The sequence below is a fragment of the Phaenicophaeus curvirostris genome, unplaced genomic scaffold, assembly GCF_032191515.1.
Source record: "Phaenicophaeus curvirostris isolate KB17595 unplaced genomic scaffold, BPBGC_Pcur_1.0 scaffold_55, whole genome shotgun sequence".
Classification (NCBI taxonomy): domain Eukaryota; kingdom Metazoa; phylum Chordata; class Aves; order Cuculiformes; family Cuculidae; genus Phaenicophaeus; species Phaenicophaeus curvirostris.
In genome coordinates this window covers 1,137,772-1,207,137 of record NW_027206677.1, presented here as the reverse complement: position 1 = coordinate 1,207,137, position 69,366 = coordinate 1,137,772, and the positions used below count along the sequence as shown (strand labels likewise).

Sequence of the window (69,366 nt, the reverse complement as noted above, 5' to 3'; positions counted from 1 at the left end):
ACGCCCCTCCCTTAAGCCACGCCCCCTCCCTTAAGCCACGCCCACTCATAGCCATAACACTATATACAGACCACGCCCCCTCCTTTAAGCCACGCCCACCCATAGATATAACACTATATACAGACCACGCCCCCTCCCTTAAGCCACGCCCACTCATAGCTATAACATTATATACAGACCACGCCCCCTTCCTCAAGCCACGCCCCCCATAGCTATAGACTATCTATAGACCACGCCCCCTCCCTTAAGCCACGCCCCTCATAGATATAATACTATATAGGCCACGCCCCCTCCCTTAAGCCACGCCCACTCATAGCCACACTAGATATAGAACACGCCCCTCCCTAAAGCCACGCCCCCTCATAGACATAACACTACATATAGACCACGCCCCCTCCCCTAAGCCACGCCCACTCTCAGATATAACACTATATAGGCCACGCCCCTCCCTCAAGCCACGCCCACTCATGGCTATAAACTATATATACCACGCCCCTAAAGCCACGCCCCCTCCCTTAAGCCACGCCCCTCATAGATATAACACTACATATAGACCACGCCCCCTCCCTTAAGCCACGCCCACTCATAGCTATAACACTATATACAGACCAGGCCCCTCCCTTAAGCCACGCCCACACATAGCTATAACATTATATATAGGCCACGCCCCTCCCTTAAGCCACGCCCCCTCCCTTAAGCCACGCCCGCTCATAGATATAACACTACATATAGACCACGCCCCTCCCTTAAGCCACGCCCACCCATAGATATAACACTACAGACCACGCCACCTCCCTTAAGCCACGCCCACTCATAGCCATAACACTATATATAGACCACGCCCCTCCCATAAGCCATGCCCCCTCCCTTAAGCCACGCCCACTCATAGCCATGACACTATATATAGGCCACGCCCCCTCCCTTAAGCCACGCCCACTCATAGCTATAACACTATATACAGACCACGCCCCCTCCCTTAAGCCACGCCCCCTCCATACACCCCAATAGAGCGAAGACCACGCCCCCTCCCTTAAGCCACGCCCACTCATAGACACACTATATATAGGCCACGCCCCTCCCTTAAGCCACGCCCCCTCCACACACCTCAATAGACCGAAGACCACGCCCCCTCAATTACCATATTAGGCCACGCCCCCACCATCCCTTACTGCAGCCGAGCCCCCAAGCCCGTGTTTGACTCTAAAATCTCTTATTTTTACCTCAAAAAATGCCTCTGAGCGCCCCGAATCCCACCCATCTCCCCCCAAAACCTGCCCCAGCAACTCCAAAATCCATCGATTTCACCCCAAAACCCCTCATGGATGCCAAAATCCCTGAATTTCGTCCCCAAAATCCCTGTTTGAGCCCCAAATCCCTCACTTTGAGCCCCCAAACCTACGTTTGATCCTAAAATCTTCTATTTTTACCTCAAAATGTGCCCCAAACCCCTCAAATCCCACCCATTTCGCCTCAAATTCTTCTCCAACACACCCAAAATCCATCGATTTAACCCGCAAATCCCCCCTGGACCCCAAATTCCTTGAATTTTACCCCAAATCCCTCACTTTGAGCCCCCAAATCCTACATTTGACCCTAAAATCTTCTATTTCTACCTCAAAATGGCCCCCAGAACCCTAAATCCAACCCCTTCCACCCCAAAATCTGACCCAACATCCCCCAAATCCATCAAATTAACCCTAAAACTCCTCCGGGACCCCAAAATCCCTGAATTTTACCCCAAATCCCTCACTTTGAGCCCCAAATCCCTCAATTTGAGCCCCAAATCCCTCAATTTGAGCCTCAAAACCTACATTTCACCCTAAAACCTTCTCTTTTTACCTCAAAATGTGCCCCCAAACCCCCAAATCCCACCCATTTCACCTCAAATTCTTCTCCAACACCCCCAAAATCCATCGATTTCACCCCAAAACCTCCTCTTTGACCCCAAAATCCCTGAATTTCACCCCAAATCCCTCACTTTGAGCCCCAAATCCCTCACTTTGAGCCCCAAAACCTACATTTCACCCTAAAACCTTCTCTTTTTACCTCAAAGTGGGCCCCAAAACCCTCAAATCCCACCCATTTCACCTCAAATTCTTCTCCAACACCCCCAAATCCATCGATTTCACCCCAAAACCTCCTCTTTGACCCCCAAATCCCTGAATTTCACCCCAAATCCCTCACTTTGAGCCCCAAATCCTACATTTGTCCCTAAAACCTTCTATTTTTACCTCAAAATGGCCCCCAGAACCCTAAATCCCACCCCTTCCACCCCAAAATCCATCAAATCAACCCTAAGACTCCTCCGGGATCACAAAATCCTGGAATTTTACCCCAAATTCCTTGAATTTTACCCCAAATCCCTCCCTTTGAGCCCCAAATCCTACATTTGACCCTAAAATCTTCTATTTCTACCTCAAAATGGCCCCCAGAACCCTAAATCCCACCCCTTCCACCCCAAAATCTGAACCAACATCCCCAAAATCCATCAAATCAACCCTAAAACTCCTCCGGGATCACAAAATCCTGGAATTTTACCCCAAATTCCTTGAATTTTACCCCAAATCCCTCACTTTGAGCCCCAAAATCCCTCACTTTGAGCCCCAAAATCTCTTTTTACCTCAAAATGTGCCCAAAACCCCCAAATCCCACCCATTTCGCCTCAAATTCTTCTCCAACACCCCCAAAATCCATCGATTTCACCCCAAAACCTCCTCTTTGACCCCCAAATCCCTGAATTTCACCCCCAAATCCCTCACTTTGAGCCCCCAAATCCCTCACTTTGACCCCCAAAACCTACATTTCACCCTAAAACCTTTTTACCTCAAAATGTGCCCCAAAACCCCCAAATCCCACACATTTCGCCTCAAATTCTTCTCCAACCCCCCAAAATCCATCGATTTCACCCCAAAACCTCCTCTTTGACCCCAAAATCCCTGAATTTTACCCCAAATCCCTCACTTTGACCCCCAAAACCTACATTTCACCCTAAAACCTTCTCTTTTTACCTCAAAGTGGGCCCCAAAACCCTCAAATCCCACCCATTTCACCTGAAATTCTTCTCCAATCGCCCCAAAATCCATGGATTTCACCCCAAAACCTCCTCTTTGACCCCAAAATCCTTGAATTTCACCCCAAATCCCTCACTTTGAGCCCCCAAATCCCTCACTTTGAGCCTCAAAACCTACATTTTACCCTTAAACCCTCAAATCCCACCCGTTTCGCCTCAAATTCTTCTCCAACCCCCCCAAAATCCATCGATTTCACCCCAAAACCTCCTCTTTGACCCCAAAATCCTTCAATTTCACCCCAAAATCCCTTCCCTTTGCCACGAAGCCGCAACGCAAGATGGCGGCCAGTATCACGTGTCAAGGCGCGAGGCCACGCCCCCTCCGGTAGCGCTTTAATAGGCGAGGCCACGCCCCCTCCCCATAGGAGTGAATAGGCGAGGCCCCGCCCCCTGGCGCCCCCACGTGACCCCGGCCCGCCAATAGGCTCGCGGCGGACCTGCTGAACGACGCGGCGCTGGCGCTGGAGCTGCTCGCGCCCGCCTGGCCGCGCGCCGGCCCCGCCCTCCTGCTGCTCGCGGCCGCTGTCAAGGTAACGGAGGAGGCCACGCCCACTGGGGGCTTTTGGCCACGCCCACTGGGGCTTCTGGCCACGCCCACTGGGGCTTTTGGCCACGCCCACCGATGGCTTTGGCCACGCCCACCGGGCCCTTGGCCACGCCCACTGACATTTGGCCATGCCCACCGCGCGGGAATGGAGGGGGCGGGCGGGGGGGAGCTAGGGGATACTGGGAGGCACTGGGGTGATAGTGGGAGGCACTGGGGTGATACTGGGGGGATTTAGGGGTTATTGGGAGGCACTGGGGTGATACTGGGGGAAACTGGGGTGATACTGGGGGAAACTGGGGGCACTTAGGGGTTACTGGGAGGCACTGGGGTGATACTGGGGGGATTTAGGGGTTACTGGGAGGCACTGGGGTGATACTGGGGGAAACTGGGGGCAGTTGGGGGTTTACTGGGAGGCACTGGGGTGATACTGGGTGGATTCAGGGTGATACTGGGAGGCACTGGGGTGATACCGGGGGGATATGGGGTGATACTAGGGGAAACTGGGGGCACTGGGGTGATGCTGGGAGGTACTGGGGTGATATTGGGGGGATTTAGGGTGATACTAGGGGAATCTGGGGTGATACTGGAGGAAACTGGGGGCACTTGGGAGTTACTGGGGTGATACTGGGGGGAACTGGGGGCACTTTGGGGTTACTGGGAGGCACTGGGGTGATACTGGGGGGATTTAGGGGTTACTGGGGGGAACTGGGGTGATACTGGGGGAATCTGGGGGCACTTAGGGGTTACTGGGAGGCACTGGGGTGATACTGGGAGGCACTGGGGTGATACTGGGGGGATTTAGGGTGATACTGGGAGGCACTGGGGTGATACTGGGGGGATATGGGGTGATACTGGGAGGCACTGGGGTGATACTGGGGGAAACTGGGGGCACTGGGGTGATACTGGGGGAAACTGGGGGAAACTGGGGGCACTTGGGAGTTACTGGGTGATACTGGGGGGAACTGGGGTGATACTGGGGGCACTTAGGGGTTACTGGGAGGCACTGGGGTGATACTGGAGGGATTTAGGGTGATACTGGGAGGCACTGGGGTGATACTGGGGGGATTTAGGGTGATACTGGGAGGCACTGGGGTGATACTGGGGGGATTTAGGGTGATACTGGGAGGCACTGGGGTGATACTGGGGGAAACTGGGGGCAGTTGGGGGTTACTGGGAGGCACTGGGGTGATACTGGGGTGATACTGGGGGAAACTGGGGGCACTTGGGAGTTACTGGGTGATACTGGGGGGAACTGGGGTGATACTGGGGGAAACTGGGGGCACTTAGGGGTTACTGGGAGGCACTGGGGTGATACTGGGAGGTACTGGGGTGATACTGGTTGGATTCAGGGTGATACTGGGAGGCACTGGGGTGATACTAGGGGATCTGGGGTGATACTGGGAGGCACTGGGTGATACTGGGGGAAACTGGGGCACTTGGGGGTTACTGGGGGATACTGGGAGGCACTGGGGTGATACTGGGGGGATATGGGGTGATACTGGGGGAAACTGGGGGCACTTAGGGGTTACTGGGTGATACTGGGGGGAACTGGGGTGATACTGGGGGAAACTGGGGGCACTTGGGAGTTACTGGGTGATACTGGGGGGAACTGGGGTGATACTGGGGGAAACTGGGGGCACTGGGGTGATACTGGGAGGCACTGGGGTGATACTGGGAGGTACTGGGGTGATACTGGGGGGATATGGGGTGATACTGGGAGGCACTGGGGTGATACTGGGGGAAACTGGGGGAAACTGGGGGCACTTGGGAGTTACTGGGTGATACTGGGGTGATACTGGGGGGAACTGGGGTGATACTGGGGGCACTTAGGGGTTACTGGGAGGCACTGGGGTGATACTGGGAGGTACTGGGGTGATACTGGGAGGCACTGGGGTGATACTGGGGGGCACTTGGGGGTTACTGGGAGGCACTGGGGTGATACTGGGGGAAACTGGGGGCAGTTGGGGGTTTACTGGGAGGCACTGGGGTGATACTGGGGGAACTGGGGTGATCCCGGGAGGCTCTGAGTGGCGCTTAGGGGGGATACTGGGCGATACTGGGAGGCCCTGGGTGACGCTACGAGGATACTGGGAAGGGAGCTGGGTGGGTGCTGGGGCGGTACTGGTCCATACTGGGAGCACTGGTGCCGCCCCAGTGCGTGGTGGGCGTGGCGGGAGGGGCCACGCGGGCGGCGCTCGCCGTTCACCAGGCCCGGAGCGACAACGTGGCCGACGTGGCCGCCAAGGACGGCAGCCAGGTAACTGGGAGCACTGGGAGGGCACTGGGAGGGACTGGGAAGGGACTGGGGGGCACTGGGACGGACTGGGAGGGACTGGGAAGGGGTTGGGAGGCACTGGGAGGGGATTGAGGGGCACTGGGATGGACTGGGAGGGCAATTGGGAGCACTGGGAGGGCACTGGGAAGCACTGGGAGGAACTGGGAGGGACTGGGACAGGGTTGGGAGGCACTAGGAGGGATTGGGAAGGGACTGGGAGGCACTGGGAATGACTGGGAGGCACTGGGGGGGACTGGGAAGCACTGGGAGGGGCTTGAGGGGCACTGGGATGGACTGGGAGGGCAATTGGGAGCACTGGGAGGGCACTGGGAGGGACTCTGAGGGAACTGGGAGGGACTGGGAAGGGATTGGGAAGGGACTGGGAAGGGACTGGGAGGCACTGGGAGGGGATTGAGGAGGGACTGGGAGCACTGGGATGGACTAGGGGGGTACTGGGAGGCACTGGGAGGGGATTGGGAGGCACTGGGAGGGGATTGAGGGGCACTGGGATGGACTGGGAGGGCAATTGGGAGCACTGGGAGGGACTGGGAGGGATTCTGAGGGAACTGGGAAGCACTGGGAGGCACTGGGAGAGGACTGGAAGGCACTAGGAGGGATTGGGAAGGGACTGGGAGGCACTGGGAGAGGACTGGGAGGCACTGGGAACGACTGGGAGGCACTGGGAGGGCACTGGGAGGGACTCTGAGGGAACTGGGAGGGACTGGGAGGCACTGGGGGGGACTGGGAAGCACTGGGAGGGGATTGAGGGGCACTGGGATGGACTGGGAGGGCAATTGGGAGCACTGGGAGAGCACTGGGAGGGACTCTGAGGGAACTGGGAGGGATTGGGAAGGGATTGGGAAGGGACTGGGAAGGGACTGGGAGGCACTGGGAGGGGATTGAGGAGGGACTGGGAGCACTGGGATGGACTAGGGGGGTACTGGGAGGCACTGGGAGGGGATTGGGAGGCACTGGGAGGGGATTGAGGGGCACTGGGATGGACTGGGAGGGCAATTGGGAGCACTGGGAGGGCACTGGGAGGGACTCTGAGGGAACTGGGAAGCACTGGGAGGCACTGGGAGAGGACTGGGAGGCACTAGGAGGGATTGGGAAGGGACTGGGAGGCACTGGGAACGACTGGGAGGCACTGGGAGGGCGCTGGGAGGGACTCTGAAGGAACTGGGAAGCACTGGGAGGGGATTGAGGGGGGACTGGGAGCACTGGGATGGACTAGGGGGCTACTGGGAGGCACTGGGATGGACTGGGAGGGCAACTGGGAGCACTGGGAGGGCACTGGGGTTGTATTGGGAGCAGTGGGGGGCGTGGTCAAGGGATGATTGACAGGCGAGGGGCGTGGTCACTGCAAAGGGGGCGTGGTCAAGGGATGATTGACAGGCGAGGGGGCGTGGTCACTGCAAAGGGGGCGTGGCCACGGCAAAGGGGGCGTGGCCAGGCTTTGATTGACGTGTGTGGGCGGGGCAGGAGACGCTGGTGAACGGGGCGGGGCTGCTGCTGGCGCTGGGGCTGCTGCCCCTGCTGGACGGGAGGCCCTGGTGAGTGACTGGGAGGCACTGGGAGGGGACTGGGAGGGACTGGGAGGAGCTGGGAGGGGATTGGGAGGATGAGGGAGGGGATGAGGAGGAGCTGGGAGGAACTGGGAGGGGATTGGGAGGATGCGCAAGGGGATTAGGATGAACTGGGAGGCACTGGGAGGGGGTTAGAAGGGACTGGGAGACACTGGGCGGAGGTGGGAGGGGGATTGGGAGGAACTGGTGTGGACTGGAAGGCACTGGGAGGGGATTGGGAGGGTGTGGGAGGGGATGAGGAGGAACTGGGAGGAACTGGGAGGGGACTGGGAGGAACTGGGAGGAACTGGTGTGGACTGGGAGAGGATTAGAAGGGACTGGGAGGCAGTGGGAGGGGACTGGGAGGAACTGGTGTGGACTGGGAGGCACTGGGAGGAGCTGAGAGGCACTGGGAGGGGACTGGGAGGAGCTGGGAGGGGACTGGGAGGGGACTGGGAGGAACTGGTGTGGACCGGGAGGCACTGGGAGGGGACTGGGAGGAACTGGTGTGGACTGGGAGGGACTGGGAGGGCCCCAGGGCCCTTACTGGTCTGTACTGGCCTTACTGGTCCCCCCAGGCTGACGGCGGCGGTGGCGGCGCTGCTGGTGGCCGGTCACGTGACCTGCAACGTGGGCGCCGTGCGGTCCCTGTGCCTGCGCGCCCCGAACCGGCCCCGCCTGCGCCTCGCGCTGCGCGCGGCCCTGAGGGGCGGGGCCTCGGCCGGCGGCGGCCAATCAGCAGGTAGCCTGGCCGGGGGGGCGGGGCCTGTGTGTCTATTGGGGTCTATGGAGGGGGCGGGGCCTGTGTGTCTATTGGGGTCTATGGAGGGGGCGGGGCCTGTGTGTCTATTGGGGTCTATGGAGGGGGCGGGGCCTGTGTGTCTATTGGGGTCTATGGAGGGGGCGGGGCTTGTGTGTCTATTGGGGTCTATGGAGGGGGCGTGGCTTGTGTGTCTATTGGGGTCTATGGAGGGGGCGTGGCTTGTGTGTGTATTGGGGTCTATGGAGGGGGCGTGGCTTGTGTGTCTATTGGGGTCTATGGAGGGGGCGTGGCCTGTGTGTCTATTGGGGTCTATGGAAGGGGCGTGGCTTGTGCTCATAATGGGGTCTATGGAGGGGGCGTGGCTTAGAAAGGGGGCGTGGCTTGTGTTTATAATGGAGTCTATGGAGGGGGCGTGGCTTGTGTGTCTATTGGGGTCTATGGAGGGGGCGTGGCCTGTGTGTCTATTGGGGTCTATGGAGGGGGCGTGGCCTGTGTGTCTATTGGGGTCTATGGAGGGGGCGTGGCCTGTGTGTCTATTGGGATCTATGGAGGGGGCGTGGCTTGTGTGTCTATTGGGGTCTATGGAGGGGGCGTGGCTTGTGTTTATAATGGGGTACTGGGGGTACTGGGATATACTGGAGGGGTGCTAGGGGTAAACTGGGAGGCACGGGAGGGGCACTGGGGGGTACTGGGAGGCACTGGGAGATACTGGGGTGACACTGTGTGGAGTAGAGTGTGATACTGGGGAAACTGGGAGGCAGTGGGGGTATACTGGGGTGTACTGGGAGACACTGGGAGGCACTGGGGATATACTGGGATATACTGGGATGTACTGGCAGGCACTGGAGGGGCACTAGAGGGGCACTGGGGATATACTGGGGGGCACTGGGAGGTACTGGGGGGCACTGCGAGGCACTGGAGGGGCACTGGGGATATACTGGGGTGTACTGGGAGGCACTGGGAGGTACTGGGATGCACTGGAGGGGCACTGGGGGTGTACTGGGGGGCACTGGGGGGCACTGGGAGGCACTGGAGGGGCACTGGGGATATACTGGGGTGTAGTGGGAGACACTGGGAGGCACTGGAGGGGCACTGGGGATATACTGGGGTGTACTGGGAGGTACTGGGATGCACTGGAGGGGCACTGGGGATATACTGGGGTGTACTGGGAGGCACTGGGAGGCACTAGAGGGGCACTGGGGATATACTGGGGTGTACTGGGAGGCACTGGGGGGCCAGCAGGATCCATGAAGGGGGCGTGGCTTGGAAAGGGGGCGTGGCTTGTGAGTATAATGGAGTCTATGGAGGGGGCGTGGCCTGTGTGTCTATTGGGGTCTATGGAGGGGGCGTGGCTTGTGTGTCTATTGGGGTCTATGGAGGGGGCGTGGCCTGTGTGTCTATTGGGGTCTATGGAGGGGGCGTGGCCTGTGTGTCTATTGGGGTCTATGGAGGGGGCGTGGCTTGTGTGTCTATTGGGGTCTATGGAGGGGGCGTGGCCTGTGTGTCTATTGGGGTCTATGGAGGGGGCGTGGCTTGTGTGTCTATTGGGGTCTATGGAGGGGGCGTGGCCTGTGTGTCTATTGGGGTCTATGGAGGGGGCGTGGCCTGTGTGTCTATTGGGGTCTATGGAGGGGGCGTGGCCTGTGTGTCTATTGGGGTCTATGGAGGGGGCGTGGCCTGTGTGTCTATTGGGGTCTATGGAGGGGGCGTGGCTTGTGTGTCTATTGGGGTCTATGGAGGGGGCGTGGCTTGTGTGTCTATTGGGGTCTATGGAGGGGGCGTGGCTTGTGTGTCTATTGGGGTCTATGGAGGGGGCGTGGCCTGTGTGTCTATTGGGGTCTATGGAGGGGGCGTGGCTTGTGTGTCTATTGGGGTCTATGGAGGGGGCGTGGCCCGACGGTGGGTGTGGCCCGCAGGGGGCGGGGCCTGTGAGGGGGCGGGGCTCCGGCTGCAGGTGCCCCCACCTGAGGACGTGAACCCCCAGGAGCCCCTGCTGCCCGGTGAGTGCCCCCCCCCCAGTATGGACCAGTACACACCAGTGCCTCCCAGTATCCGCTTCTACTCCCCCCCAGTGCCTCCCAGTGTCCCACCAGTGTCTCCCAGTATCTTCCAGTGCACCCCAGTGCCTCCCAGTAGCACCCCAGTATTTCCCAGTACCTCCCAGTGCCTCCCAGTGTCCCCCCAGTGCCTCCCAGTATCTCCCAGTGCCTCTCAGTATCCCCCAGTGTCCCCCCAGTGTCCCCCCAGTGTCCCCCAGTGTCCCCCCAGTATCTCCCAGTGCCTCCCAGTGCCCTTCAGTGTCCCCCAGTATCTCCCTGTACTCCCCCCAGTGTCACCCCACTGCCCCCCAGTGTCCCCCAGTGCCTCCCAGTATCCCCCAGTATTCCCCTCTACACCCCCCAGTGTCACCCCACTGCCTCCCAGTATCATCCCAGTATCCCCCAGTATCCCCCAGTATCCCCCAGTATCCCCCAGTATTCCCCTGTACTCCTCCCAGTGCCTCCCAGTGCCTCCCAGTGCCTCCCAGTGCCTCCCAGTGCCTTCCAGTGCCTCCCAGTGCCCTTCAGTGTCCTCCCAGTGTCCCCCCAGTGCCTCCCAGTGTCCCCCTAGTGTCTCCCACTGCCCCCCAGTGTCCCCCAGTGCCTCCCAGTATCCCCCAGTATTCCCCTCTACACCCCCCAGTGTCACCCCATTGCCTCCCAGTATCATCCCAGTATCTCCCAGTGTCTCCCAGTATCCCCCAGTATCCCCCAGTATTCCCATGTACTCCTCCGAGTGCCTCCCAGTGCCTCCCAGTGCCTCCCAGTGTCCTCCCAGTGTCCCCCCAGTGCCTCCCAGTGTCCCCCCAGTGTCCCCCCAGTGTCCCCCAGTGTCTCCCAGCATCTCCCAGTATCCCCCAGTATTCCCATGTACTCCTCCCAGTGCCTCCCAGTGCCCTTCACTGTCTCCCAGTATCTCCCAGTATTCCCCTGTACTCCCCCCAGTGTCCCCTCAGTGTCCCCTCAGTGTCCCCTCAGTGCGTCCCAGTGTCCCCCAGTGTCCCCTCGGTGTCCCCCCAGTGTCCCCCAGTGCCTCCCAGTGTCCCCCAGTGCCTCCCAGTGTCCCCCCAGTGCCCCCCAGTGCCTCCCAGTGCCCCCCCAGTGCCTCCCAGTGTCCCCCAGTGTCCCCCCAGTGTCCCCCCAGTGTCCCCCCAGTGTCCCCCAGTGCCTCCCAGTATCCCCCAGTATCCCCCAGTGTCCCCCAGTGTCCCCCCAGTATCCCCCCTGTGCCTCCCAGTGTTCCCCCAGTGTCCCCCAGTGTCCCCTCAGTGTCCCCCAGTGCCTCCCAGTATGTCCCAGTACCTCCAGTATCCCTCAGTGTCCCCCCAGTGTCCCCCAGTGCCTCCCAGTGCCTCCCAGTATCCCCCAGTGTCCCCCCAGTGTCCCCCAGTGTCCCCCCAGTGTCCCCCCAGTGCCTCCCAGTCCCCCCCAGTGCCCCCCAGTATCCCCCAGTGTCCCCCCAGTGTCCCCACAGTGTCCCCCCAGTTTCCCCCCAGTGTCCTCCCAGTGCCTCCCAGTGTCCCCTCAGTGTCCCCCAGTGCCTCCCAGTGTACCCCCAGTGCCTCCCAGTGCCTCCCAGTGCCTCTCAGTGTCCTCCCAGTGTCCCCCAGTATCCCCCAGTGTCCCCTCAGTGTCCCCCCAGTGCCTCCCAGTGTCCTCCAGTGTCCCCCCAGTGTCCCCCCAGTGCCCCCCAGTGCCCCCCAGTGCCCCCCAGTGTCCCCCCAGTGTCCCCCAGTATCCCCCAGTGCCCCCCAGTGTCCCCCAGTGTCCCCCCAGTGCCCCCCAGTGTCCCCCAGTATCCCCCAGTGTCCCCCCAGTGTCCCCCCAGTGTCCCCCCAGTGCCCCCCAGTGTCCCCCCAGTGCCTCCCAGTGTCCCCCCAGTGTCCCCCCAGTGTCCCCCCAGTGTCCCCCAGTGCCTCCCAGTATCTCCCAGTGCCTCCCAGTGTCCCCCCAGTGTCCCCCCAGTGTCCCCCCAGTGCCTCCCAGTATCCCCCAATGTCCCCCCAGTGTCCCCCAGTGTCCCCCAGTGTCCCCCCAGTGTCCCCCCAGTGTCCCCCAGTGCCTCCCAGTGTCCCCCCAGTATCCCCCAGTATCCCCCAGTGTCCCCCCAGTGTCCCCCAGTGTCCCCCAGTGCCTCCCAGTGTCCCCCAGTGTCCCCCAGTATCTCCCAGTACCCCCAGTGTCCCCCCAGTGTCCCCCCAGTGTCCCCCAGTATCCCCCAGTATCCCCCAGTGTCCCCCCAGTGTCCCCCCAGTGTCCCCCAGTGTCCCCCAGTGCCTCCCAGTACCCCCAGTGTCCCCCCAGTGCCTCCCAGTGTCCCCCAGTGTCCCCCCAGTGTCCCCCCAGTGTCCCCCAGTCCCCCCAGTGTCCCCCAGTGTCCCCCAGTGTCCCCCAGTGCCTCCCAGTGTCCCCCCAGTGTCCCCCCAGTGTCCCCCAGTATCCCCCAGTGTCCCCCCAGTGCCTCCCAGTATCCCCCAGTATCCCCCAGTATCCCCCAGTGTCCCCCAGTGTCCCCCCAGTATCCCCCAGTGTCCCCCCAGTGTCCCCCCAGTGTCCCCCCAGTATCCCCCAGTGTCCCCCCAGTGTCCCCCCAGTGCCTCCCAGTATCCCCCAGTGTCCCCCAGTGCCTCCCAGTGTCCCCCCAGTGCCTCCCAGTGTCCCCCAGTGTCCCCCCAGTGTCCCCCCAGTGTCCCCCCAGTGTCCCCCAGTGTCCCCCAGTCCCCCCAGTGTCCCCCAGTGTCCCCCAGTGCCTCCCAGTGTCCCCCCAGTGTCCCCCCAGTATCCCCCAGTATCCCCCAGTATCCCCCAGTGCCCCCAGTGTCCCCCCAGTGTCCCCCAGTGCCTCCCAGTGTCCCCCCAGTGTCCCCCCAGTGTCCCCCCAGTGTCCCCCCAGTATCCCCCAGTGTCCCCCCAGTGTCCCCCCAGTATCCCCCAGTATCCCCCAGTGTCCCCCCAGTATCCCCCAGTATCCCCCAGTCCCCCCAGTGCCCCCCCAGTGTCCCCCCAGTGTCCCCCCAGTGCCCCCCAGTGTCCCCCAGTCCCCCCAGTGTCCCCCCAGTGTCCCCCCAGTGTCCCCCAGTTCCCCCCAGTATCCCCCAGTGTCCCCCCAGTGTCCCCCAGTATCCCCCAGTATCCCCCAGTGTCCCCCAGTGTCCCCCAGTGTCCCCCAGTGCCCCCCCAGTATCCCCCAGTGTCCCCCCAGTGTCCCCCAGTATCCCCCAGTATCCCCCAGTGTCCCCCAGTGTCCCCCAGTGCCCCCAGTGACCCCCCAGTGACCCCCCAGTGTCCCCCCAGTGTCCCCCCAGTGTCCCCCCAGTGACCCCCCAGTGTCCCCCCAGTGCCCCCCAGTGTCCCCCCAGTGTCCCCCCAGTGCCTCCCAGTGCCCCCCAGTGTCCCCCCAGTGTCCCCCCAGTGCCTCCCAGTGTCCCCCCAGTATCCCCCAGTATCCCCCAGTGTCCCCCCAGTGCCCCCAGTGTCCCCCCAGTGTCCCCCCAGTGCCCCCCCAGTGTCCCCCCAGTGCCCCCCAGTGCCCCCCAGTGCCCCCAGTGTCCCCCAGTGTCCCCCCAGTGTCCCCCAGTGTCCCCCCAGTGTCCCCCCAGTGTCCCCCAGTGTCCCCCCAGTGCCCCCAGTGACCCCCAGTGTCCCCCCAGTGTCCCCCCAGTGTCCCCCAGTGTCCCCCAGTGTCCCCCCAGTCCCCCCAGTGCCCCCCCAGTGTCCCCCAGTGCCTCCCAGTGTCCCCCCAGTGTCCCCCCAGTGACCCCCAGTGTCCCCCCAGTGTCCCCCCAGTGCCCCCAGTGACCCCCAGTGTCCCCCCAGTGCCCCCCAGTGTCCCCCCAGTGTCCCCCAGTGTCCCCCCAGTCCCCCCAGTGCCCCCCAGTGTCCCCCAGTGTCCCCCCAGTGTCCCCCCAGTGTCCCCCAGTGTCCCCCCAGTGTCCCCCCAGTGTCCCCCAGTGTCCCCCCAGTATCCCCCAGTATCCCCCAGTGTCCCCCCAGTCCCCCCAGTGTCCCCCCAGTGTCCCCCCAGTGTCCCCCCAGTATCCCCCAGTATCCCCCAGTGTCCCCCCAGTGTCCCCCCAGTGTCCCCCAGTCCCCCCAGTGTCCCCCAGTGTCCCCCCAGTGTCCCCCAGTGTCCCCCAGTGTCCCCCCAGTGCCCCCCAGTGTCCCCCCAGTGTCCCCCCAGTGTCCCCCAGTGTCCCCCCAGTATCCCCCAGTATCCCCCAGTGTCCCCCCAGTCCCCCCAGTGTCCCCCCAGTGTCCCCCAGTGTCCCCCCAGTGTCCCCCCAGTGTCCCCCAGTGTCCCCCCAGTATCCCCCAGTATCCCCCAGTGTCCCCCCAGTCCCCCCAGTGTCCCCCCAGTGTCCCCCAGTGTCCCCCCAGTGTCCCCCAGTCCCCCCAGTGTCCCCCAGTGTCCCCCAGTGCCCCCCAGTGTCCCCCCAGTGTCCCCCCAGTGCCTCCCAGTGTCCCCCCAGTGCCCCCCCAGTGTCCCCCCAGTGTCCCCCCAGTGCCCCCCAGTGTCCCCCCAGTGTCCCCCCAGTGTCCCCCCAGTGTCCCCCAGTGTCCCCCCAGTATCCCCCAGTATCCCCCAGTATCCCCCAGTGTCCCCCCAGTGTCCCCCAGTGTCCCCCCAGTGTCCCCCCAGTGCCCCCCCAGTGTCCCCCCAGTGCCCCCCAGTGCCCCCCAGTGCCCCCAGTGTCCCCCAGTGTCCCCCCAGTGTCCCCCAGTGTCCCCCCAGTGTCCCCCCAGTGACCCCCCAGTGACCCCCCAGTGTCCCCCCAGTGTCCCCCAGTGCCCCCAGTGCCCCCCAGTGCCCCCCAGTGCCCCCCAGTGTCCCCCAGTGTCCCCCAGTCCCCCCAGTGTCCCCCCAGTGTCCCCCCAGTGTCCCCCAGTGACCCCAGTGCCCCCCCAGGTTTCGGCTCCCGCCTCCGCATCCACCTCGGGGCCCCCCTGCACCTCCTGGTCCAGAGGTGGGGGGGACCCCAAGTTTTTTTTGGGGGGGACCCCGAGTTTTTGGGGGGGTCAGAGGGGTTTGGGGGGGACCCCAAGAGTTTTTGGGGGGGTCAGAGGGGTTTGGGGGGGTCAGAGGGGTTTGGGGGGGACCTCAAGATTTTCTGGGGGGGTCAGAGGGGTTTGGGGGGGTCAGAGGGGTTTGGGGGGGACCCCAAGATTTTTTGGGGGGTCAGAGGGGTTTGGGGGACCCCAAGTTTGGGGGGGGCACCAGAATCTGGAGGGGAATTGGGGTTTGGGGGGGACCCCAAGAATTTTTGAGGGGGGTCTGAGGAGTTTGGGGGGGTCAGAGGGGTTTGGGGGAACCCCAAGTTTGGGGGGGGGACAAGGTTTTGGGGGACCCCAAGTTTTGGGGGGTCAGAGGGGTTTGGGGGGACCCCAAGGTTTTTGGGGGGGACCCCAAGTTTGAGTGAGTCAGAGGGGTTTGTGGGGACCCCAAGTTTTGGGGGGCAGCAGAGTTCGGGGGGGGAAATGGGGTTTGGGGGGGACCCCAAGTTTTTTTTTGGGGGGTTCAGAGGCGTTTGGGGGGGTCTGAGGGGTTTGGGGGGACCCCAAGTTTGGGGGTACAAGGTTTGGGGGACCCCAAGAATTTTGGGGGGTTCAGAGGGGTTTGGGGGGACCCCAAGTTTTGGGGGTACAAGGTTTGGGGGACCCGCAGTGTGGGGGGGGCACCAGAATCTGGAGGGGAAATGGGGTTTGGGGGGGCCCCAAGAATTTTTGGGGGGGTCAGAGGGGTTTGGGGGGACCCCAAGATTTTTTGGGGGGGTCAGAGGGGTTTGGGGGGGACCCCAAGTTTTGGGGGGCACCAGAATCTGGAGGGGAAATGGGGTTTGGGGGGACCCCAAGATTTTTTGGGGGGTTCGGAGGGGTTTAGGGAGGTCAGAGGGGTTTGGGGGACCCCAAGTTTTGGGGGTACAAGGTTTGGGGGACCCCAAGTGTGGGGGGGGGCACCAGAATCTGGAGGGGAAATGGGGTTTGGGGGGACCCCAAGAATTTTTGGGGGGGTCAGAGGGGTTTGGGGGGACCCCAAGTTTTGGGGGGGAACCCAAGTTTGAGGGGGTCAGAGGGGTTTGGGGGGGTCAGAGGGGTTTAGGGGGACCCCAATTTTTTGGGGTGCACCAGAGTTTGGGGGGTTAATGAGGTTTTGGGGGGGACCCCAAGTTTTTTTTTTTGGGGGGGTCAGAGAGGTTTGGGGGGCAAATGAGGGTTTATTTTAGGGGGGTTAATGAGGTTTTGGGGTCCCCTGATGATTTTTGGGGTCCCCCCCCCAGCGAAGCCGAGTTCCGGAAAGCTCTGGAATGTGGGACCGAGGATTATATCATCGTCCTGAAGCCCTGGCAAGGTGGGACCCCAACATCTGGGGGGGCACCCCAATATCTAGGGGGGGTCCCCAACATCTAGGGGGGGTCCGAGTTTAAGGGGGAACCAGGGATTTGGGGGGGACCCCAAGATTTGGGGGGTTCCAGGGATTAAAGGGGGGGACTCAGGGGTTTCGGGGGGACACCCCAACATCTAGGGGGGGTCCCCAATATCTAGGGGGGTCCCCGACATCTGGGGGGGCTCCGAGCTTTAAGGGGGAAACAGGGATTTGGGGGGGACCCCAAGATTTTTGGGGGGAAACAGGGTTTTTGGGGGACCCTGGGGTTTGCGGGGGGGGGGGGGGGGTCAGGGGTTTGGGGGGACCCCAAGATTTGGGGGGGGCAGAGGGGTTGGAGGGGGTTTTGGGGGGCTCAGGGGGGTCTATGAGGCTCAGGGAGGGCTCGGGGGGGTCCCCAGATATTGGGGTGACCCCGGTGCCCCCCCAAACCCAGGCTGGGTGGGAGGTTTGGGGGGGGCAGAGGGGTTTGAGGGGGTTTGGGGGGCTCAGGGGGGTCTCTGAGGCTCAGGGAGGGTTCGGGGGGGTCCCCAGATATTGGGGTGACCCCGGTGCCCCCCCCAAATCCCAGGCTGGGTGGGAGGTTTGGCGGGGGGCAGAGGGGTTTGGGGGGGATTTGGGGGGCTCAGGGGGGTCTGTGAGGCTCAGGGGGGGTTCGGGGGGGTCCCCAGATATTGGGGTGACCCCCATGTCCCCCCAGATTCCAGGCTGGGTGGGGGTGGAGCTGTTGGGGGGGAAAGTTTGGGGGGGCAGGGGGGTTTTGGGGGGCTCAGGGGGGTCTGTGAGGCTCAGGGAGGGCTCGGGGGGGTCCCCAGATATTGGGGTGACCCCGGTGCCCCCCCCAAATTCCAGGACGGGTGGGAGGTTTTGGGGGGGCAGAGGGGTTTGGGGGGGTTTTGGGGGGCTCAGGGGGGTCTGTGAGGCTCAGGGGGGGTTCGGGGGGGTCCCCAGATATTGGGGTGACCCCGGTGCCCCCCCAATCCCAGGCTGGGTGGGAGGTTTGGGGGGGGCAGAGAGGTTTGGGGGGGGTTTGGGGGGCTCAGGGGGGTCTGTGAGGCTCAGGGAGGGCTCGGGGGGGTCCCCAGATATTGGGGTGACCCCGGTGCCCCCCCAATCCCAGGCTGGGTGGGGGTGGGGCTGCGGGCCGGGGCGCCCCCCGAGGCGTCGCTGCGGGCGCTGGCGCAGACGCTGCTGCTCGAGGAGCTGCTGGGGCCCTCGCTGCCCCCCGGAGCCCCCGCGGGGACACGGCTGAGACCCATCCAGGACACCCTGCGCCGCTGCCGTGAGCTGGGGGGCACTGGGGGGCACTGGGGGGGACTGGGAGGGACTGGGAGGGGATTGGGAGGGACTGGGAGGGGATTGGGAGGGACTGGGAGGGGATTGGGAGGGACTGGGAGGGGATTGGGAGGGACTGGGAGGCACTGGGAGGGGATTGGAGGGACTGGGAGGCACTGGGAGGGACTGGGAGGGACTGAGAGGTGATTGGGAGGGACTGGGAGGGGACTGGGAGGCACTGGGAGGGGACTGGGAGGCACTGGGAGGGGATTGGAGGGACTGAGAGTGACTGGGAGGGGACTGGGAGGGACTGGGAGGGGACTGGGAGGCACTGGGAGGGGATTGGGAGGCACTGGGAGGGGATTGGGAGGCACTGGGAGGGGATTGGAAGGGACTGGGAGGGGACTGGGAGGCACTGGGAGGGACTGGGAGGGGATTGGAGGGACTGGGAGGGACTGGGAGGGGACTGGAAGGGGACTGGGAGGGGACTGGGAGGGACTGGGAGGGGATTGGGAGGGACTGGGAGGGACTGGGAGGGACTGGGAGGGGACTGGGAGGCACTGGGAGGGGGTTGGGAGGGGACTGGGAGGGACTGGGAGGGATTGGGAGGGGATTGGGAGGGACTGGGAGGGGATTGGGAGGGACTGGGAGGGGATTGGGAGGGACTGGGAGGGGATTGGGAGGGACTGGGAGGGACTGGGAGGGGATTGGGAAGCACTGGGAGGGACTGGGAGGGGATTGGGAGGCACTGGGAGGGGATTGGGAAGCACTGGGAGGGGACTGGCTGGCACTGGAAGGGACTGGGAGGGAACTGGGAGGCACTGGGAATCACTGGGAGGCACTGGGAAGCACTGGGAGGGGACTGGGAGGGAACTGGGAGGCACTGGGAGGGGACTGGGAGGCACTGGGAGGGGGTTACTGGGAGGCACTGGGGGTGGAGTGACTGGGAACGGCTTGGGGAGCACGTGTGTGCACTGGTGTGCACTGGTTTGTACTGGTTTGCACTGGTCTGTACTGGTTTATACTGGTTTGTACTGGTTGCTGGCAGCCCGGGGCTCGGTGCCGTGGGCGGCTCTGGCCGAGACGACGAGAGTGTGGGGGGAGCTGGGGCCGGTCCTGCTGGGCGGTGAGCGCACTGGGAGCACTGGGAGGCACTGGGAGGGGACTGGGAGGGACTGGGGGCAACAGGAGTGGACTGGGAGGCACTGGGAGGGGACTGGGGGCAACAGGAGTGGCCTGGGGGACACTGGGAGGGGGTCTGGGAGGGACTGGGGGCAACAGGAGTGGCCTGGGAGGCACTGGGAGGGGACTGGGGGCAACTGGAGTGAACTGGGAGGCACTGGGAGGGGGTCTGGGAGGGACTGGGGGCCACTGGAGTGAACTGGGAGGCACTGGGAGGGCGTCTGGGAGGGACTGGGGGCAACAGGAGTGGCCTGGGAGGTACTGGGGGGCACTGGGAGCAGTGGGAGGGGGTTACTGGGAGTACTGGGAGGGACTGGGGGCGACTGGAGTGCACTGGGAGGCACTGGGAGGGGGTCTGGGAGGGACTGGGGGCAACAGGAGTGGCCTGGGAGGTACTGGGGGGCACTGGGAGCAGTGGGAGGGGATTACTGGGAGCTCTGGGAGGGGACTGGGGGCGACTGGAGTGCACTGGGAGGCACTGGGGGCAGTGGGAGGGGGTTACTGGGGGCACTGGGAGGGGACTGGAGGCAACTGGAGTGGACTGGGAGGCAGTGGGAGCAGTGGGAGGGGGTTACTGGGAGCACTGGGAGGGACTGGAATGATTGAGGAACACTGGGAGGGGTTTACTGGGAGGGACTGGGGGGCACTGGGAGGCTGTGGGGGGGACTGGGAGGGTCTGGGAGGCACTGGTGGGGACTGGGAGGCACTGGGAGCACTGGGAGGGGGTTACTGGGAGGGACTGGGGGGCACTGGGAGGCTGTGGGGGGGACTGGGAGGGACTGGGGGGCACTGGGAGGCACTGGTGGGGACTGGGAGGGACTGGGAAGACTGGGAGGCACTGGGAGCACTGGGAGGGGGTTACTGGGAGGGACTGGGGGGCACTGGGAGGCACTGGGAGGGACTGGGAGCACTGGGAGGGGGTTACTGGGAGGGACTGGGGGGCACTGGGAGGCACTGGGAGCACTGGGAGGGGGTTACTGGGAGGGACTGGGGGGCACTGGGAGGCACTGGGAGCACTGGGAGGGGGTTACTGGGAGGGACTGGGGGGCACTGGGAGGCACTGGGAAGACTGGGAGGGACTGGGAGCACTGGGAGGGGGTTACTGGGAGGGACTGGGGGGCACTGGGAGGCTGTGGGGGGGACTGGGAGGCACTGGGAGCACTGGGAGGGGGTTACTGGGAGGGACTGGGAGGCACTGGGAGCACTGGTAGGGGGTTACTGGGAGGGACTGGGGGGCACTGGGAGGCACTGGTGGGGACTGGGAGGGACTGGGAAGACTGGGAGGCACTGGGAGCACTGGGAGGGGGTTACTGGGAGGGACTGGGGGGCACTGGGAGGCACTGGGGGGGACTGGGAGGCACTGGGAAGACTGGGAGGCACTGGGAGGCACTGGGAGGGGGTTACTGGGAGGGACTGGGGGGCACTGGGAGGCACTGGGGGGCACTGGGAGGCACTGGGGAGGACTGGGGGGCACTGGGGGGACTGGGAGGGACTGGGGGGGACTGGGAGCACTGGTGTGAGGTGCTGGTTTGTGGGCAGCGCTGTCGGCCGCCGGCTGGGAGGTGGAGCGGCCGCTCCTGGCGCCCGACGAGTGGCGGCTGAGCTGGCCCCGAGCCCAAACTGGGGCAACTGGGAGAACTGGGAACGACTCCAGATGAACTGGGGGGGGGGAACTGGGAAAATTTGGAGGAAATTTGGGAAAATTCGGATGAATTTGGGAGGATTTGAGGGGAATTTTGGGGAAATTTTGGAAATTTGGAAGAAATTTGGATGAATTTGGGAGGGTTTGAGGGAAATTTGGGGGAAATTTTGGAAATTTGGAGGAAATTTGGATGAATTTGGGAGGGTTTGAGGGGAATTTTGGGGAAATTTTGGAAATTTGGAGGAAATTTGGATGAATTTGGGAGGGTTTGAGGGAAATTTGGAGGAAATTTGGATGAATTTGGGAAGATTTGAGGGAAATTTGGGGGAAATTTTGGAATTTGGAGGAAATTTGGATGAATTTGGGAGGGTTTGAGGGGAATTTGGGGGAAATTTTGGAAATTTGGAGGAAATTTGGGAAAATTCAGATGAATTTGGGAGGGTTTGAGAGGAATTTTGGGGACATTTTGGAAATTCGGAGGAAATTTGGATGAATTTGGGAGGATTTGAGGGGAATTTTGAGGAAATTTTGGAAATTTGGAAGAAATTTGGATGAATTTGGGAGGGTTTGAGGGGAAATTTGGGGGAAATTTTGGAAATTTAGAGGAAATTTGGGAAAATTTGGATGAATTTGGGAGGGTTTGAGGGAAATTTGGGTGAAATTTTGGAAATTTGGATGAATTTGGGAGGGTTTGAGGGGAATTTTGGGGACATTTTGGAAATTCGGAGGAAATTTGGGAAAATGTGGATGAATTTGGGAGGATTTGAGGGAAATTTTGGAAATTTGGAGGAAATTTGGGAAAATCTGGATGAATTTGGGAGGGTTTGAGGGAAATTTGGGGGAATTTTGGAAATTTGGAAGAAATTTGGATGAATTTGGGAGGGTTTGAGGGAAATTTGGGGGAATTTTGGAAAATTGGAGGAAATTTGGGAAACTTGAAATGAATGAATGGAAATTTGGGGCATTTTGGGTGGAATTTGGGAAAAAATTGGACATTTTTGGATGAATTTGGACAAAATTTGGGAATTTTCAGATTAATTTGGAGCATTTTGGGTGAACGTGGGGGATATTTTTAACTTTTTGATGAATTGAAGGGAAATCTGGGAAATTTCTGATGAATTGGGGAAATTTGGGTGAATTTGGAGAACTTTGGAGCCTTTTGGGTGGAATTGGGGGAAAATTTGGGATAATTTGTGGGAATTTTGGATGAATTTGGGGAAATTTTGAATGATTTTGGGGAATTTTGGATGAATTTGGGGAAATTTTGAATGATTTTGGAGAATTTTGGATGATTTCAGGGAAATCTGGGAAATTTCAGGTGAATTTGGGGTATTTGGAACATTTTGGGTAGAATTTTGTGTGGAAAATTGTTTTTTTTTAAAATTTGGAGCATTTGGGGGGGGAATTTTTTGCCTTTTGGGGAACATGGTTAATTTTGAATGGAATTTTCAAATTTTTTTTATTGCAATGTGGGGATTTGAAGGAAATCGCTTGATTTTGCTTTTTATTTTGGATCATTTTGAGGGGAAATCGGGGCAAATTGAGGGAATTGCCTTATTTTGTAATAAATATTGAATTTTTTTTTAAAATTGATGAATTTTTGGTGAAATCTGTTGAATTTGGGGGTAGAAAACACCAATTCTGGGACCACAACACTGATTTTGGGGCCAAAACACCAATTTTTGGGGCTGAAAACACTCATTTTGGGGCCAGAACACTGATTTTAAGAAAAAAACACCCATTTTCGAGGGCAGAACAACAATTTCTGGGGATAAAAGTCTAATTTTTGGGGCCAGAACACTCATTTTTGGGGCCAGAACAATGATTTTTGGGGCTAGAACACTAATTTTGGGGCCAGAACACTCATTTTTGGGGCCAGAACAATGATTTTTGGGGCCAGAACAATGATTTTTGGGGCCAGAACACTCATTTTTGGGGCCAGAACACTCATTTTTGGGGCCAGAACAATGATTTTTGGGCCCAGAGCACTTTTTTGGGTCCAGAACACTGAATTTTGGGGCCAGAACAATCATTTTGGGGCCAGAACACCAATTTTTGGGTCCAGAACACTCATTTTTGGGTCCAGAACACTTTTTTAGGGGCCAGAACACTCATTTTTAGGGCCAGAACAATGATTTTTGGGCCCAGAGCACATTTTTAAGGCCAGAACACCAATTTTTGGGTCCAAATCTCTCATTTTTTGGTCCAGAACACTGATTTTTGGGTCCAGAACACTCATTTTTGGGTCCAGAACACTCATTTTTAGGGCCAAAACACTCATTTTGGGGCCAGAACAGTCTTTTTTAGAGCCAGAAACAATGATTTTTGGGCCCAGAGCACTCTTTTAAGGCCAGAACACTGATTTTTGGGTCCAGAACACTGATTTTTGGGTCCAGAACACTCATTTTGGGGCCAGAAACAATGATTTTTTGGGCCCAGAGCACTTTTTTGAGGCCAGAACACCAATTTTTAGGTCCGGAACACTGATTTTTAGGGCCAGAACACTTTGTTTTGGGTTGAAAACACCAATTTTGGGACCAAAACACCCATTTTAGGGTGAAAGCCCCAATTTTTGGGGCCAGAGCTCTGATTATTAGGGCCAGAACGCTGAGTTTTCAGGCCCAGATCTCTCATTTTGGGGCTCAGAACACAAATTTTGGGAAAAACCTCCCATTTGGGGGCCCAGAACAACAATTTTTGGGGCCAGAACCCTCCTTGGGGGGCCAGAACTCTTGATTTTGGGGCCAGAACCCCCTTTTTGGGGTCAGAGCACCAATTTTTGTCCCCAGAACTCAGATTTTGGGGGCCAGAACACTCATTTTTGGGTCCAGAACACTTTTTTAAGGGCCAGAACACTCATTTTTAGGGCCAGAACACTGATTTTTGGGCCCAGAGCACTTTCTTAAGGCCAGAACACCACTTTTTGGGTCCAGATCTCTCATTTTTTGGTCCAGAACACTCATTTTCCATGCCAGAACACTCATTTTTGGGCCCAGAACACTGATTTTTGGGGCCAGAACACTCATTTTGGGGCCAGAACACTCATTTTTAGAGCCAGAAAGAATGATTTTGGGCCCAGAGCACTTTTTTAAGGCCAGAACACCAATTTTTGGGTCCAGAACACTGATTTTTGGGTCCAGAACACTCATTTTTCGTGCCAGAAACACTGATTTTTGGGCCCAGAGCACTTTTTTAAGGCCAGAACACCAATTTTTGGGCCCAGAACACTGATTTTTGGGGCCAGAACACTGATTTTTGGGTAGAAAACACCATTTTGGGGACCAAAACACCCATTTTAGGGTGAAAGCCCCAATTTTTGGGGCCGGAACTCTGATTATTAGGGCCAGAACGCTGAGTTTTCAGGCCCAGATCTCTCATTTTGGGGCTCAGAACACAAATTTTGGGAAAAACCTCCCATTTGGGGGGCCAGAACAACAAATTTTGGGGCCAGAACCCTCCTTGGGGGGCCAGAACTCTTGATTTTGGGGCCAGAACCCCCTTTTTGGGGTCAGAGCACCAATTTTTGGGGCCAGAACTCAGATTTTTGGGGTCAGAACCCTCATTTTTGAGACCAAAAGACCGATTTTTGGGACCAGAACACTGATTTTTAGGGCCAGAACACTGATTTTTAGGGCCAGAAACAATGATTTTTGGGGCCACAGCACTTTTTTAAGGCCAGAACACCAATTTTTGGGTCCAGAACACTCATTTTTGGGTTCCCAACACTGATTTTTGGGGCTGCAACCATGATTTTTGGGCCCAGAACACTTTTTAGGGGTCAGAACACTGATTTTTGGGGCCAGAACACTGATTTTTGGGCCCAGAACAATTATTTTTGGGTCCAGAACACTCATTTTTCGCGCCAGGACACTGATTTTCAGAGCCAGAACACTTTTTTTGGGTAGAAAACACGAATTTTGGTCCCAAACCACCCATTTTAGGGCAAGAGCACCAATTTTTGGGGCCAGAACTCGGATTTTTGGGGCTAGAACACTAATTTTTGGAGCCAGAACACTTTTTTAGGGGCCAGAACCCTGATTTTTAGGGCCAGAGCGCTTTTTAAAGGCCAAAACACCAATTTTGGGGTCCAGAACACTGATTTTTGGAGCTAGAACAATGATTTTGGGGCCAGAACACTCATTTTTAGGACCAGAAACAATGATTTTTGGTCCCAGAGCACCTTTTTAAGGCCAGAACACCAATTTTTGGGTCCAGAACACTCATTTTTGGGTCCAGAACACTCATTTTTGGGGCCAGAACACTGATTTTTGGGCCCAGAGCACTTTTTTAAGGCCAGAACACCAATTTTTGGGCCCAGAACACTGATTTTTGGGGCCAGAACACTGATTTTTGGGTAGAAAACACCATTTTTGGGACCAAAACTCCCATTTTAGGGCGAAAGCCCCAATTTTTGGGGCCAGAACTCTGATTATTAGGGCCAGAACGCTGAGTTTTCAGGCCCAGATCTCTCATTTTGGGGCTCAGAACACAAATTTTGGGAAAAACCTCCCATTTGGGGGGCCAGAACAACAAATTTTGGGGCCAGAACCCTCCTTGGGGGGCCAGAACTCTTGATTTTGGGGCCAGAACCCCCTTTTTGGGGTCAGAGCACCAATTTTTGGGGCCAGAACTCAGATTTTTGGGGTCAGAACCCTCATTTTTGAGACCAAAAGACCGATTTTTGGGACCAGAACACTGATTTTTAGGGCCAGAACACTGATTTTTAGGGCCAGAACAATGATTTTGGGGGCCACAGCACTTTTTTAAGGCCAGAACACCAATTTTTGGGTCCAGAACACTCATTTTTGGGTTCCCAACACTGATTTTTGGGGCTGCAACCATGATTTTTGGGCCCAGAACACTTTTTAGGGGTCAGAACACTGATTTTTGGGCCCAGAACAATTATTTTTGGGTCCAGAACACTCATTTTTCGTGCCAGGACACTGATTTTCAGAGCCAGAACACTTTTTTTGGGTAGAAAACACGAATTTTGGTCCCAAAACACCCATTTTAGGGCAAGAGCACCAATTTTTGGGGCCAGAACTCGGATTTTTGGGGCTAGAACACTCATTTTTGGAGCCAGAACACTTTTTTAGGGGCCAGAACCCTGATTTTTAGGGCCAGAGCACTTTTTAAAGGCCAAAACACCAATTTTGGGGTCCAGAACACTGATTTTTGGAGTTAGAACAATGATTTTGGGGCCAGAACACTCATTTTTAGGACCAGAAACGATGATTTTTGGGCCCAGAGCACTTTTTTAAGGCCAGAACACTCATTTTTGGGCCCAGAACACTCATTTTTAGGGCCAGAAACACTGATTTTTGGGCCCAGAGCACATTTTTAAGGCCAGAACACCAATTTTTGGGTCCAGAACTATTATTTTTCATGCCAGAACACTGATTTTTGGGTAGAAAACACCAATTTTGGGACCAAACCACCCATTTTAGGGCAAGAGCCCCAATTTTTGGGGCCAGAACTCTGATCATTAGGGCCAGAACTCTTGATTTTGGGGCCAGAACACCAATTTTTGGCACCAGAACTCAGATTTTTGGGGCCAGAACACTCAGTTTTGGGCCCAGAACACTCATTTTTGGGCCCAGAACACTCATTTTGGGGCCAGAAACACTGATTTTTGGGCCCAGAGCACTTTTTAAAGGCCAGAACACCAATTTTTGGGCCCAGAACACTGATTTTTGGGGCCAGAACACTTTGTTTTGGGTTGAAAACACCAATTTTGGGACCAAACCACCCATTTTAGGGTGAAAGCCCCAATTTTTGGGGCCGGAACTCTGATTATTAGGGCCAGAACGCTGAGTTTTCAGGCCCAGATCTCTCATTTTGGGGCTCAGAACACAAATTTTGGGAAAAACCTCCCATTTGGGGGCCCAGAACAACAATTTTTGGGGCCAGAACCCTCCTTGGGGGGCCAGAACTCTTGATTTTGGGGCCAGAACCCCCTTTTTGGGGTCAGAGCATCAATTTTTGGGGCCAGAACTCGGATTTTGGGGGCCAGAACACTCATTTTTAGGGCCAAAACACTCATTTTGGGGCCAGAACACTCACTTTTAGGGCCAGAAACACTGATTTTGGGGCCCAGAGCACATTTCTAAGGCCAGAACACCAATTTTTGGGTCCAGAACTATTATTTTTCATGCTGGAACACTGATTTTTGGGGCCAGAACACTGATTTTTGGGTAGAAAACACCCATTTTGGGACCAAAACTCCCATTTTAGGGCAAAAGCACCAATTTTTGGGGCCAGAACTCTGATTATTAGGGCCAGAACGCTGAGTTTTCAGGCCCAGATCTCTCATTTTGGGGCTCAGAACACAAATTTTGGGAAAAACCTCCCATTTGGGGGCCCAGAACAACAATTTTTGGGGCCAGAACCCTCCTTGGGGGGCCAGAACTCTTGATTTTGGGGCCAGAACCCCCTTTTTGGGGTCAGAGCACCAATTTTTGGGGCCAGAACTCAGATTTTGGGGGCCAGAACACTCATTTTTGGGTCCAGAACACTTTTTTAGGGGCCAGAACACTCATTTTTCGTGCCAGAAACACTGATTTTTGGGCCCAGAGCACTTTTTTAAGGCCAGAACACTCATTTTTGGGTCCAGATCTCTCATTTTTTGGTCCAGAACACTCATTTTTGGGCCCAGAACACTGATTTTTGGGGCCAGAACACTCATTTTTGGGGCCAGAACACTCATTTTGGGGCCAGAACACTCATTTTTAGAGCCAGAAAGAATGATTTTTGGGCCCAGAGCACTTTTTTAAGGCCAGAACACTCATTTTTGGGTCCAGAGCACTGATTTTTGGGTCCAGAGCACTGATTTTTGCGTCCAGAGCACTCATTTTTGGGTCCAGAACACTGATTTTTGGGGTCACAACACTCATTTTTCGGGCCAGAAACAATGATTTTTGCGGCCAGACCAATTTTTGGGTCCAGAACACCAATTTTTGGGCCCAGAACACTCATTTTGGGCCCAGAACACTCATTTTTAGGGCCAGAAACACTGATTTTTGGGCCCAGAGCACATTTTTAAGGCCAGAACACCAATTTTTGGGTCCAGAACTATTATTTTTCATGCCAGAACACTGATTTTTAGGGCCAGAACACTTTGTTTTTGGTAGAAAACACCAATTTTGGGACCAAAACACCCATTTTAGGGCGAAAGCACCAGTTTTGGGGCCAGAACTCTGATCATTAGGGCCAGAACTCTTGATTTTCGGGCCAGAACACCAATTTTTGGCACCAGAACTCAGATTTTTGGGGCCAGAACACTCAGTTTTGGGGCCAGAACACCGATTTTTGGGCCCAGAACACTCATTTTTGGGTTCCCAACACTGATTTTGGGGGCTGCAACCATGATTTTTGGGCCCAGAACACTTTTTAGGGGTCAGAACACTGATTTTTGGGGCCAGAACACTGAGTTTTGGGCCCAGAACAATTATTTTTGGGTCCAGAACACTCATTTTTCGCGCCAGGACACTGATTTTCAGAGCCAGAACACTTTTTTTGGGTAGAAAACACGAATTTTGGTCCCAAAACACCCATTTTAGGGCAAGAGCACCAATTTTTGGGGCCAGAACTCGGATTTTTGGGGCTAGAACACTCATTTTTGGAGCCAGAACACTTTTTTAGGGGCCAGAACCCTGATTTTTGGGGCCAGAGCACTTTTTAAAGGCCGAAACACCAATTTTGGGGTCCAGAACACTGATTTTTGGAGCTAGAACAATGATTTTGGGGCCAGAACACTCATTTTTAGGACCAGAAACAATGATTTTTGGGCCCAGAGCACCTTTTTAAGGCCAGAACACCAATTTTTGGGTCCAGAACACTCATTTTTGGGTGCAGAACACTCATTTTCCATGCCAGAACACTCATTTTTGGGTGCAGAACACTCATTTTCCATGCCAGAACACTCATTTTTGGGTCCAGAACACTCATTTTTCGTGCCAGAAACACTGATTTTTGGGCCCAGAGCACTTTTTAAAGGCCACAACACCAATTTTTGGGCCCAGAACACTGATTTTTGGGCCCAGAACACTGATTTTTGGGTAGAAAACACCCATTTTGGGACCAAAACACCCATTTTAGGGTGAAAGCCCCAATTTTGGGGGCCAGAACTCTGATTATTAGGGCCAGAATGCTGAGTTTTCAGGCCCAGATCTCTCATTTTGGGGCTCAGAACACAAATTTTGGGAAAAACCTCCCATTTGGGGGGCCAGAACTCTTGATTTTGGGGCCAGAACCCCCTTTTTGGGGTCAGAGCACCAATTTTTGGGGCCAGAACTCAGATTTTTGGGGTCAGAACCCTCATTTTTGAGACCAAAAGACCGATTTTTGGGACCAAAACACTGATTTTGGGACCCAGAACACTGATTTTTAGGGCCAGAACACTGATTTTTAGGGCCAGAACAATGATTTTGGGGGCCACAGCACTTTTTTAAGGCCAGAACACTGATTTTTGGGTCCAGAGCACTGATTTTTGGGTCCAGAGCACTGATTTTTGGGTCCAGAACACTGATTTTTGGGGTCACAACACTCATTTTTCGGGCCAGAAACAATGATTTTTGCGGCCAGACCAAGTTTTGGGTCCAGAACACTCATTTTTGGGCCCAGAACACTCATTTTTCATGACAGAAACACTGATTTTTGGGCCCAGAGCACTTTTTTAAGGACAGAACACTGATTTTTGGGCCCAGAACACTGATTTTTGGGGCCAGAACACTGATTTTTGGGGCCAGAACACTGATTTTTGGGTAGAAAACACCAATTTTGGGACCAAAACACCCATTTTAGGGTGAAAGCCCCAATTTTTGGGGCCGGAACTCTGATTATTAGGGCCAGAACGCTCAATTTTCAGGCCCAGATCTCTCATTTTGGGGCTCAGAACACAAATTTTGGGAAAAACCTCCCATTTGGGGGCCCAGAACAACAATTTTTGGGGCCAGAACCCTCCTTGGGGGGCCAGAACTCTTGATTTTGGGGCCAGAACCCCCTTTTTGGGGTCAGAACACCAATTTTTGGCACCAGAACTCAGATTTTGGGGGCCAGAACACTCATTTTTGGGTCCAGAACACTCATTTTTGGGGCCAGAACACTCATTTTGGGCCCAGAACACTCATTTTTCATGCCAGAAACACTGATTTTTGGGCCCAGAGCACTTTTTTAAGGACAGAACACTGATTTTTGGGCCCAGAACACTGATTTTTGGGGCCAGAACACTGATTTTTGGGGCCAGAACACTGATTTTTGGGTAGAAAACACCAATTTTGGGACCAAAACACCCATTTTAGGGTGAAAGCCCCAATTTTTTGGCCGGAACTCTGATTATTAGGGCCAGAACTCTGAGTTTTCAGGCCCAGATCTCTCATTTTGGGGCTCAGAACACAAATTTTGGGAAAACCCTCCCATTTGGGGGGCCAGAACTCTTGATTTTGGGGCCAGAACCCCCTTTTTGGGGTCAGAGCACCAATTTTTGGGGCCAGAACTCAGATTTTTGGGGTCAGAACCCTCATTTTTGAGACCAAAAGACCGATTTTTGGGACCAAAACACTGATTTTGGGACCCAGAACACTGATTTTTAGGGCCAGAACACTGATTTTTAGGGCCAGAACAATGATTTTGGGGGCCACAGCACTTTTTTAAGGCCAGAACACTGATTTTTGGGTCCAGAACACTGATTTTTGGGTCCAGAGCACTGATTTTTGGGTCCAGAACACTGATTTTTGGGGTCACAACACTCATTTTTCGGGCCAGAAACAATGATTTTTGCGGCCAGACCAATTTTTGGGTCCAGAACACTCATTTTTGGGCCCAGAACACTCATTTTTCATGACAGAAACACTGATTTTTGGGCCCAGAGCACTTTTTTAAGGACAGAACACTGATTTTTGGGCCCAGAACACTGATTTTTGGGGCCAGAACACTGATTTTTGGGCCCAGAACACTGATTTTTGGGGCCAGAACACTGATTTTTGGGTAGAAAACACCAATTTTGGGACCAAAACACCCATTTTAGGGTGAAAGCCCCAATTTTTGGGGCCGGAACTCTGATTATTAGGGCCAGAACGCTCAATTTTCAGGCCCAGATCTCTCATTTTGGGGCTCAGAACACAAATTTTGGGAAAAACCTCCCATTTGGGGGCCCAGAACAACAATTTTTGGGGCCAGAACCCTCCTTGGGGGGCCAGAACTCTTGATTTTGGGGCCAGAACCCCCTTTTTGGGGTCAGAGCACCAATTTTTGGGTCCAGATCACTCATTTTTGGCTCCAGAACACTCATTTTTGGGTCCAGAACACTGATTTTTGGGGCCAGAACACTCATTTTGGGGCCAGAACACTCATTTTTAGGGCCAGAAACACTGATTTTTTGGGCCCAGAGCACTTTTTTAAGGCCAGAACGCTCATTTTTGGGTCCAGAGCACTGATTTTTGGGTCCAGAACACTCATTTTTGGGCCCAGAACACTCATTTTTGGGGCCAGAGCACTTTTTTAAGGCCGGAACACCAATTTTTGGGCCCAGAACACTGATTTTTGGGGCCAGAACACTGATTTTGGGGTAGAAAACACCCATTTTGGGACCAAAACTCCCATTTTAGGGCGAAAGCCCCAATTTTGGGGGCCAGAACTCTGATTATTAGGGCCAGAACGCTGAGTTTTCAGGCCCAGATCTCTCATTTTGGGGCTCAGAACACAAATTTTGGGAAAAACCTCCCATTTGGGTGCCCAGAACAACAATTTTTGGGGCCAGAACTCTTGGTTTTGGGGCCAGAACCCCCTTTTTGGGGTCAGAGCACCAATTTTTGGCACCAGAACTCAGATGTTGGGGGCCAGAACACTCATTTTTGGGTCCAGAACACTTTTTTAGGGGCCAGAACACTCATTTTTAGGGCCAGAACACTGATTTTGGGGCCCAGAGCACTTTTTTAAGGCCAGAACACCAATTTTTGGGTCCAGATCACTCATTTTTTGGTCCAGAACACTCATTTTCCATGCCAGAACACTCATTTTTGGGTCCAGAACACTCATTTTTAGGGCCAAAACACTCATTTTAGGGCCAGAACACTCATTTTTAGAGCCAGAACAATGATTTTTGGGCCCAGAGCACTTTTTTAAGGCCAGAACACCAATTTTTGGGTCCAGAACACTCATTTTTGGGTCCAGAACACTCATTTTCCATGCCAGAACACTCATTTTTGGGTCCAGAACACTCATTTTCCATGCCAGAACACTCATTTTTGGGTCCAGAACACTCATTTTTAGGGCCAAAACACTCATTTTGGGGCCAGAACACTCATTTTTAGAGCCAGAAAGAATGATTTTTGGGCCCAGAGCACTTTTTTTAAGGCCAGAACACTCATTTTTGGGGCCAGAACACTCATTTTTGGGGCCAGAACACTCATTTTTTGGGGCCTAGAGCACTTGTTAGGGGTCAGAACACTGATTTTTGGGTCCAGAACACTCATTTTGGGTCCAGAACAATGATTTTGGGGTCCAGAACACTGATTTTTCGGTCCAGAGCACTGATTTTTTGGGTAGAAAACACCAAACGCCCCCAAACCATCCCCAAATGGCACCAAACGTCCCCAAACGCCCCCAAATGCCCCCCAAACTCCCCCTAAACGCCCCCAAACCACTTCAAAGCCCCCAACTGCCCCCAAACGCCCCCCAGACACCCCCAAACACCCCCAAACGCCCCCAAACCGACCCGAAACGCCCCCCAGACACCTCGAAAAGCCTCCAAACCCCCTTAAAATGGCACCAAATGTCCCCAAACGCCCCCAAACCACCCCCCAAACTCCCCCAGACACCCCCCAATGCCCCCCAAATGCCCCCAACGCCCCCCAGACACCCCCAAACCCCCCCCAACTCCCCCAACGCCCCCCAAACGCCCCCAAACACCTACAAACTCCCCCCAACTACCCCCAAATGCCCCCCAGACCCCCCCAAACGCCCCCTAGACACCCCCAAACACCCCCCAACCCCCTCCAACTCCCCCAAAACGCCCCCCAGACACCCCCAAACGCCCCCCAACCCCCTCCAACTCCCCCAAAACGCCCCCTAGACACCCCCAAACGCCCCCCAACCCCCTCCAACTCCCCCAAAACGCCCCCCAGACACCCCCAAACGCCCCCCAACCCCCTCCAACTCCCCCCAAACGCCCCCCAGACACCCCCAAACACCCCTCAGACACCCCAAACTCTCTCCAACTACCCCCAACGCCCCCTAGACACCCCCAAACACCCCCAACTCCCCCTAAACTCCCCTCAGACACCCCGAAACTCCCCCCAACCACCCCCAAGCGCCCCCCAGACACCCCCAAACGCCCCCTAGACACCCACAAACTCCCCTCAGACACCCCCAAATGCCCCCAGACACCCCCAAACGCCCCCCAACCCCCTCCAACTCCCCCCAAACGCCCCCCAGACACCCCCAAATGCCCCCCAACCCCCTCCAACTCCCCCAAAATGCCCCCCAGACACCCCCAGACACCCCCAAACGCCTCAAAAACGCCTCCAAACGCTTCAACCCCGCAGCTGTCCTGGTGTTTATTGGGGTGCGGGGGGCGCCCTCACTCTTGGGGTTCGCCCGGCCCCGCCCCCCCCAGCAGCTCCCGGTAGCGGCGGCGGAAGAACCCGGCCTGGGGGGAGGGAATGACGTCAGCGGTGACGTCAGCGGTGACGTCATGGGAGGGTGTGACGTCACACGGTGGGGGGAGGGGAGTCCCGGGGGGGGGAGGGGGAATTGGGGGGATTTGGGGGGGTTTAAGATGGTTTTGGGTGGGTTTGAGGTGATTTGGGGGGATTTGAGGTGATTTTGGGGTCCTTTGGGGTGATTTTGGGGGAATTTGAGGGGATTTGGGGTGATTTTGGGGTCATTTGAGGTGATTTTGGGGTCATTTGGGGTGATTTTGGGGGAATTTGAGAGGATTTGAGGTGATTTTGGGGTCATTTGGGGGGATTTTGGGGGGTTTAAGATGGTTTTGGGTGGGTTTGAGGTGATTTGAGTTGATTTTGGGGTCATTTGGGGTGATTCTGGGGGAATTTGAGGGGATTTAGGGTGATTTTGGGGTCATTTGAGGTGATTTTGGGGTCCTTTGGGGTGATTTTGGGGGAATTTGAGGGGATTTTGGGGGGTTTAAGACGGTTTTGGGTGGGTTTGAGGTGATTTGGGGGGGATTTGAGGTGATTTTGGGGGACTTTGAGGGGATTTGGGGTGATTTTGGGGTCATTTGGGGTGATTTTGGGGGGATTTGAGGGGATTTTGGGGTCCTTTGGGGTGATTTTGGGGTCATTTGAGGTGATTTTGGGGTCATTTGGGGTGATTTTGGGGGAATTTGAGGTGATTTTGGGGTCATTTGGGGTGATTTTGGGGGGATTTGAGGTGATTTTGGGGTCCTGTGGGGTGATTTTTGGGTCATTTGAGGTGATTTTGGGGTCCTTTGAGGTGATTTTGGGGGAATTTGAGGGGATTTGGGGTGATTTTGGGGGGATTTGAGGTGATTTTGGGGTCCTTTGGGGTGATTTTTGGGGAATTTGAGGGGATTTGGGGTGTTTTTGGGGTCATTTGAGGTGATTTTGGGGTCCTTTGGGGTGATTTTGGGGTGATTTTGGGGGAATTTGAGGGGATTTGAGGTGATTTTGGGGTCATTTGGGGGGATTTTGGGGGGTTTAAGATGGGTTTGGGTGGGTTTGAGGTGATTTGGGGGGATTTGAGGTGATTTTGGGGTCATTTGGGGTGTTTTGGGGGGAATTTGAGAGTATTTGGGGTGATTTTGGGGTCATTTGAGGTGATTTTGGGGTCCTTTGGGGTGATTTTGGGGGAATTTGAGAGGATTTGAGGTGATTTTGGGGTCATTTGGGGGGATTTTGGGGGGTTTAAGACGGTTTTGGGTGGGTTCGAGGTGATTTGGGGTGGGTTTGAGGTGATTTGGGGGGGATTTGAGGTGATTTTGGGGGACTTTGAGGGGATTTGGGGTGATTTTGGGGTCATTTGGGGTGATTTTGGGGGGATTTGAGGTGATTTTAGGGTCCTTTGGGGTGATTTTGGGGGGATTTGAGGGGATTTTGGGGTCCTGTGGGGTGATTTTAGGGTAATTTGAGGGGATTTTGGGGGAATTTGAGGGGCTTTGGGGTGATTTTGGGGTGATTTTGAGGTCCTTTGGGGTGATTTTGGGGGGATTTGAGGGGATTTGAGGTGATTTTGGGGTCCTTTGGGGTGATTTTGGGGGGATTTGAGGGGATTTTGGGGTCCTGTGGGGTGATTTTAGGGTAATTTGAGGTGATTTTGGGGGAATTTGAGGGGCTTTGGGGTGATTTTGGGGTGATTTTGAGGTCCTTTGGGGTGATTTTGGGGGGATTTGAGGGGATTTGAGGTGATTTTGGGGTCCTTTGGGGTGATTTTGGGGGGATTTGAGGGGATTTTGGGGTCCTGTGGGGTGATTTTAGGGTAATTTGAGGTGATTTTGGGGGAATTTGAGGGGCTTTGGGGTGATTTTGGGGTGATTTTGAGGTCCTTTGGGGTGATTTTGGGGGGATTTGAGGGGATTTGAGGTGATTTTGGGGTCCTTTGGGGTGATTTTGGGGGGATTTGAGGGGATTTGAGGTGATTTTGGGGTCCTGTGGGGTGATTTTAGGGTAATTTGGAATGATTTTGGGTGGGTTTGGGGTGATTTTAGGGTAATTTGTGGTGATTTTGGGTGGGTTTGGGGTAAATTGGGGGGGTTGAGATGATTATGGGTGGGTTTGGGGTGATTTTAGGGTAATTTGTGGTGATTTTGGGTGGGTTTGGGGGGATTTTAGGGTAATTTGGGGTGATTTTGGGTGGGTTTGGGGTGATTTGGGGGGTTGAGATGATTTTGGGTGGGTTTGGGGTGATTTTAGGGTAATTTGGGGTGATTTTGGGTGGGTTTGGGGTGATTTTTGGGTAATTTGAGATGATTCTGGGTGGGGTTGGGGTGATTTGGGGGGTTTGAGGTGATTTTGGGTGGGTTTGAGGTGATTTTAGGGTAATTTGGAGTGATTTGGGGTGGGTTTGGGGTGATTTTGGGTGGATTTGGGGTGGGTTTGAGGTGATTTTGGGGTAATTTAAGGTGATTTGGGGTGATTTTTGAGGGGTTGGGGTGATCTTGGGTTGATTTGGGGGGATTTTTGGGGCATTGTGATGATTTTGGGTGGGTTTGGGGTGATTTGGGGTGGGTTTGAGCTGATTTTGGGGGGGTCCAGGATGATTTTGAGTGGATTGGGGATGGTTTGAGGTGCTTTAGGATGATTTGGGGATGATTTTTCGTGCCTTTGGGGTTATTTTTGGTGTCTTGGGGCAAGATTGGGGTTCATGGGCCCCACTCCTCCCAGTAAGCCCCTCCCCCTGGGTTTAGGCCCCTCCCCTCTCCCATTAAGCCCCCCCCCCGGTTTAGGCCCCTCCCCTCTCCCATTAAGCCCCTCCCCCTGGGTTTTAGGCCCCGCCCCTCACCTTCCATAGCGCCGCCCCCCCCAGCGCCAGCAGCACCAGCCCCACGGCCGCCCCCACCAAGATGTAGGGGAGGGGCTGGGGGGGCTCCGGGCGCTCCAGGAGGGTCTGAACCTGCGGGGGGACAGACACCTATAGATTGACCCCTACACTGACCCCTAGGGACCCCATAGGGACCCCTAGGGACCCATAGATTGACCCATTGGGACCCCATAGGGACCCATAGAGACCCATAGGGACCCTTAGATTGACCCATAGAGACCCCATAGAGACACCATAGGGACCCCTAGAGACTCCTAGAGACCCATAGAGACCACATAGAGACCCATAGGGACCCATAGAGACCCCATAGGGACCCCACAGAGACCCCATAGAGACCCCATAGAGACCCGTAGGGACCCATAGAGACACCATAGAGACCCCATAGAGACTCATAGGGACCCCATAGGGACACCATAGGGACCCATAGGGACCCCTAGAGACTCCTAGAGACCCATAGAGACCCCATAAGGACCCACAGAGACCCCGTAGACACCCGTAGAGACCCATAGAGACCCCATAGAGACCCCATATAGACTCCATAGGGACCCATAGAGACCCCTAGAGACCCATAGGGACCCATAGGGACCCTTAGATTGACCCATAGGGACCCCATAGGGACCCATAGAGACCCCATAGAGACCCATAGAGACCCATAGGGACCCATAGAGACCCCATAGGGACCCCATAGAGACTCATAGGGACCCCATAGGGACACCATAGGGACCCATAGAGACCCCATAGAGACCCCATAGAGACTCATAGGGACCCCATAGAGACCCGTAGGGACCCATAGAGACCCCATAGAGACCCCATAGAGACTCATAGGGACCCCATAGAGACCCATAGGGACCCATAGGGACCCCTAGAGACTCCTAGAGACCCATAGAGACCCCATAAGGACCCACAGAGACCCCGTAGACACCCGTAGAGACCCATAGAGACCCCATAGAGACCCCATATAGACTCCATAGGGACCCATAGAGACCCCGTAGAGACTCATAGGGACCCAATAGAGACCCCTAGAGACCCATAGGGACCCTTAGATTGACCCATAGGGACCCCATAGGGACCCCATAGGGACCCCTAGAGACCCCCTAGAGACCCATAGGGCCCCATAGAGACCCATAGAGACCCCATAGGGACCCCCTAGGGACCCCTAGAGACCCATAGGGACCCATAGAGACACATAGAGACCCACAGAGACCCCATAGAGACTCAGTAGGGACCCATAGAGACCTGATAGGGGCCCATAGAGACCCCATAGAGACCCATAGAGGCCCATAGAGACCCCATAGAGACTCAGCAGGGACCCATAGAGCCCCATAGGGACCCCATAGAGCCCCGTAGCTGCCCCACACCTCCAGCATCCCGCTCCCCGCGCTGTTCCAGTATCTCCCCTCGTCGAAGGCCACGCGGGCCGAGCTCTTCAGGACGACGCGGGGCTGCTGGATCTATAGGGGGGGAGAGACACACACAGAGAGAGCTCTGGGCTGTGGGGCAGGGCCCGTGCCCCATAGGTGCCCCATAGGTGCCCCATAGGTGCCCCCTTACCCAGCCCAGAGCCAGGGACCCTTGGAGGCTGAAACCCAGAGTGTGCGGAGGCTGCAGGGGCGGCACCGAGCAGAGCAGCTGGAGGCAGGAGGCCACGGAGCAGTCCTGGGGGGCACAAAGTGGGGGTACAGGGGGGTTAGGGGGTGCGGGGGGGTCTGGGGAATAGGGGGATGAAAGATGGGGGGGGTGGGAATTGGGGGGTGGGAGAGGAAGGGGGGAAAATGGGGAGGGGGGTATGGGAGAGATCCAAGAAGAGAGTGACCCTACAGGATTTGGGGGTGTCGAATTGGGGGGTGCAGAGGGGGAGAAAGTGGGGGTACAGGGGGGTTAGGGGAGGCGGGGGGGTCTGAGAAATAGGGGGGTGAAAGATGGGGGGAGTGGGTATTATGGGGTGGGAGAGAGAGAGGGGGAAATGGGGAGGGGGGTATGGGGAAGGCCTAAGCAGGGAGTGACCCCATAGAATTGGGGGGCAAAAAGGGGGGTGCAGAGGGGGAGAAAGTGGGGGTACAGGGGGGTTAGGGGGTGCGGGGGGGGCTGGGGAATAGGGGGGTGAAAGATGGGGGGGGTGGGTATTATGGGGTGGGAGGGGGAGGGGGGAAATGGGGAGGGGGGTGTATGGGAGAGATCCAAGAAGAGAGTGAGCCTATAGAATTAGGGGGGGTCGAATTGGGGGGGCTAAAAGGGGGGGACAGAGGAGTAAAAATAGGGGGTACAGGGGGGTTAGGGGGTGCGGGAGGGTCTGAGGAATATGGAAGTGAAAGATTGCGGGGGTGGGTATTATGGGGTGGAAGGGGGAGGGGGGCAAATGGGGAGGGGGGTATGGGAGAGATCCAAGAAGAGAGGGACCCTATAGGATTTGGGGGTGTCAAATTGGGGGGGACAGAGGGGGAGAAATGTGGGGTACAGAGGGGTTAGGGGGTGCGGGGGGGTCTGAGTAATAAGGGGGTGAAAGATGGGGGGGTGGGTATTATGGGGTGGGAGAGAGAGAGGGAAATGGGGAGGGGGGCTATGGGGAAGGCCTAAGCAGGGAGTGACCCCATAGAATTGGGGGGCAAAAAGGGGGGTGCAGAGGGGGAGAAAGTGGGGGTACAGGGGGGTTAGGGGGTGCGGGGGGGGTCTGAGGAATATGGAAGTGAAAGATTGCGGGGGTGGGTATTATGGGGTGGAAGGGGGAGGGGGGCAAATGGGGAGGGGGGTGTATGGGAGAGATCCAAGCAGAGTGACCCTATAGGATTGGGGGGTGTCGATTTGGGGGGGGGGGCAAAAAGGGGGGTACAGAAGGGGAGAAATGGGGGGTACAGGGGGGTTAGGGGGTGAGGGGGGGTCTGAGGAATAGGGGGGTGTCAGATGGGGGGGGGTGGGAATTGGGGGGCGGGAGAGGGAGGGGGGGAAATAGGGAGGGGGGGGTATGGGGAAGGCCTAAGCAGGGAGTGACCCCATAGAATTGGGGGGCAAAAAGGGGGGTGCAGAGGGGGAGAAAGTGGGGGTACAGGGGGGTTAGGGGGTGCGGGGGGGTCTGGGGCTTCCACTTGTGGGGGGACAATGGGGGTTCAGTGTGTCCCCCCCTTACCAGGAGGTTTTGATCTTGCAGGCGACGTTCAATGTTCGGGTCCCCTGGGATCTCGGGGCCCTCTTGGCACCGCGCCAGCTCAGGCTGTTTTTTGGGGGGGGGGGGGGAGAGAGCTGGGACCCCCCCCCCTTTTTGGGGACCCCCCCCGATTTTGGGGAACCCCCCTCCCCTAACCCTTATTTTGGGGTCCCCTGGGTTTGGAGGGAGGGGGAGGCAAGGAGGAGACCCCCCCCAGTTTGCGGTTGGGGGGGGTTCAAGGGGAGGATTTGGGGGTTCAAGAGGGGATTTGGGGGTTCAAGGGGGTATTTTGGGGGTTCAAGGGGGTATTTTGGGGTTCAAGGGGAGGATTTTGGGGTTCAAGGCTGGTTTTGGGGGTTCAAGGCTGTTTTTCTGGGGTCCCAGGGGGGATTTTGGGGTTTCAAGGTTGTTTTTTGGGGATCAAAGGAGGATTTTGGGGGTTCAAGGGGAGGATTTTGGGGTTTCAAGGTTGTTTTTTTGGGGTTCAAGGGAAGATTTTGAGGTTCAAGGGGAGGATTTTGGGGATTAAAGCTGGTTTTTCAGGGATTCAAGGGGGGATTTTGGGGTTCAAGGGTAGTTTTGGGGGTTCAAGGGAAGAATTTGGGGGTTCAAGGCTGTTTTTCTAGGGTCCCAGGGAGGATTTTCGGGTTCAAGGGGAGGGTTTTGGGGTTCAAGGGGAGAGTTTTGGGGTTTCAAGGGGGTATTTTGGGGTTCAAGGGGAGGATTTTGGGGTTCAAGGCTGATTTTGGGGGTTCAAGGGAAGAATTTGGGGGCCCAAGGCTGTTTTTCTGGGGTCCCAGGGAGGATTTGGGGGTTCAAGGGGAGGGTTTTGGGGTCCCAGGGAGAATTTTGGGGTTCAAGGGGAGGGTTTCAGGGTTCAAGGGGAGGATTTTGTGGTCCCAGGGAGGATTTTGGGGTTCAAGGGGAGGATTTAGGGTTCTCGGGGAGGATTTTGTGGTCCCAGGGAGGATTTTGAGGTTCAAGGGGAGGGTTTTGGGGTCCCAGGGAGGATTTTGGGGTCCAAGGGGAGGATTTTGGGGTCCCAGGGAGGATTTTGGGGTCCAAGGGGAGGATTTTGGGGTTCAGGGGTGGGTTTCGGGGGTACCTGGAGGGGGGTGACTGTCAGCGCCCCCCAGAGCCGGGTCCCCCCCAGCCCCGAGGGCACCTGGAAGGTGACGTTGAGGGGGGGTCCCCGAGAACCCCGAATCTGGAGCTGGAAAAGGGGGAGACCCCATAGAGACCCCATAGAGACCCCACAGAGACCCCACAGAGACCCCACAGAGACCCCATAGAGACCCCATAGAGACCCCACAGAGACCCCACAGAGACCCCACAGAGACCCCACAGAGACCCCATAGAGACCCCACAGAGACCCCACAGAGACCCTATAGAGACCCCACAGAGACCCCATAGAGACCCCACAGAGACCCCACAGAGACCCCACAGAGACCCCATAGAGACCCCACAGAGACCCCACAGAGACCCCATAGAGACCCCACAGAGACCCCATAGACCCCACAGAGACCCCACAGAGACCCCACAGAGACCCCATAGAGACCCCACAGAGACCCCACAGAGACCCCATAGAGACCCCACAGAGACCCCACAGAGACCCCACAGAGACCTATAGAGACCCCACAGAGACCCCACAGAGACCCCATAGAGACCCCACAGAGACCCCACAGAGACCCCACAGAGACCCCATAGAGACCTATAGAGACCCCACAGAGACCCCACAGAGACCCCATAGAGACCCATAGAGACCCCACAGAGACCCCACAGAGACCCCATAGAGACCCCACAGAGACCCCACAGAGACCCCACAGAGACCCCACAGAGACCTATAGAGACCCCACAGAGACCCCACAGAGACCCCACAGAGACCCCATAGAGACCCCACAGAGACCCCACAGAGACCTATAGAGACCCCATAGAGACCCCACAGAGACCCCATAGAGACCCCACAGAGACCCCATAGAGACCCCATAGACCCCATAGAGACCCCACAGAGACCCCACAGAGACCCCATAGAGACCCCACAGAGACCCCACAGAGACCCCACAGAGACCCCATAGAGACCTATAGAGACCCCACAGAGACCCCACAGAGACCCCATAGAGACCCATAGAGACCCCACAGAGACCCCACAGAGACCCCATAGAGACCCCACAGAGACCCCACAGAGACCCCACAGAGACCCATAGAGACCCCACAGAGACCCCACAGAGACCCCATAGAGACCCCACAGAGACCTATAGAGACCCCACAGAGACCCCACAGAGACCCCACAGAGACCCCATAGAGACCCCACAGAGACCCCACAGAGACCTATAGAGACCCCATAGAGACCCCACAGAGACCCCATAGAGACCCCACAGAGACCCCATAGAGACCCCATAGACCCCATAGAGACCCCACAGAGACCCCACAGAGACCCCATAGAGACCCCATAGAGACCCCACAGAGACCCCACAGAGACCCCATAGAGACCCCACAAAGACCCCATAGAGACCCCATAGAACCCCAAAGATGAGGGGGGGGCACCCCCAGTTCTCACCTCGTACAGGTGGGAGATGGGGACGTGGGGGACGTCGCGGGGGACGGGGACGAAGGTCGAAGAGTTGGGGGGGCTGGGGGGGGACACGTTAGTAGCCCAAGGGGCCAAGTTAGTAGCCCAGGGGGTTAAATCAGAGGCCCAGGGGCCAGGTTAGTAGCCCAAGGGGGCAAGTTAGTAGCCCAGGGGGTTAAATCAGGGGCCCAGGGGTCAGGCTTGGTAGCCCCCAGGGCTTGGTTGGTGGCCCAGGGCCTCGGGATTAGCTTGGTAGCCCCCAGGGCTTGGTTGGTGGCCCAGGGCCTCGGGATTAGCTTGGTAGCCCCCAGGGCTTGGTTGGTAGCCCCCGACCCTACCTGGCGAGCAGCAGGACCACCCCGTAGCGCACGGGCACGTGGACTCGTTGCCCTGGGCCACCAGGCTCCTCGTCGGAGCTGCCACAGAGAGAGAGGGGGGACACACACACTCCTGGGTCCCGTGGCCACCAACTCCGCCCCCGTGGCCACTAACCCGGGGTCGGTGTCCACCAGAACCTTGTGGCGGCCTCCCCAGGCCCTGTGGCTACTGACCTGCTGGCGGTGGCCACCAGCTCCAGCTCCAGCCCCAGCTCGGCCTCGGGGGGCACGAAGAGCGAGAGGGCAAACGTCACCTGGGGGGAGGTGGCCACCGGCCCCCAGAGGTGGCCACGAGGTCAGTTTGGTGGCCCAGGGGTCAGTTTGGTGGCCCAGGGCTCAGGGTTGGTGGCCCAAGGGGTCAGGGTTGGTGGCTCAGGGGTCAAGTTAGTGGCCCAAGGGTCAGATTAGTGGCCCAGGGGTCAGGTTGGTGGCCCAAGGGGTTTGAATAGTGGCCCAGGGGTCAGGTTAGTGGCCCAAGGGGTTCGATTAGTGGCCCAGGGGTCAGGTTAGTGGCCCAAGGGGTTAGATTAGTGGCCCAGGGGTCAGGTTAGTGGCCCAGGGGTCAGTTTAGTGGCCCCAGGGGTCAGGTTAGTGGCCTAGGGGTCAGGGTTGGTGGCCCAAGGGGTTAGATTAGTGGCCCAAGGGGTCAGGTTAGTGGCCCAAAGGGTGAGTTTAGTAGCCCAAGGGGTCAGTTTAGTGGCCCAGGGGTCAAGTTAGTGGCCCAAGGGATCAGGGTTGGTGGCCCAAGGGGTTAAATTAGTGGCCCAGGGGTCGGTTTAGTGGCCTCAAGGGTCAGTTTAGTGGCCGAGGGGTCAGGGTTAGTGGCCTAGAGCTGAGGGTTGGTGGCCCAGAGGTTAGATTAGTGGCCCAAGGGGTCAGGTTAGTGGCCCAGGGGTCAGGGTTGGTGGCCCAAGGGGTTAGATTAGTGGCCCAAGGGGTCAGGTTAGTGGCCCAGAGGGTGAGTTTAGTAGCCCAAGGGGTCAGGTTAGTGGCCCAGAGGGTGAGTTTAGTAGCCCAAGGGGTCAGGTTAGTGGCCCAGGGGTCAAGTTAGTGGCCCAAGGGATCAGGGTTGGTGGCCCAAGGGGTTAAATTAGTAGCCCAGGGGTCAGTTTAGTGGCCCCAAGGGGTTCGATTAGTGGCCTAGGGGTCAGATTAGTGGCCCAAGGGGTCAGGTTAGTGGCCCAAGGGGTCAGGTTGGTGGCCCAAAGGGTGAGTTTAGTAGCCCAAGGGGTTAGATTAGTGGTCCAGGGCTCAGGTTAGTGGCCCAAGGGTCAAGTTAGTGGCCCCAGGGATCAGGGTTGGTGGCCCAAGGGGTTTGATTAGTGGCCCAAGGGGTTAGATTAGTAGCCCAGGGGTCAGGTTAGTGGCCCAAGGGATCAGGGTTGGTGGCCCAGGGGTCAGATTAGTGGCCCAAGGGTTCAGGTTAGTGGCCCAAAGGGTGAGTTTAGTAGCCCAAGGGGTTAGATTCGTGGCCCAGGGGTCAGGGTTGGTGGCCCAGGGGTGAGGTTAGTGGCCAAAAGGGTTAAATTAGTGGCCCAGGGCTCAGGACTGGTAGCCACAGGGAGAGATTGGTGGCCCCAAGCACAGTTTGGTAGCCCACAGGACGGATCTGGTAGCCCAGGGCCACCCAGGGAGACGGGGGGGTGTCCTGGTGACCCCGGGGCTGGTCGGTAGCCCCGAGATGGGGGTTGGTAGCCCAGGGCTACCTCAGCGCCGGCGCGGAAGCCGTCGGGGTCGAGCAGGCAGAGGGTCGAGCGCGTGCGGCCCAGCGGCTCCTCCGAGCGGCACCGCAGGGACCCGGGGCTCCCGCTGGCCTGGGGGGGCAACCAGGGGCTCAGCGGGGGCCACCGAGGCCTCTCCGGGGGCCACCAGGCTCCTGGGGTCCACAACCACGTCTGGAAGGGGGGGTTGGTGGCCCAAGATGGGGGTTTTGGTGGCCCAAAGGGGCTCTGGGAGGTCCTGGTGGCATCTCAAGGGGGTTTGGTGGCCCAAGATGGGGGTTTGGTGGCCCAAGAGGAGTTTTGGTGGCCCCTGGGCTCCATAACAACATCTCAAGGGGGTTTTGGTGGCCCCAGGGGTGTTTTAGTGGCCCAAGAGGGGGTTTTGGTGGCCCAAGGTGGCTCCTGGGGCTCCATAACAACATCTCAAGGGGGTTTTGGTGGCCCCAGGGTGGGTTTTGGTGGCCCCAGGGTGGGTTTTAGTGGCCCAAGGGTGGGTTGTGGTGGCCCCTGGGCTCTATAACAACATCTCAAGGGGGTTTTGGTGGCCCCAGGAGAGGTTTTAGTGGCCCCTGGGCTCCATAACAATATCTCAGGGGGGTTTTGGTGGCCCCAGGAGGGGTTTGGTTGCCCAGGGTGGGTTTTGGTGGCCCAAGGGCTCCATAACAACATCTCAAGGGGGTTTTGGTGTCCCCAGGGGCGTTTTGGTGGCCCCAGGGTGGATTTTGGTGGCCCAAAGGCTCCATAACAACATCTCAAGGGGGTTTTGGTGGCCCAAGTGGGGGGGTTTGGTGGCCCCGGGAGGGGTTATAGTGGCCCAAGGGCTCTATAACAACATCTCAAGGGGGTTTTGGTGGCCCAAGATGGGGGTTTGGTGGCCCAAGGGCTCCATAACCACATCTCAAGGGGGTTTTGGTGGCCCCAGGAGGGGTTTTGGTGGCCCAAGAGGGGTTTTGGTGGCCTCCAAGCTCCGTAACAACATCTCAAGGGGGTTTTGGTGGCCCCGGGGGGGGGTTTGGTGGCCCCGGGGGGGGTCTTGGTGGCCGCGGTCTCACCTGGAGCAGGTGGGCTCGGCGCAGGGCGAGCTGGTGGCCGTGGAGGAGCCGCACGGTGGCCCCGGGGGCCTCGTGGCCGCGGTTGACGAGCCCCAGGGTGACGTCCAGCGCCTCGGCCACCCCCACCACCAGGGGCTCGTGGCTACCGGGAGGGACAACGTGGTAGCCACAGGCTCAGGGGGGTGGCCACGGTTCACAGGGGTGGCCCCAGGGTTCAGGTTAGTGGTCCAAGGGGCCAGGTTGGTGGCCCAGGGGTCAGTTTAGTGGCCCAAGGGGTTTGATTAGTGGCCCCAGGGGTCAGTTTAGTGGCCCAAGGGGTCAGGGTTGGTGGCCCAGGGGTCAGATTGGTGGCCCAGGGGTCAGGTTGGTGGCCCAAGGGGTCAGGGTTGGTAGCCCAAGGGGTTAGATTAGTGGCCCAGGGGTCAGGGTTAGTGGCCCCAGGGGTCAGATTGGTGGCCCAAGGGGTCAGTTTAGTGGCCCAGGGGTCAGATTGGTGGCCCAGGGGTCAGTTTAGTGGCCCCAGGGGTCAGATTGGTGGCCCAGGGGTCAGTTTAGTGGCCCAGGGGTCAGGTTGGTGGCCCCAGGGATCAGATTGGTGGCCCAGGGGTCAGTTTGGTGGCCCAGGGGTCAGGGTTGGTGGCCCCAGGGGTCAGGGTTGGTGGCCCAAGGGGTCTGGTTAGTGGCCCAGGGGTCTGGTTAGTGGCCCAGGGGTAAGGTTGGTGGCCCAAGGGGTTCGATTAGTGGCCCAGGGGTCAGTTTAGTGGCCCAGGGGTCAGGTTGGTGGCCCAGGGGTCAGATTAGTGGCCCAGGGGTCAGGTTGGTGGCCCCAGGGGTCAGGTTGGTGGCCCAGGGCCCCGGGTCGGTGGCCCAGGGGTCAGGTTGGTGGCCCAGGGCCCTGGGTTGGTGGCCCAGGGGTCAGGTTGGTGGCCCAGGGCCCCGGGTCGGTGGCCCAGGGCTCGTACCTGGGGCGGCTCAGGGAGAGGTGGAGGTCGGGGCGACAGGGGCCGGCGCAGCCCCGCGAGAACGGCAGCTGCCGGCACACGTGTCCGTCTGTCCGGCCGTCCCCGTGTCCGTCTGTCCATCCAGCCCCTCCCTCCAGCCCTCCCCGTGTCCGTCTGTCCACCCCCCTCAGCCCGGCTCTGCAGCCCTATGTCCATCCATCCCCGTGTCCATCTGTCCATCCCATCCCCTCCCTCCCTCCCTGTGTCCATCTGTCCATCCATCCCCTCCCTCCATCCCTGTGTCCATCTGTCCATCCATCCCCTCCATCCCTCCCTGTGTCCATCTGTCCATCCATCCCCGTGTCCATCTGTCCATCCACCCAATCCCTCCATCCCCGTGTCCATCTGTCCATCCATCCCCTCGAACCCTCCCTGTGTCCATCTGTCCATCCACCCAATCCCTCCATCCCCGTGTCCATCTGTCCATCCCATCCCCTCCCTCCCACCCCGTGTCCATCTGTCCATCCATGCCCTCCCTCCATCCCCGTGTCCATCTGTCCATCCATCCCCTCCCTCCATCCCTGTGTCCATCTGTCCATCCATCCCCTCCCTCCATCCCCGTGTCCATCTGTCCATCCATCCCCTCCCTCCATCCATCCCCGTGTCCATCTGTCCATCCATCCCCTCCCTCCATCCATCCCCGTGTCCATCTGTCCATCCATCCCCTCCCTCCCTCCATCCCCATGTCCATCTGTCCATCCATCCCCTCCCTCCATCCATCCCCGTGTCCATCTGTCCATCCATCCCCTCCCTCCATCCATCCCCGTGTCCATCTGTCCATCCATCCCCTCCCTCCCTCCATCCCCGTGTCCATCTGTCCATCCATCCCCTCCCTCCATCCATCCCCGTGTCCATCTGTCCATCCATCCCCTCCCTCCATCCATCCCCGTGTCCATCTGTCCATCCATCCCCTCCCTCCCTCCATCCCCATGTCCATCTGTCCATCCATCCCCTCCCTCCATCCCTGTGTCCATCTGTCCATCCCATCCCCTCCATCCCTCCCTGTGTCCATCTGTCCATCCATCCCCTCCCTCCATCTGTGTCCATCTGTCCATCCATCCCCTCCCTCCATCCATCCCTGTGTCCATCTGTCCATCCATCCTCTCCCTCCATCCCCGTGTCCATCTGTCCATCCATCCCCTCCCTCCATCTGTGTCCATCTGTCCATCCATCCCCTCCCTCCATCCATCCCTGTGTCCATCTGTCCATCCATCCTCTCCCTCCCTCCCCGTGTCCATCTGTCCATCCATCCCCGTGTCCATCTGTCCATCCCATCCCCTCCCTCCATCCCTGTGTCCATCTGTCCATCCATCCCCTCCCTCCATCTGTGTCCATCTGTCCATCCATCCCCTCCATCCCTCCCTGTGTCCATCTGTCCATCCCATCCCCTCCCTCCATCCCCGTGTCCATCTGTCCATCCATCCAATCCCTCCATCTGTGTCCATCTGTCCATCCACCCAATCCCTCCATCCCCGTGTCCATCTGTCCATCCATCCCCTCCCTCCATCCCCGTGTCCATCTGTCCATCCATCCCCTCCCTCCATCCCCGTGTCCATCTGTCCATCCATCCCCTCCCTCCACCCATCCCCGTGTCCATCTGTCCATCCATCCAATCCCTCCATCTGTGTCCATCTGTCCATCCATCCCCTCCCTCCCTCCCTGTGTCCATCTGTCCATCCATCCAATCCCTCCATCTGTGTCCATCTGTCCATCCATCCCCTCCCTCCATCCCTGTGTCCATCTGTCCATCCACCCCCTCTCTCCATCCCTGTGTCCATCTGTCCATCCCATCCCACCCCATGTCCATCTGTCCATCCCCTCCCCTCCATCCATCCCTGTGTCCATCTGTCCATCCACCCCCTCTCTCCATCCTCCCCCTGTCCCCCGTGTCCGTGTGTCTGACCGTGGCGGTGACGTCCGTCTGTCCCGGGGGCCTCAACGCGACCCTCTGACCCTGGGGGGGCTCCGGGTACCCGTAGCTGAGTCGCAACCGCAGGGGGGTCCTGGTGTCCCGGGGACAACCCTGAGGAGAAGACCACCCCCGCCCCCGGCAATGTCCATCTGTCCATCCAGCCCTCCCACGTGTCCGTCTGTCCCTCCGAACCCACCAGCAGGCCCAGGGCCAAGCTCCGACACCTCCGGCCCAGGCTCACGGTCTCCGTCCCGCTCAGCTCGGAGCCTCCGACCGACACCAACCGCGACGCCGGCTCCAGCCTCACCCGGAACGGCACCTCGGCCGACAGCCTCGGGCCTGGGGGGGGACACGGGGGGGCGTCTGGGGGGGCTTGAGGGCATCTCAGGGGGGTTCGGGACCCCAGAACTGCATCTAGATGGGGTTCAGGAGCCCATAACCACGTCTAGATGGGGTTTAGGGGGTGATAGGGGGGAGCTGGGGGGGCTTGAGGGCATCTCAGGGGGTTCAGGAGCCCATAAGAACATCTCAAAGGGGTTTAGGGGGTCATAGATGAGATCTCGGGGGGCTTGAGGGCATCTTGGGGGGTTCAGGAGGCCACAAGAACATCTCAAGGGGGTTTAAGGGGTCATAGATGAGATCTGGGGGGGCTTGAGGACATCTCAGGGGGTTCAGGAGCCCATAAGAACACCTCGAAGGGGTTTAGGGGGTCATAGGGGAGATCTGGGGGGGCTTGAGGGCATCTCAGGGGGGTTCAGGAGGCCATAAGAACATCTCAAGGGGGTTTAGGAGGTCTGGGGTGGGGGGCTGAGGTCATCACCGTAGTTGTCGTTGGTCCCCTTGGTGGCCACGAAGCAGATGGTGGCCTTGGCCACCTCCCTGGGGGTCGTGTCCTCCCCCCGGCATCGCTCCCCGGTGGGCACCGGGACCTCCTGGGGCTGGAAGGTCACGTTCACCTGGACCTCGAGGCGTGGACGAGCCCTGGAAGGAGAAGGAGGAGGTGATGGAGGAGCCCTGGTGGCCCCCTGGAGGGAGGTCCAGGCTGGGAACCCACCTGAGAAGAAGGACCCGGCCCTGGGCTCCCACCGCGAGGTCCGGGAGAAGGTCCCCGGTGACGTCGCGGCCACCGCTGAGGGCTCGGCCGAAGAGCCGCGTGGAGAAACGCGACCCGGAGATGCGCTGGGAGCAGGAGAAGACGTGGGACCTTCTGGAGAGGAGCTTCTGCAGCTCCCATGGCCTCCACGGCACCAGGAACTCCTCAAAACCCACGTTCCCACCACCCAGAACCTCTCCAGGTCCCCAATTTCTCCACCTCCAGGACGTTCCCACCACCCAGAACCTCTCCAGGTCCCCAATTTCTCCATCTCCAGGACGTTCCCACCACCCAGAACCTCTCCAGGTCCCCGATTTCTCCATCTCCAGGACGTTCCCACCACCCAGAACCTCTCCAGGTCCTCAGTTTCTCCATCTCCAGGATGTTCCCACCACCCAGAACCTCTCCAGGTCCCCGATTTCTCCATCTCCACGACGTTCCCACCACCCAGAACCTCTCCAGGTCCCCAATTTCTCCATCTCCACGACGTTCCCACCACCCAGAACCTCTCCAGGTCCCCGATTTCTCCATCTCCAGGACGTTCCCACCACCCTGAACCTCTCCAGGTCCCACCTGGCTGTACCGGCCTTGGACTCCTCTCCAGGACCCTTGGAAGATGTAGACGGCTCCCCGCTCCTGGTCCTCCAGGGGGGCCCCCACGGCCACCTCGGGCCACCGGTCCCCGTCCACGTCCCCCACCAGGGCCAGGCTGGACCCGAAGCGACCCAGGGGGTGGCCGGGGTCTCCTCGGAGGACACGGGAGCAGCGGAGACGAGGGGCCTGGGGAGAAGAAGGTCCTCATGGGGTCTCCATGGGGTTCTGAAGCTCCTCAGGAGGTGGAATGGGGCCTCCATGAGGTTCTGAAGCTCCTCAGGGAGGTGGGATGGGGTCTCCATGAGGTTCTGAAGCTCCTCAGGGTGGTGGGTTGGGGTCTCCATGAGGTTCTGAAGCTCCTCAGGGAGGTGGGTTGGGGTCTCCATGAGGTTCTGAAGCTCCTCAGGAGGTGGGTTGGGGTCTCCATGAGGTTCTCAGGAGGTGGGTTGGGGTCTCCATGAGGTTCTGAAGCTCCTCAGGAGGTGGGTTGGGGTCTCCATGAGGTTCTGAAGCTCCTCAGGGAGGTGGGTTGGGGTCTCCATGAGGTTCTGAAGCTCCTCAGGAGGTGGGTTGGGGTCTCCATGAGGTTCTGAAGCTCCTCAGGAGGTGGGTTGGGGTCTCCATGAGGTTCTGAAGCTCCTCAGGAGGTGGGTTGGGGTCTCCATGAGGTTCTGAAGCTCCTCAGGAGGTGGGATGGGGTCTCCATGAGGTTCTGAAGCTCCTCAGGAGGTGGGACGGGGTCTCCATGAGGTTCTCAGGAGGTGGGTTGGGGTCTCCATGAGGTTCTGAAGCTCCTCAGGGTGGTGGGTTGGGGTCTCCATGGGGTCTGGGAGGTGGGTTGGGGTCTCCTGGGGGTCCCACCTCGGGGTGGAGGTCGCAGAGGTCCACGCGTCCCCCGCTGCCGCTCCCGAAGAAGAGGGGAGACCCCACCAGGAGGAGCTCGGCCGAACCATCCCCGTCCGTGTCCAGCGCCAGCAGGGACGCCCCGAAGGCTCCTCCCACCTGAGGAGAAGACCCCGACCCACCCCTGAGACCCCATGGAGACCCCAACCCACCCCTGGAGACCCCAACCCATCCCTGAGACCCCATGGAGACCCTCAACCCACCCCTGAGACCCCATGGAGACCCTCAACCCACCCCTGAGACCCCATGGAGACCCCTGGAGACCCTCAACCCACCCCTGAGACCCCATGGAGACCCCAACCCACCCCTGGAGACCCCATGGAGACCCCAACCCACCCCTGAGACCCCATGGAGACCCCAACCCACCCCTGGAGACCCCATGGAGACCCTCAACCCACCCCTGAGACCCCATGGAGACCCTCAACCCACCCCTGGAGACCCCATGGAGACCCTCAACCCACCCCTGAGACCCCATGGAGACCCTCAACCCACCCCTGGAGACCCCATGGAGACCCTCAACCCACCCCTGAAGACCCCATGGAGACCCCAACCCACCCCTGAGACCCCATGGAGACCCCAACCCACCCCTGAAGACCCCATGGAGACCCTCAACCCACCCCTGGAGACCCCATGGAGACCCTCAACCCACCCCTGAGACCCCATGGAGACCCTCAACCCACCCCTGGAGACCCCATGGAGACCCTCAACCCACCCCTGGAGACCCCATGGAGACCCTCAACCCACCCCTGGAGACCCCATGGAGACCCTCAACCCACCCCTGAGACCCCATGGAGACCCTCAACCCACCACTGAGACCCCATGGAGACCCTCAACCCACCCCTGAGACCCCATGGAGACCCTCAACCCACCCCTGAGACCCCATGGAGACCCTCAACCCACCCCTGGAGACCCCATGGAGACCCCAACCCACCCCTGGAGACCCCATGGAGACCCTCAACCCACCCCTGGAGACCCCATGGAGACCCTCAACCCACCCCTGAAGACCCCATGGAGACCCCAACCCACCCCTGAGACCCCATGGAGACCCCAACCCACCCCTGAAGACCCCATGGAGACCCTCAACCCACCCCTGGAGACCCCATGGAGACCCTCAACCCACCCCTGAGACCCCATGGAGACCCTCAACCCACCCCTGGAGACCCCATGGAGACCCTCAACCCACCCCTGGAGACCCCATGGAGACCCTCAACCCACCCCTGGAGACCCCATGGAGACCCTCAACCCACCCCTGAGACCCCATGGAGACCCTCAACCCACCACTGAGACCCCATGGAGACCCTCAACCCACCCCTGAGACCCCATGGAGACCCTCAACCCACCTCTGAGACCCTATGGAGACCCTCAACCCACCCCTGAAGACCCCATGGAGACCCCAACCCACCCCTGGAGACCCCATGGAGACCCTCAACCCACCCCTGAGACCCCATGGAGACCCTCAACCCACCCCTGAGACCCCATGGAGACCCTCAACCCACCCCTGAGACCCCATGGAGACCCTCAACCCACCCCTGAGACCCCATGGAGACCCTCAACCCACCCCTGAGACCCCATGGAGACCTCAACCCACCCTGTGTCCCCCTGACCTGGGTCCCCGAGGCCTCGTCCAGCAGGTCCCAGCGGGTCCCACGGCGCTGGAAGAGGAGAAGACGCCCCAGGTGGCCGGAGCGAGGGGCGCCCAGAGCCAGGGCCTGGTGGCCACCCAGGAGCAGGGACTCGGCCGCGTAGCCTGGGGACACGGGGACATCGGGGTCACCGGGACCTCCAGGAGATCGTGGAGACCCCAAGATCTCCAGGTTCTCCTGGAGGAACCAAGATCTCCAGAACCTCCTGGAGGAACCAAGATCTGCAGGTTCTCCTGGAGGAACCAAGATCTGCAGGTTCTCCTGGAGGAACCAAGATCTCCAGAACCTCCTGGAGGAACCAAGATCTCCAGAACTTCCTGGAGGAACCAAGATCTGCAGGTTCTCCTGGAGGAACCAAGATCTCCAGAACCTCCTGGAGGAACCAAGATCTCCAGAACCTCCTGGAGCTCCAGGGTCTCCAGACTCACCCAGGTAGCTGTTGTCCATCTGGTGGCCTCCATGGGACGCGTTGAGCCAGGTGACGTCCCCGGAGCTGCCGTAGAGCCAGGCCCCCCCGGACCAGCTGTAGGCGCCCACCGAGCCCAGCAAGGGGCCCTCCTGCACCCCGAGACCAAGACAGGGGTCACCTCCAGCCCCAGGACCTCCTGGAGACCCCAAAACCTTCTCTAGAACCCCCTGGAGACCCCAAAACCTTCTCTAGAACCTCCTGGCGGCCCAAGTTCTCCAGAACCTCCTGGAGGAACCAAGTTCCTGAGGTTCTTATGGAGGAACCAACATCTCCAGAACCTCCTGGAGGCCCCAAAACCTTCTATAGAATCTCCTGGAGGCCCAAAAAACTTCTCCAGAACCTTCTGGAGACCCCAAAACCTTCTATAGAACCGCCTGGAGATCCGAAAACCTTCTCTAGGACATCCTGGAGACCCCGAAACCTTCTCTAGAACCTCCTGGAGACCCCAAAACCTTCTCCAGAACATCCTGGTGGCCCCAAAACCTTCTCTAGAACCTCCTGGAGACCCAAAAACCTTCTCCAGACCCTCCTGGAGACCCCAAATCGTTCTCCAGAACCTCCTGGAGACCCTAAAACCTTCTCTAGGACCTCCTGGAGACCCCAAATCGTTCTCCAGAACCTTCTGGAGACCCCAAAACCTTCTATAGAACCTCCTAGAGGCCCCCAAACCTTCTCCAGAACCTCCTGGAGACCCCAACACCTTCTCTAGAACCACCTGGAGGGCACAAAACCTTCTCCAGAACCTCCTGGAGATCCAAAAACCTTCTCCAGAACCTCCTGGGCCCCCCAAAACCTTCTCTAGAACCTCCGGGAGACCCAAAACCTTCTCCAGAACCTCCTGGAGGCCCCAACACCTTCTCTAGAACCTCCCGGAGGCCCCAAAACCTTCACCAGACCCTCCTGGATACCCCAAAACCTTCTCTAGAACCTCCCGGAGGCCCCAAAACCTTCTCCAGAACCTCCTGGAGCTCTCAAAACCATCTCCAGACCCTCCTGGAGTTTCCAAAACCTTCTCTAGAACCTCCTAGAGGCCCCAAAACCTTCTCTAGAACCCCCTGGATACCCCAAAACCTTCTCTAGAACCTCCCGGAGGCCCCAAAACCTTCACCAGACCCTCCTGGAGACCACAAAACCTTCTCTAGAACATCCTGGAGGCCCCAAAACCTACTCTAGAACCTCCTGGAGGCCCCAAAACCTTCTCCAGAATCTCCTGGAGATCTGAAAACCTTCTCTAGAACCTCCTGGAGACCCCAAAACCTTCTCTAGAACCCCCTGGATACCCCAAAACCTTCTCTAGAACCTCCCGGAGGCCCCAAAACCTTCTCCAGAACCTCCTGGAGCTCTCAAAACCATCTCCAGACCCTCCTGGAGTTTCCAAAACCTTCTCTAGAACCTCCTAGAGGCCCCAAAACCTTCTCTAGAACCTCCTGGAGGCCCAAGTTCTCCAGAACCTCCTGGAGGAACCAAGTTCCTGAGGTTCTTATGGAGGAACCAACATCTCCAGAACCTCCTGGAGGCCCCAAAACCTAGTCTAGAATCTCCTGGAGATCTGAAAACCTTCTCTAGAACATCCTGGAGGCCCCCAAACCTTCTCCAGAACCTCCTGGAGGCCCCAAATCCTTCTTTAGAACCACCTGGAGGCCACAAAACCTTGTCCAGAACCTCCTGGAGGCCCCAAAACCTTCTTTAGAACCACCTGGAGGCCACAAAACCTTGTCCAGAACCTCCTGGAGGCCCCAACACCTTCTCTAGAACCTCCTGGAGACCCCAAAACCTAGTCTAGAACCTCCTGGAGGCCACAAAACCTTCTCCAGAACCTCCTGAAGACCCCAAAACTTTCTCTAGAACCTCCTGGAGGGCACAAAACCTTCTCTAGAATCTCCTGGAGACCCCAAAACCTTCTCTAGAACCTCCTGGAGGGCACAAAACCTTCTCTAGAACCTCCTGGAGATCCAAAAACCTTCTCCAGAACCTCCTGGGGCCCACAAAACCTTCTCTAGAACCACCTGGAGACCCCAAAACCTTCTCTAGAACCTCCTGGAGGGCACAAAACCTTCTCTAGAACCTCCTGGAGATCCAAAAACCTTCTCCAGAACCTCCTGGAGACCCCAACACCTTCTCTAGAACCTCCTGGAGACCCCAAAACCTTCTCTAGACCCTCCTGGAGACCCCAAAACCTTCTCTAGAACATCCTGGAGGCCCCAAAACCTACTCTAGAACCTCCTGGAGGCCCCAAAACCTAGTCTAGAATCTCCTGGAGATCTGAAAACCTTCTCTAGAACCTCCTGGAGGCCCCCAAACCTTCTCCAGAACCGCCGGGAGACCCCAACACCTTCTCTAGAACCTCCTGGAGGCCCCAAAACCTAGTCTAGAACCTCCTGGAGACCCCAAAACCTTCTCCAGAGCCTCCTGGAGGTGCCCCCCAAGGCCACTCACGGGGGTGATGGTGGCGCTGAAGCCCTCCTGGCTCATCTCCAGCTGGAAGGAGCTTCCCTGCGCCAAGGAGGTTCCTGGAGGAGGAGGAGGAGGAGGGTGAGGAGAAGACAATAAGGGTCACCCCAAACTTCTAGGGGTCCCCACAGACCCTCGAGGGAGAAGATCTTGTCCTGGAGCTGGTCCTGGATGCCCTGGAGAGCCTGGAAGTTGTCGACGCGGAAGACGTGGTCGTGGCCGGGGGGGGAGGAGATGGTGAGGAGCTCCTGGAGGGCGTCCGGGTGGGAGAAGGAGCGACCCACCTGGAGATGGAGGAGATGGAGATGGAGATGGAGATGGAGATGGAGGAGATGGAGGAGATGGAGATGGAGATGGAGGAGATGGAGATGGAGGAGATGGAGATGGAGGAGATGGAGATGGAGGAGATGGAGGAGATGATGGAGATGGAGGAGGAGATGGAGATGGAGGAGGAGATGGAGGAGGAGATGGAGGAGGAGATGGAGGAGGAGATGGAGGAGGAGATGGAGGAGATGGAGATGGAGGAGATGGAGATGGAGGAGATGGAGGTGGTGGAGATGGAGGTGGTGGAGATGGAGGTGGTGGAGGAGATGATGGAGATGGAGATGGAGGAGATGGAGGAGATGGAGGAGATGGAGGAGATGGAGGAGATGGAGGAGATGGAGGAGATGGAGATGGAGGAGATGGAGATGGAGGAGATGGAGATGGAGGAGATGGAGGAGATGATGGAGATGGAGGAGGAGATGGAGGAGGAGATGGAGGAGGAGATGGAGGAGATGGAGATGGAGGAGATGGAGATGGAGGAGATGGAGATGGAGGAGATGGAGATGGAGGAGATGGAGGTGGTGGAGATGGAGGTGGTGGAGATGGAGGTGGTGGAGGAGATGATGGAGATGGAGGTGGAGGAGATGGAGATGGAGATGGAGGAGATGGAGGAGATGGAGGAGATGGAGGAGATGGAGGAGATGGAGGAGATGGAGGAGATGGAGGAGATGGAGGAGATGGAGGAGATGGAGGAGATGGAGGAGATGGAAGAGGTGGAGGAGATGGAAGAGGTGGAGGAGATGGAGATGGAGGAGATGGAGGAGGAGATGGAGGAGATGGAGGTGATGGAGGAGATGATGGAGATGGAGGTGGAGGAGATGGAGATGGAGATGAAGGAGATGGAGGAGATGGAGGAGATGGAGGAGATGGAGATGGAGGAGATGGAGATGGAGGAGATGGAGATGGAGGAGATGGAGATGGTGGAGGAGATGATGGAGATGGAGGTGGAGGAGATGGAGATGGAGATGGAGGAGATGGAGGAGATGGAGGAGATGGAGGAGATGGAGGAGATGGAGGAGATGGAGGAGATGGAGGAGATGGAGATGGAGGAGATGGAGATGGAGGAGATGGAGGTGGTGGAGGAGATGATGGAGATGGAGGTGGAGGAGATGGAGATGGAGGAGATGGAGGAGATGGAGATGGAGATGGAGATGGAGATGGAGATGGAGATGGAGATGGAGGAGATGGAGATGGAGGAGACGGAGATGGAGGAGACGGAGATGGAGGAGACGGAGATGGAGGAGACGGAGGAGACGGAGGAGACGGAGATGGAGGAGATTATGGAGATGGAGATGGAGGAGATGGAGATGGAGGAGATGGAGATGGAGGAGATGGAGATGAGGAGATGGAGGAGATGGAGAGTGGATATTATGGGATGTCCCTCACCCCTATTGCATAGCGGATGACCCCCATCTTCTCAGCCTCGGGGATCACGTCCTCGTACTCCAAACTATCCTTGAACTTCCTCCCGTCGGTGATGACGATGAGGATCTTCAAGGCTTCTTCTCGAGCTCCCGCGGCCTCCGTGAAGCTCCGTGTCCTGGTCCAGGAGATCCAGGAGGTCCCTACGGATCCTGAAGGCATCTCAGGGGGGTTTGAGGGGGTTGGTGGGACCCTGGAGGCATCTCAGGGGGGTTTGAGGGGGTTGGTGGGACCCTGGAGGCATCTCAGGGGGGTTTGAGGGGGGTTGGTGGGAGCCTGGAGGCATCTCAGGGGGGTTTATGGGGGTTGGTGGGAGCCTGGAGGCATCTCCGGGGGGTTTGAGGGGTGGTGGGACCCTCACAGGACGTCGTGGATGGCGGAGGCCGTGTGGGTCCTTCCCCCGAGCTGGAGGACGTCGCCGAGGAGCTGGGTGGGATCCGAGGAGCTCCGGAAGGTCCTGAAGTCGAAGTGGGGGAGGATGAGGTCGGAGAACTGGGTGAGGGAGAACTGGGAGGAGAAACCAAGAGGAGAAGGTGGAGGAGACACCGAGAGGAGGAGGTGGAGGCCGTTTCGGGGCAGAAGAACCATTTCTGGTGGGTCTTGGGGGTCTTTTTGGGGCAGAAGAACCATTTCTGGTGGGTCTAGGAGGTGTTTTTGGGGTCCGGGAGGTGTTTTTGGGTCAGAAGAACCATTTTTGGAGGGTCTTCCTGGTCTTTTTGGGGTCTTGGGGGTCGTTTTGGGTCAGAAGAACCATTTTGGGGTTGAAAAACCTCATTTTGGGGTTGAAGAACCTCATTTTTGGGGTGAAAACCTCATTTTTTGGCTGAAGAACCTCGTTTTTGGGGTCCAAATCACTTTTTTGGGTGAAGAATGTAACTTTTTGGATAAAATCCCTCATTTTTGTGGTGAAGAACCTCATTTTTGGGTCAAAATCCTCATTTTTGCCTGATGAACCTCATTTTTGGGGTGAAGAACCTCATTTTTGGGTCAAAATCCTCATTTTTGCCTGATGAACCTAATTTTGGGGTTAAGAACCTCATTTTTGATATGAAACCCCTCATTTTTTGGTGAGGAACCTCATTTTTTGGATGGAGAACCTCATTTTTGTGGTGAAGGACCTCATTTTTTGATGAAAACCTCAATTTTTGCCTGAAGAACCTCATTTTTGGGGTGAGGAACCTCATTTTTGTGCTGAGGAACCTCATTTTTGGGGTCCAAATCACTTTTTTTGGGTGAAGAACATAACTTTTTGAATAAAATCCCTCATTTTTGTGGTGAAAAACCTCATTTTTGTGGTGAAGAACCTCATTTTCGGATGAAAACCTCATTATTTGGCTGAAGAACCTCATTTTTTTGGATGAAGAACCTCATTTTTGCCTGATGAACCTCGTTTTTGGGGTGAAGAACCTCATTTTTGGATGAAAACCTCATTTTTATGGTGAGGAACCTCATTTTTTGGATGGAGAACCTCATTTTTGTGGTGAAGGACCTCAGTTTTGAATGAAAACCTCATTATTTGGCTGAAGAACCTAATTTCTGTGGTGAAGAACCTCATTTTTGGGTCAAACCCCTAATTTTTGGGGTGAGGAACTTCATTTTTGTGGTGAGGAACCTCATTTTTGGGGTCCAAATCACTTTTTTGGGTGAGGAACATAACTTTTTGGATAAAATCCCTCATTTTTGGGGTGAAGAACCTCATTTTTGGGGTGAAGAACCTCATTTTTGGGGTGAAGAACCTCATTTTTGGGGCGTGGAACCTCATTTTTGGGGTGAAGAACCTCATTTTTTGGATGGAGAACCTCATTTTTGGCTGAAAACCTCATTTTTTGGCTGAAGAACCTCATTTTTGGGGTGAAGAACCTCATTTTTGGGCCGGTGTCACCTCCTACCTGGGTGTTGGAGCCCTTGAAGTTCTCCATGACCTTCTCCACGAATTTCTTCATCTCCTGGAACTCCCGGGGCTTGATGCTCCCAGAGCCGTCGATGAGGAAGACGATGTCGGACGCGCGCTGGGGACAACCTGGAGGGGGGTCCAGGTGGGGTTTAACCCCCTTCTAGGAGGTCCCCAAGCTCGGTGGGACCTTCTCTTACCTGGAGGAGAAGGTGGGAAGCGTCGGAGCTGCTGGAGGTTGGTGTCCAGGAAGACGCAGAAGCCCGGGAGGTGGAGGTTCTCCCCGCAGGGTTGGGTCGAGGTGGGACCACAGACCTGGAGAAGGGGCAGAGGAACCCAAGAAGAACAATTATGGGGTCCCACCAGCTTGAGGGCCTCCAGAAAGAGCAATTTTGGGGGGTCTCAACCACCTTAATTCGAGCAATTTTGGGGGCTCAACTACCTCGAGGTCCTCCAGAAAGACCAATTTTGGGGTCCAACCTCCTCAATTTAGCAAATTTTGAGGTTCAACCACCTTGATGTCCCCCAGAAAGACCAATTTTGGGGTCCAACCTCCTCAATTTGATCAATTTTGAGATCCAACCTCCTTATTTTGATCAATTTGGGGGTCCAACCTCCTCAATTTGACCAATTATAGGATCCAACCTCCTTAATTTGATCAATTTTGGGGTTCAACCACCTTGATGTCCCCCAGAAAGACCAATTTTTGGGGTCCAACCTCCTCCATTTGATCAATTTTGGGGTCCAACCTCCTTCATTTGATCAATTTTGGGGTCCAACCTCCTTCATTTGATCAATTTTGGGGTCCAACCTCCTTAATTTCATCAATTTTGGAGTCCAACCTCCTTCATTTGATGAATTTTGGGGTCCAACCTCCTCAATTTGATCGGTTTTGGGGTCCAAGCTCCTTAATTTGATCAATTTTGAGATCCAACCTCCTTCATTTGATCAATTTTGGGGTCCAACCTCCTTAATTTGATGAATTTTGGGATCCCACCTCCTCAGTTTGATCAATTTTGGGATCCAACCTCCTTCATTTGATGAATTTTGGGATCCCACCTCCTCAATTTGATCAATTTTGAGGTCCAACCTCCTCAATTTGACCAATTTTGGGGTCCAACCTCCTCAATTTGATCAATATTGAGGTCCAAATTCATTAATTTGATCAATTCTGGGGTCCAACCTCCTTCATTTCATCAATTTTGGAGTCCAACCTCCTTAATTTGATCAATTTGGGGGTTCAACCACCTTTATGTCCCCCAGAAAGACCAAATTTGTGGTCCAACATCCTCAATTTGATCAATTTTGGGGGCCAACCTCCTTATTTTAATCAATTTTGGGGTCCAACCTCCTCAATTTGACCAATTTTGGGGTCCAACCTCCTCAATTGGACCAATTTTGGGGTCCAACCTCCTTATTTTAATCAATTTTGGGGTCCAACCTCCTCAATTTGACCAATTTTGGGGTCCAACCTCCTCAATTTGATCAATTTTGGGGTCCAATCTCTTTATTTTGATCAATTTTGAGGTCCAACCTCCTTCATTTGATCAATTTTGGGGTCCAACCTCCTCAACTTAGCAAATTTTGGGTTCCCACCACCCTGACGTCCCCCCCAAAGACCAATTTTGGGGTCCAACCACCTCCATCTATCAAATTTTTGGGGTTCTCCTCGCTCACCAAAGCTCCTTCATCCCCCACGGCCACCGTCAACCCCAAGGACGCGTTGATGGCTCCTTTGGCTCCTGGAGAACAAGCCCAAGAGGTCTAACCTCCTCTTCCTCGAGAAGATCCAGGACCTGGAGAAGTTCTCGAGGTTCTTCTCACCCGGCACCGGGACCTCTTGGCAAGTCCCAGAGCTCGAGCGGCACCAGAAGATCCGACCCGTCCTGTCCCCTCCGAGACGTTGACGTGGGGCCCCCACCAGGACCCTGGGTCGGGGGAGAAGAGAAGATTGGGGGCCTGGAGGTCGTTTTGGGGCAGAAGAACCATTTCTGGTGGGTCCAGGAGGTCTTTATGGGGCAGAAGAACCATTTCTGGTGGGTCTAGGAGGTCTTTATGGGGTCTTGGGGGTCGTTTTGGGTCAGAAGAACTATTTTTGGGGTTGAAAAACCTCATTTTTTGGGTGAAGAACCTCATTTTTGGGGTGAAGAACCTCATTTTTGGGTGAAAAAACTCAATTTAGGGGTGAGAAACATCATTTTTGGGATGAAAAACCTCATTTTTGGGGTCCAAACCATGTTTTTTGGGGTGAAACCCTCATTTTTGGGGTGAGGAACCTCATTTTTAGGGTGAAAACCTCATTTTTGGGTGAAGAACCTCATTTTGGGGTGAAAACCTCGTTTTTGGGGTGAGGAACCTCATTTTTGGGTGAAAACCTCATTTTTGGGGTGAGGAACCTCATTTTTGGGTTGGAGAACCACTTTTTTGGGGCCCAAACCACATTTTTTGGGGTGAAAACCTCAATTTTGGGGTGAAGAACCTTATTTTGGGGATGAAGAACCTTATTTTTGGGGTGAGGAACCTCAAGTTTGGGGTGGAAAACCTCATTTTTGGGTTGGAGAACCTCATTCTTGGGGTCCAAACCAGGGTTTCTAGGGTGAAAACCTCATTTTGGGGTGAAACCCCACATTTTTGGGGTGAGGAACCTCATTTTTGGGGTGAGGAACCTAATTTTTGGGATGAAAAACCTAATTTTTGTGGTCCAAACCATGTTTTTTGGGGTGAAAACCTCAATTTTGGGGTGAAGAACCTTATTTTGGGGATGAAGAACCTTATTTTTGGGGTGAGGAACCTCAATTTTGGGGTGAGGAACCTCATTCTTGGAGTCCAAACCACATTTTTTGGGGTGAAAAATCTCATTTTTGGGTTGAAGAACCTTATTTTGGGGATGAAGAACCTTATTTTTGGGGTGAGGAACCTCATTTTTGGGGTGAAAAACCTCATACTTGGGGTCCAAACCAGGTTTTCTAGGGTGAAAACCTCATTTTGGGGTGAGGAACCTCATTTTTAAGTTGAAGAACCTCATTTTTGGGGTGAGTAACCTCATTTTTGCGGTGAAACCCTCATTTTTGGGGTGAGGAACTTCATTTTTGGGTTGGAGAACCACATTTTTGGGGTCCAAACCACGTTTTTTTGGGGTGAAAATCTCATTTTTGGGTTGAAGAACCTCATTTTTGGGGTGAGGAACCTCATTTTTGGGGTGAGGAACCTCATTTTTGGTTTGGAGAACCTCATTCTTGGGGTCCAAACCAGGGTTTCTAGGGTGAAAACCTCATTTTGGGGTGAGGAACCTCATTTTGTGGGATGAAAAACCTAATTTTTGGGTTGGAGAACCTCCTTTTTGGGGTCCAAACCAGTTTTTTTGGGGTGAAAACCTCATTTTTGGGGTGAAGAACCTTATTTTGGGGATGAAGAACCTTATTTTTGGGGTGAGGAACCTCATTTTTGGGGTGAAAAACCTCATTTTTGGGGTGAGGAACCTCATTTTTGGGGTCCCCCCCATGTTTTTCAGGGTCTTCTCCTCACCCTCCACCGTCGGTGGCGACCAAGGTCCCGACGCTGGCTCCGAAGGCTCCGTCGGCGTCTCCGGAGAAGACGATGGGTGAGTCCAAGTCCAAAGCCGAGCTGAGAACTTTGGGGGGTTGCGGGGGGGGGGGTGTTAAGAAAAAAAGGGGGGGACACCCCAGACTTGGGGGGGTCGTGGGGGGCCCCCAAGATCTTCTCCCCCCCCCCCCTTAAGAAGGTCCCCCCAGCACCTACTGGAGCCCCAGAGGGCGAGGAGAAGGGCTCTGGGTCCCATGGAGGCGTCCGAGGAACTGGGGGAGCTGGGAGGAGAAGTTGGGGAGCCGGAGGGGAAGGAAATGGGGGGGGAAGTGGGAGGAGGAGGGGGGAGGGGAACTGGGAGGACTGGGAGGGCACTGGGGGCACCGGGAGGGGCTGGGGGGGCTGCTACGGGGGCACTGGGGGCACTGGGAGGGGCACTGGGGGTACTGGGAGGGGCACTGGGGGTACTGGGAGGTGGGGTGGGGGCAGTGGGAGGGGGACTGGGAGCACTGGGAGGGAACTGGGAGCACTGGGAGCACTGGGAGGGGCACTGGGAGCAGCTATAGGGGCACTGGGAGCACTGGGAGGGGCTGGGAGGGGAACTGGGAGCAGCTATAGGGGCACTGGGGGCACTGGGAGGGAACTGGGAGCACTGGGAGGGGCACTGGGAGCAGCTATAGGGGCACTGGGAGCACTGGGAGGGGCTGGGAGGGGAACTGGGAGCAGCTATAGGGGCACTGGGGGCACTGGGAGGGAACTGGGAGCACTGGGAGGGGCACTGGGAGCAGCTATAGGGGCACTGGGAGCAGCTATAGGGGCACTGGGAGCACTGGGAGGGGCTGGGAGGCTGCTATGGGGGCACTGGGGGCACTGGGAGGGGCACTGGGAGAGCTGGGGGGGCCACTGGGAGGTGGGTTGGGGGCACTGGGAGGGGTGCTGGGAGCACTGGGAGCAGCCACGGAGGCACTGGGAGCACTGGGAGGGGCTGGGGGAGGGGATGTGGGGGCACTGGGAGGGAACTGGGAGGGAACTGGGAGCAGCTATAGGGGAACTGGGAGGGGCTGGGGGGCTGCTATGGGGGCATTGGGTGCACTAGGAGGGCTACTGGGAGCACTGGGAAGGGCACTGGGGGCACTGGGAAGGGCACTGGGAGCACTGGGAGGGGGATTGAGAGCACTGGGAGCACTGGGAGGGGCACTGGGAGGGGCACTGGGAGCACCGAGAGAGGGACTGGGAGTGGGACCGGGAGTACTGGGAGGGGAAACTGGGAGCACTGGGAGCCCCTCAACCCTCTCCCATGACCTGGTGACCCTCAACCATCTCCATTCCCACCATCCTTGGAGAATCCCTTGCACTGGGAGGGACTGGGAGGGACTGGGAGCAATGGGAGGCACTGGGAGGCGCTGGGAGGAACTGGGAGGCACTGGTGGGCACCACGATGGTGTCACCACCACGTTCTCCTGTGACTCAAGGTCCTCATGACCCTCGTTGGGCAACTGGGAGGAACTGGGAGGGACTGGGAGGAACTGGGAGGGCACTGGGAGGAACTGGGAGGGGACTGGGGGGCACTGGGAGGGGCTGGTAGGCACTGGGAGGCACGGGGAGGGACTGGGAGCACTGGGAGGGGCACTGGGAGCACCGGGAAGGAACTGGGAGGGATTGGGGGGACTGGGAGAGATTGTGGGGGAACTGGGAGGGATTGGGGGGGGCTCTGGGAGCACTGGGAGGGCCTGGGGGGCTGCTAGGGAGGGACTGGGAGCACTGGGAGGGACACTGGGAGCACTGGGAGGAGCACTGGGAGCAGCTATAGGGGCACTGGGAGCACTGGGACCAGCAATAGGGGCACTGGGAGTACTGGGAGGGGAATTGGGATGGGTGCTGGGGGCACTGGGACGGGGACTGAGAGCACTGGGACGGGGACTGGGAGCACTGGGAGGGGCAGTGGGAGCACTGGGAGGGGAACTGGGAGCACTGGGAGAGGTACTGGGAGCACTGGGAGCACTGGGAGGGGCAGGGGGAGGTGATGTGGGGGGACTGGGAGCACTGAAAGGGGGATTGGGAGCACTGGGAGGGGCACTGGGAGCACTGGGAGAGGGTCTGGGAGCACTGGGAGTGGCACTGGGAGCAGCTAGAGGGGCACTGGGAGGGGGAACTGGGAGGAACTGGGAGGCACTGGTGGGCACCATGATGGTGTCACCACCACCTTCTCCAGTGACTCAAGGTCCTCATGACCCTCGTTGGGCAACTGGGAGGGACTGGGAGGAACTGGTGGGCACTGAGAGGAACTGGGAGGCACTGGGAGCACTGGGGGGGCTCTGGGAGCACTGGGAGGGCCTGGGGGGCTGCTATGGAGGGACTGGGAGCACTGGGAGGGGGACTGGGAGCACTGGGAGCAGCCATGCAGACACTGGGAGCACTGGGAGGGGTTGAGGGAGGGGATGTGGGGGGACTGGGAGGGGAATTGGGATGGGTGCTGGGAGCACTGGGAGCACTAGGATAGGTACTGGGGGCACTGGGAGGGAATTGGGAGTACTGGGAGGGGCACTGGGAGCACTGGGAGAGGTACAGGTAGCACTGGGAGGGGCACTGGGAGCACTGGGAGGGGCTGGGGGGCTGCTATGGAGGGACTGGGAGCACTGGGAGGGGCACTGGGAGCACTGGGAGAGGGACTGGGAGCACTGGGAGCACAGGGAGGAGCACTGGGACCAGCAATAGGGGCACTGGGAGCACTGGGAAGGGAATTGGGATGGGTGCTGGGAGCACTGGGATGGGTGCTGGGAGCACTGGGAGGGGCACTGGGAACACTGGGAGAGGTACTGGGAGCACTGGGAGCACTGGGAGGGGGACTGGGAGCAGCCATGGAGGCACTGGGAGCACTGGGAGGGGCAGGGGGGCTGCTATGGGGGGACTGGGAGCACTGGGAGAGGGACTGGGAGCACTGGGAGGGGGAACTGGGAGCACTGGGAGCCCCTCAACCCTCTCCCATGACCTGGTGACCCTCAACCATCTCCATTCCCACCATCCTTGGAGAATCCCTTGAACTGGGAGGGACTGGGAGGGACTGGGAGGCACTGGGAGAAACTGAGAGGCACTGGGGGGCACTGGGAGGCACAGAGAGGAACTGGGAGGCACTGGGAGGCACTGGGAGGCACTGGTGGGCACCACGATGGTGTCACCACCACCTTCTCCAGTGACTCAAGGTGCTTGTGACCCTCGTTGGGCAACTGGGAGGAACTGGGAGGAACTGGGAGGAACTGGTGGGCACTGGGAGGAACTGGGAGGGACTGGGAGCACTGGGAGGGGCACTGGGAGCACCGGGAAGGAACTGGGAGGGATTGGGGGGACTGGGAGAGATTGTGGGGGAACTGGGAGGGACTGGGGGGGCTCTGGGAGCACTGGGAGGGCCTGGGGGGCTGCTAGGGAGGGACTGGGAGCACTGGGAGGGGTTGAGGGAGGGGATGTGGGGGGACTGGGAGGGGAATTGGGATGGGTGCTGGGAGCACTGGGAGCACTAGGATAGGTACTGGGAGCACTGGGAGGGAATTGGGAGCACTGGGAGGGGCACTGGGAGCACTGGGAGAGGTACAGGCAGCACTGGGAGGGGCACTGGGAGCACTGGGAGGGGCTGGGGGGCTGCTATGGAGGGACTGGGAGCACTGGGAGCACTGGGAGGAGCACTGGAAGCAGCTATAGGGGCACTGGGAGCACTGGGAGGGGAATTGGGATGGGTTCTGGGAGCACTGGGATGGGTACTGGGGGCACTGGGATGGGGACTGAGAGCACTGGGAGGGGGATTGGGAGCACTGGGAGGGGCAGTGGGAACACTGGGAGAGGTACTGGGAGCACTGGGAGCACTGGGAGGGGGACTGGGAGCAGCTATAGGGGGACTGGGAGCACTGGGAGGGGCTGGGGGGCTGCTATGGGGGGACTGGGAGCACTGGGAGAGGGACTGGGAGCACTGGGAGAGGGACTGGGAGTACTGGGAGGGGAAACTGGGAGCACTGGGAGCCCCTCAACCCTCTCCCATGACCTGGTGACCCTCAACCATCTCCATTCCCACCATCCTTGGAGAATCCCTTGCACTGGGAGGGACTGGGAGGCACTGGGAGGGACTGGGAAGGACTGGTGGGCACTGGGAGGCACTGGGAGGCACTGGGAGGGACTGGGAGGGACTGGTGGGCACCACGATGGTGTCACCACCACGTTCTCCAGTGACTCAAGGTGCTTGTGACCCTCGTTGGGCAACTGGGAGGAACTGGGAGGGACTGGGAGGAACTGGTGGGCACTGGGAGGAACTGGGAGGGGACTGGGGGGCACTGGGAGGGACTGGGAGGCCCTGGGCCCAGTAAGTGACGCCCCTGGCCCACAGATCCCTCTGTGCCCCATAGATCCTAATGTCCAGCCTGAACCTCCCCTGCTGGAGCTTGGGGCTGGAGACGCAGTTTGAGGTCCCAAAGCTTCGTTTTTGGGTTAAACCCCTCCTTGACAAGTTCCAAAGTGCATTTTTGGGCTTCAAAGGCTCATTGGAAGGGCCTGGAGCATCATTCTTAGGGCGCAAATCCCGATTTTACGCGTCCGACACCTCAGGTTTAGAGATAAAATTCTCTGAAAGGGTTCAAAAGCTCATTTTTAGCTGCCAAAGCCTTCGTTTCGGGGAAGAAAGCCTCAGTTTAGGACTAAGCCCACAACTGTGCGGGCTCAAATCATCCTTTTGATCTTCTCAAGTCCCATTTTTAGGGCTCAAGGCCTCCGTGTTTTGTGCCACGGCGTTGTTTGTAGGTACAAACCCTTAGGTCGGCATCCACAGCCTCGATTTCAAAGCTGTAGACCCAGACCCTCCTTTTGAGGATTCAAACTCTCATGGAAAGGATCCAACCTGCTCTTTTACAGCTCAAAGCCTCCACTTCAGCACCCAAAGCCCTGCGCTCGGGACTAGAGCTTCATTTCCTGGGGCCACGGAGGAACCAAGTGGCTCCTCTCCCTTGCAGGGTCCAAAAACTCATTAGTAGCGCCTCACCCATCTCTTTCAGTGCCCAAAGCCTCCTGTTTGGGGCTGAAATTCTCATTTCTAGGGTTCCAACCCATCTTTACAAACCCACATCCATTTTTAAGAGCCCACAGTTATATTCTGAGAGAGTAAAAACTCGCTTTTTGTATCTAAACACTCTTTTGTCTCTAAAAACACATATGATGGCCCAGAGCATCAATTCTAAGGCCCAAAGTCTGATTCTGGATAACCAAAGCATCAGCTTTAGGGGCCAAAGCCTTATTTGTAGGTTCCAAAATCTCAGTTTTAGCTTCCAAAGCCTCCTTTTCAGGGAACAAACCTTCATTTTTAGAATTGAGAGGGCCCCCATCCTCATTTTGAGCCTCTCAAGTACTGCTTTTAGGGTGTAAAGCCTTTGTGTTTGCTACCACAGCATCTTTTTAGGGCACAACCCCCAGTTTCAGGGTTCAAAGCCTCGATTTCATTTTGAAAGTCCCATCTTCGAGGCCCAAAGCCCTCATTTTGAGGGCCCAAACTCTCATTTAAAGGATCCAACCCCCTGTTTTCAGCTCAAAGCCTCCACTTGCCAGATGTCCCCAGACTTGTGCTTTCAGCCTTCAAACCCAACCTGTGCAGGCAGCCTCTCTGCTGAAAATTCGCCCCCCATAGCCACACGAGAGAGGCTCTTTCCCACACGTCACCGAGTTCCTAACACATTTTATTGAAGATCTCCAGGTGTCTGGCAGACGCCTGCCCAGCTGGTGGGATCCTGATTGTAAACGTTCCCTTGACTTTCCGTTGTAGAAGAAACAGAAGTCACAGGGCTTCATCTTGAGGTTGCTGGTCTGAGGAGGGGCTGCAGGGGCCGTTTAGTTTCGAGCTGTGTCACGAGTCACCTGGCCACTTTGCAGCTGGGCTTCTTAAACATCGGAGATGAGTCTGTGGAGAGAAAAGGCTGCTGAGGCCTCCGCTGCAGGTGGGCACAGGGACTCTCCTCCACGGCACGGAGCTGGCACAGCTTCCAAGCGCGGGCTGGGAGCTGCCGGCACAGCGTGGCCGAGGGGGACACCAGCACCTGGTGGCACCACCGAGCATGGGGATTGCCTGGGGAGCAACAGATGCTGGTGTGTGTCCCTCTTCTCAGGGCAATCTCAGCCCCTGCTCTTTCCCACCCCAACCTGGCTTTCTCCACGCCTGTTGCTCCTGGGGCTGCTCCTGTCCAGGCAGGGTCAGCTTGAGCCAACCCTGGCTCCAGTCAGAGCGCTCCCGAGAGGAAGGCACGGGAGTTCAGACAGCAGTTAAAGCACCAGACAGCAGCAGAAGAGTGTTCTGTCCAGCCCCTCACTCGCCGCTGCCCAGCAGCCTGAGCAGCGATGCCTCGTGGCTGGGAGCAGCCCTGGGAAGGCAGCAGTGGGGGGAATCAGGGACTCACTTTACTCTCTTCCTCCTCAGCCAGATGACGAAGCAGCACAATAAAAACGCAAGTACCACGCATCCCAGAAATCCTGCTATGACTGACATAAAGTAGATTTCCCCATCTTTGAATGTGTGAACACCTTCATCATTCTGGGACTCGTGAACACTTGGGGCCGTCTTGCTGTCTGCACCTGGAGGAACAATTCAGAATGTCAGTCTGTCCTGTGGCCCTCTGGAGAGCTCTCAGCACGTGTGGCATGGCCAGAATGTTCTCTGTTTCCCTCCAGCCCTGGTGCCTGCAGGCTCATTCCCAGCTGGGACAGGTTGTCACACTGAACAAAAATCAGGCGGCAAGAGAGCTCGTGGGGAGCGTGGCTGCCTGGCCACTTGCTCCTTTGAGGGACACGGACAAAGCATGTGTTCACCCCATCAAAAGCGAACAGCAGAACACGGGGGGATCATGGAACGGGGTGGCACACACGGTGCAGGTCTGTGTTCTCACACACACAGGAGAGGCAGCTCTCCAGTGGGGGCTTTGAGCTGGCGGCTTCCAAAGGGGGTCAAAAGCCGTGACGTACCCGTGTGATGTCCCTGCACGTCATCCTT

The 69,366-nt window shown here is 57.4% G+C and overlaps 2 protein-coding genes across 2 annotated transcripts in view; one reads left to right on the top strand and one right to left on the bottom strand.

Annotated features, from left to right (window-relative positions):
- RUSF1 (RUS family member 1) overlaps positions 1-22,330 on the top strand; it is a 34,608-nt gene extending 12,278 nt beyond the window's left edge. Inside the window, exons 6-15 of the mRNA XM_069881635.1 lie at positions 3,495-3,600; positions 5,773-5,874; positions 7,375-7,445; positions 8,036-8,199; positions 10,137-10,220; positions 15,166-15,223; positions 16,535-16,605; positions 17,759-17,920; positions 18,962-19,039; positions 20,635-22,330. Coding sequence (XP_069737736.1) covers positions 3,495-3,600; positions 5,773-5,874; positions 7,375-7,445; positions 8,036-8,199; positions 10,137-10,220; positions 15,166-15,223; positions 16,535-16,605; positions 17,759-17,920; positions 18,962-19,039; positions 20,635-20,753 — 1,015 coding nt within the window. The 3' untranslated portion in view covers positions 20,754-22,330. The remainder of the gene's footprint in view (positions 1-3,494; positions 3,601-5,772; positions 5,875-7,374; positions 7,446-8,035; positions 8,200-10,136; positions 10,221-15,165; positions 15,224-16,534; positions 16,606-17,758; positions 17,921-18,961; positions 19,040-20,634) is intronic.
- A 10,940-nt stretch (positions 22,331-33,270) lies between these two features.
- Positions 33,271-62,652, bottom strand: LOC138734082 (integrin alpha-D-like). Its single transcript, XM_069881638.1, has 30 exons — positions 62,574-62,652; positions 62,340-62,445; positions 60,639-60,742; positions 60,492-60,556; positions 59,015-59,129; positions 58,813-58,943; positions 57,285-57,430; positions 56,888-57,041; positions 55,311-55,461; positions 55,163-55,236; positions 52,686-52,815; positions 52,219-52,361; positions 50,573-50,713; positions 49,691-49,897; positions 49,079-49,203; positions 48,845-49,005; positions 48,221-48,363; positions 48,016-48,135; positions 46,074-46,141; positions 45,112-45,253; positions 44,045-44,152; positions 42,513-42,592; positions 42,300-42,377; positions 41,950-42,022; positions 40,498-40,605; positions 39,375-39,458; positions 37,805-37,909; positions 37,612-37,704; positions 36,215-36,325; positions 33,271-33,383 (listed from the first exon to the last, which is right to left on the bottom strand). The coding sequence occupies exons 1-30, from the start codon at positions 62,611-62,613 to the stop codon at positions 33,315-33,317; spliced, it is 3,375 nt and encodes a 1,124-aa protein (XP_069737739.1). The 5' UTR covers positions 62,614-62,652; the 3' UTR covers positions 33,271-33,314.
- Between the last annotated feature and the right edge of the window lie 6,714 nt (positions 62,653-69,366).

Bases quoted from the DNA above. Each gene is read 5' to 3' on its own strand.
- LOC138734082 (XM_069881638.1), bottom strand. From the start codon at position 62,613: ATGGGACCCAGAGCCCTTCTCCTCGCCCTCTGGGGCTCCA. The intron at 48,136-48,220 runs GTGGGTTCGGAG...TCTTCTCCTCAG, and splicing joins GCTTGGCCCTGGGCCTGCTG to GGTTGTCCCCGGGACACCAG. The intron at 36,326-37,611 runs GTGTGGGGCAGC...GTCCCCCCGCAG, and splicing joins CGGGGAGCGGGATGCTGGAG to GTTCAGACCCTCCTGGAGCG.